General features: G+C 35.5%; 1 pseudogene; it reads right to left on the minus strand.

Annotated features, from left to right (window-relative positions):
* Window positions 1–8,769: 8,769 nt before the first annotated feature.
* Window positions 8,770–32,930, minus strand: LOC110194822 (tubulin alpha-1C chain-like; annotated as a pseudogene).
* Window positions 32,931–72,089: the final 39,159 nt, after the last annotated feature.

A 72,089-nucleotide genomic window follows, 5' to 3' on the forward strand; every position in this document is an offset into this window, starting at 1 on the left:
TTCTGCCTCCCTAGTAAGCAATTTCTCCCAGGGAAATATCTGGAACTTTTCTTTTCTTGTCACTACTAGAATCTACTGTGTTTCAAAAATAATCTGCTTTCTTATATAAAACCAACAATGTGCCTGAGTTTCTTCAGCCAGTAATAATATACTACTTGTAGAAAGTCACTACATTTCATTCAATGACTTTCAAGGAATTCTCCCACCTCATATGACCTTTGATTGATTGATTGATTGATTCAGTAGAGATGTCTAGGCCTTAGTTTATAACTTTGATTCAATTAAGAAGTTCCCCAGACCTTTGTAATTACTGAGGTAGGTGTATAGAACACTCCTGTCTCTTACATTCATATATCCCTAGGGTCTAGCTCAGGGAAATATCACCAGCAAATAGCACTCAGTAAGGGCTGTGTGATTGATTGATGAGAATCAATTGATTGATGTCAACCAGAGAAGAGTCTAGGACTATCATCTTTTGTGCAATTGCTTACAACAAAGTTGGAGGATGCTGAAAAGTAGACATCCCTAAATGTATAGAAAGTCATTGAATGATAGTCATCTCAGTCTTAAAACAATACGTATTTAAATAAGCCCCCCAAATGTATGAGCAATTCTATCTGGAATCCTTTGGAGATGCATCTATTTAGTATCTGTTTGACCTTCCAGGTACCCCAAGTTGAGAACCTGTATCTTACAGGTTGTACTGAGAGTTTTAAGTTTCTTGATCAAATCTCACAGTCCGGATGTGTCAGAATTAACACTGAGCTTCCTAAAACCAGGAACAGCCATTATATCACTCAAACTTCATCAGACACAAGTATACTCACAAACACACACACACACACACATACACCCCACATCTACACCCACATCCGCACAAACATAAAATATCCATACCCACCCCCACACCTACACAACTATACCTCCACACAGAAAAACACCTCCCTACACACATATAACACATATACCACACACACATACTTTGGTATATATGTAAATGAATATTTGTGTGTGTGTTAAATAAGCTAGATCTGCATTGGCAAATTTCCAAAGGAAATATTCATATAACATCCTAGAACTCATTTGTAAATCTTAAATGCTTGTTTCTGAGAGGAAAAAAAAAAGTTTAGTATTTTGCTTCAAATATTACAGCAACAATTTTGAACACTGATGCAATAAATGTTTTCAAGGGTTTCATGTTTTGCAGTTACCAGCTCCTCTTGCTTATGTAGAAGATATGCTTACGTATGGAGATTAATGTCTCCAAATATGATTTTTATAAGATGCCAGGGAGGTTATTTAATTCATCCAATAACACAAAGTTCATTAATGCCAGTGCTAGGACTCAAACCCAACTCCTAATTCCTTATCCAGCCCCCTTTCCACTGTGCTATGTTCCTTCCCATGCATCCTCAGTTTCTCCTTAAATGCTTTCCAGTTTAGTTATGGTTTATTTTAATTTCACCAGAACTGGCGAAATTAATTTTATGTTAAAACTTAAATTTTATTTTGTTTTAAATCAGCAATTATCTACCTTCTCTCCCTCCCTCACGTAATGCCAGACCTTCCTCCCCCATAACACAGACACACATACACACACACACACATACACACACACACACAATGAGAAAGAATGAAAATCAAAACCTATTAGAAAATAGCCCAGAAAATCAAATCTACTTACTGGACCTCAAAACAAACAAATAAACAAACAACAAACAGCAACAAAAAAAAACCCCTTCTCATTCTGAATTGAGTCCTTCACTTCTCTATCAGGAGGGGGTCAATCTGTTTCATCTTTGGAATACTGGATTAGTGATCACCTTTCAAAGTTGTCTGTTTGGCGTTCAAAGCCATTTTCATAATCCGCCCTCCTCCCTAATTTTTCAGTCTTCTTACGTCTTCAACTCCCCTTTCCTCACTCTTCAGTCCTGCGACACTGGCTTCCTTCCTATTTCTCACATAAGATGACTCCATCTCCAGTTTCTTATCATTTACTCTGGCTATTCCCAAAGCTGGAAATATTCTCTCTTAAATACAATTTATTTGTTTGTAGATATTTGTATTTTGTTTCTCCCCATTAGACTGTGAGGTCCTTGGAAATAGGGACTGTCTTTTGCCTTTTTTTTTTAATTCTTCTGCCACGGCTTAGTGCTTAGCACTTTACTAGGGACTTAAATGTTTGTTGACTGACTAGTTGATTGTCTTTATAATACTGTTGTCACTGTAAAAACTGTTTTAACGGATCTGCTTAGTTGACTCTTCATAAGCTCATAGAATTCTTCCCTTTCTCTCTGAAAACATCCACTTCATCATTTCTTGCAGCACAATAGTATTCCATCACATTTATATACCATAATTGGTTCAATCATTCCACCATCAATGGAGTTACAAAATATTTATAGGCAAAACCTCAAAGGAGCACACAGCTCAGGCACTAATTCAACTAGACTTTCTGGAAGAGTTAAGTAAGAGTTAAAATTGTTTCTGTAAATGAAGTGAGACAACTAAGAGGGGAAACATGCAAAAAGAAATGAGAAATATGCAAGAAAGAATTGGTTTCCAATTCTTTGCCACATTAAAAAGAACTGCTATATATTTGTACATCATTAAAGTTAATTTTACTTAGGATTAACCCCTCCCTTAATCTACCTTCTCTTAATTCCCTTCTCTCTCCAATCTCCCTTTTCTTTCTTGGGTCCCTGATTAGTTGCGCTCCCTGATTACAGAGATAATTTCCCAAACCTTCTTCTTCACCCCACACTTCAGTGTATACCTCTTCCCCTTCCTTTTCATTCTTCTTTTAAGATCATCAAGCTACAACAGAACCACTCCCAAGCTTTCCATTTAATTAGACTCCCTCTTTGACTCCTGAAGATAATAGGATTCTTAATGTAATGATTGATCATATTCCCATATTTGAATATAAATGATTTATACTTGCTTAGTCCCTTAGTCTCCTTTATTTTTTCTTTTCAATGTTTCTATTAACTGCTGTGTTTGCACTTAAAGTTTTTATTTAGCTCTGGTCTTTCTATCAAGAATACTTGAAAGTCCTCTAATTTTTTAAAGGTCAATTTCCCCCCTGTAGGTTTATATTCAGTTTGTTGTAGTTGTTATTCTTGCTTGTAAGCCTATATCCTTTGTCTTTTGGAATATTATATTCCAAAGTCTCAGTTTCTTTATAATGGGGACTGCTAAATTTTAAATGATACTATGGCTCTGTAGTACCTGATTTTTTTTTTTTTCTGGCTGCTCTGAAACTGGTTTGATATAGGGCAAAGACTGTTTTTATCTTTGACCTCTAAACTCTGGATTTTTGCTATAATGTAGCTAGAGTTTTCATTTTAGTGTTTCTTTCAGAAGGTAATCGGTAGATTCTTTTTTTTTCTCTTTGCACTTTGCTAAATGATTTAAAGAATTCTTGGCAGTTTCTTTTTTTTTAGGACTTTTTGAAGTAATGCATTTAGACTTTAAAAATTATTTCTCTTTGATCTGTTTTATAGGTCAATTATTTTTGCTATAATGTGAATTACATTTTCTTCCATTTTTTTCAGATATTGTTTTGATACTTATTTTTTTGTTTGTTTGTTTTTCTCATGAAGTCATTAACTTCTATTTGGTCCATTGTAATTTTCAAGCAGTTTATAGGTGGGTGAGAATTAATACCTCTTATGTCAAGCTATTCATTTCTTTTCCAATTCTTTCTTGCATAGCTCTCATTTTGTTTTGCATGTTTCCCTTCTGGTTCTCTCACTTCATTTACAGAAACAATTTTAACTCTTGTTTAACTCTTCCAGAAAGTCTAGTTGAATTAGCGCCTGAGCTGTGTTCTTTGAGGCTTTGCTTGTAAATATTTTGGAACCCTTCTTTTTCTTCTGGATTTCTGTCTAGAATGTGTATGACAAGATAACTTTGCATGAGGAGATTTTTGTTTATTTAGTCATTCTTCCAGCCTATTTTTTGAGTTGAGATATTTTTAAAAACATATTATGAAGCAGCGCTGTGCACTGCTGGAGGGAATGTCTGGGCTGATCATGCTTCTGCCTTCTTGTTACTTCAAAATCTAATGCACAAGGTGTGCTGAGGATGTGCGGGCTTTCATTGCTCCCAAAGTCATCCGATCATGGACAAAATTTGAATGCTGTTCCCCTTTGGTCTGATATTGCTGCCCTGTTTGATCCCCTGATGGCTTCAAACTGGGATGGAAGCTAGAACTGTGACCCTACTCTACTCTTGGAGTCTACACTGCACAGCATCTGAACTTGAGCCTTGCCTGGTACACAGGCTAAGACCCAGTACTGCTCCTAACTCTGGTTCTCTTCCATAAGAGACAGGTCTCCTCTTCAATCTGCCTTGGATTGGTGACTCCAAAATGGGTAGAGAGTAATAAAGCTGCCAGTCAGCACCTGTTTATGAATGCTACACGTTTTGGATTCACAATGCTGCATCTGGGATGGCTTCTTGCTCTGGTTCACAGTTTCTCCCTGTACTGGCATACTTTGTATTGTTCATCCCTGGATAGATCTTATCCCCTGTGTCTTTAGGACGGGCCTGTACAGTATGCTGCATGAGGGCCACTTACTGCTTACCAAAGGATTTTGAGTGGCCATAGAAAAATGTAGGGTTGCCACAGTGAATTTTACTGCTTGTCGCATGATCCGTGGCAATTTACCATCATCAGTCTGTCTCTAGTATAACCTATCTGTAGCCCAAAGAAATTTACAAGTTGTGTAGGTCTGCTATAGACCTCTCTTTATTTTCTTATACTGATCCAGGCTAGAAAAAAATTACTCACTGTGATTATTTTTTTTTAATATGTCAATCAGGATTTTGTCTGGCACATTTTCTAGATCTGTTTGGAGGAGTTCTTTGTACTTCTTGCTATTCTCCATCTTGGCCCTATGTGTCAATGTCATTGATTTTAATTGCAATTGAAGCACAAACTGTCCCTCGGTCCAGCTATACCCTTTGGTACCACTACACTGGAAAGCATACCAGGAGGAATTTTCCTACAATAAACCACCAATGTGACCCCTACCACCAAGGGGAGTAGTAACGAAGTTTGAAGGTCAACTGAGGCATCCAAGGAAGTCTAAATTCTTGAAGAGTTTAAATGGCAATGTCATTGTAGCATCTCCCCCACAAAATGCATGTAGCTAGGATGGTCAGTGACTTTTAAAAAAAGACGCTTTTAATATAATTAGCAAAGATTCACTAAAAGCTGGTAGGTTTCTGAACATTTTGAAATTATTTGAGTAATTGAATATCCCTGCAAAATAGAATCATCACATTAGAGACCAAATAATTGCTTTTAAATGTCCTGTAAACGAAAGCAATTTGGGTATAAAGTCAAAGCCTTTGGATAAATAGATAGCCAGATACATAGATACATAGGTAGACAGATATATACATATATACATATATAATATGCTTAAAATAATATTATTTGTAATTAAAATTAATGGCTGAAACAATCAAACTTATATTGAGAAAAATATATTGGTGAAAAGAATAACTTTTCAAAGATCATAAGAACCCCCCCTCATTTTCATGCATTATGTATTTTTTCCTCCATCATTCGTATAACAAATGCACTAAATTGTTAGGAAACGTAAATATATGCCAACAACATGTTTCGTTTTAAATGTGATTGAATGAGAATGAAAGAACTGATTGTGTCTACTTGAAAAGAATTCTTTTACCCTACTGTGTTTTAGACTTCTTTATACAAAACTTGAGATTTAATATATATATATGATTTGTGGTTAGATCTTTGCTCTGCCCCAGAATTAAACATATATATATATATATATCTATGCATTTCAATTTTATTACCCACATCATTGCCCATTAAGGTCTCTATTTTCTTATTTCATCCTTTAAAAGAACACACTATTTTCCTGAGGAATCTTTCACCTCACTTTCCCAATTCAGAAACTTCTAGGTGTGCAGAGGGGTATACTCACCTGCCTTCCCCTACCTTTCTTTTTGCCAGTCAGGATATTGAATGCATTGTGTCAAGAAGTTATGGACAAGAAATTTCCCTGATTTCCTCCCAATCAGAAAGATGGAAATTACTTAACATGTAAATGATGATGGTAATAAATAATATGTTTCATTTGACAAAATTTTTATATTCTGTGGTGTAATATGTAACTATTTTAATGGCAGGGAATAAGGGAGCAATTTTGTTGGCAGATTTTTTTTTTTGACTGTCCTTGTTGTAGGAATAACACCTATTTTACATAGTTTGGGCTAGTCATATAAAAGATTGTGAAAGTTTTTGGCTTCCATGTCTCCTAAAGAATAAAATCCTCAGCCTATGGGAAGTAGATATCTGAGGTTTTAGTGAAATTCCCATTTTCCTCTGGGAATAACTTTTTGACCAATGATGACTGGTTTCATTAGTGAATATAGGGACAGAAAAGTATGATGAGACAGAGGTACCACCTTCTGCCAGATTTCCAAGAATATCTTTATTTATTTATTTATTTCGCCAGGCTATCCACTACTTTTCTGTGATCTCTCAGCTTAGGTTCTTAGTTGTCTCCACTCCCCTCTCCCATTTGCACATTTATTTCTCTTCTTAGGCCTTTCAATTACTCACAGAATCCTTACAGGATTCTCTTTTCTCAGGCTCTAGCTAGAACTAATACAGATATGTCTTCTTTTGGAGTTTTATCCTAGAATGCTCTTACTTCATTTTGTTTCTTCACTTTATAAGAGTTTTCTTTGCTTGTTTCATTGCTGTTACTCTGTTGGTTTTTGGAGTCCTAACTCTTAAACTCACCCTTGTTGAAAGGTAGAATGTAGTTAAAATGCTGCTAAAGAGATACTTTTCCAGAACATCTTGTGAAATCCCTCAGTAATAATCATCTTCCCCCCCCCAACCCCCCACCGTACTCTCAATTCTAGAGCTGTTAGAACCATAAACAGGGAGCCCTGGGTTCCTGCCTTGCCTTGCTTTGTCTTGCCTCCTTCCTCTCCCTTTATCCACATGTCTTTACCTGCTTGTGTTCTGCCCAAAGGCATGTAAATTTTGATCTCTTTAACCTTGCACAATAGCTTGGGGTTTACCAACTAGATTTCCTTCTTAAACACAAATCATTCTGGTTCTAAGTGATTTGCCAATATTAGGTCCCAGCCCAACCCCTACTTGGTCATTGTCTGGGCCCTGATTGACTCATAGTGAATGTAACTAGCAATTGTTTCTGTTTTGTCGACAAATCCTGAGGGTTTCCACCTCCCAGATAGATTTTTTTTTTGGACTAGACAAAACAGGCTATTCTTTGCTTCATTTTTTACCTAGCCTTAATCACTGAATAGGTGTTTCCTCAGTCAAACTGAGGCCTATAAACTTAGCTCAAAGAGGCCAGTGTCCCCCTCTGCATCTGTGCCATCTCCAGTTGTCCTCATCTATATCTTGCCACTAGGTCCAGATGGCTTTGGAGGAGAAAGTGAGGCTGGTGACTTTGCACAACCCTCCCTCAATTAAATCCAATTCACTTGCAAGTCATGGCATCGCCTTTTTGATATCACGGTACTTTTCCAGAACAAAGGACAAACAACAACAACAACAACACCAACAACAATTAGCTAAATAAAATCTGGGAACCATTTGTAAAGTTCAGCTAACAATATCATGTCTATTTTTTTATTGACAATCATGAATTAAATACTAATGAAAATGCAGAGGTGGCAAAGATAACAATACTAGGATAGAAGGGTTAAGATGAATTCTTAATATTAAAGTAACAAGGATATATTTTCAAGATGAATTATGACGAGGACTTTTTTTCTTTTGGGAAATGACTTCATTATGCATTTTTTTCTACAATTCTCCACATATACTACTACTCATAAGGCCCTTGAAACTTTACTTTTGTTAAGACTTTTAAGTGCTTATTGCTTCGTCTTAAAACCTTTTTTTAATATGCATTTAGTGTCATCAACCACAGAAAACAAGTAAATTTTTATTTCCTGAATCATTCAAGTTTCGTGCCTGTGTTAAAAGCTATAAAAATGTAGAAGAAATACCTAAAATGAATTACCCATCAGGTTCCATGTGTTCCTGATGGGCTATATTTTGTAATAATCGTCAGTGATTTGAATAATATTTATTAATGTCACTGCACTTACACTGCCAATATTTATAATAGAAGGCGTATAAGGGCATGGAATTTATTGCTGTATCACAAATGAAAGACTGGAAATAAATTGGCTGGTTGATGCTATGGCATGAAAGTGCTTATTTGTTATCATTTTAATTGAGTGTCTAAACCAAGCATCAATATTTGCATATGGAAATAATTTAGATTTATTAAAAAAGTACTCTATTTGTTATACTTCATTGTATATTAGGTACAAATAAAGTTATGAATTATAGATATTATTCTGGGAAAGTATTGATTAGGCTTCAGGTAGACCTATTTTCAAAGATCTAGCTGGACATAATGAGATCTGGAAACAGTAAACTATAGAATAGAGATATCAGAATAGAGTCTGATAGGGGACCCTTTGCTAGGTTATAGAATGTGTTAGACTTCAGGCATGGGGATTATATCCATTTAGACTTAGCTTGGTCTGGGGGAGTTTGAGGGACTCCAGAGACAAAGAAAGCCAGATGAAAGTCTAGGGCCATAAAGTAGAGAAGTTAACTTCAGTATAATGGAGTGCTAGTCATAAAAGAAGCCAGAGAAATCACTTTAAAATAAGTTAGATCAGGCCTGCACAATTTGTGGCCTGCCAAAGGAAACATGTTTTCCGCTATGTTTGTCGTGGGCCACCCAAAACCCTTTGGTGTGCTGCAAGTGGCCTGTGGTCCTTAAATGACCCATGGGCCATAGGTTGTGCAGGCCTGAGCTAGATAGAAAAATAGAGGTCAAAAATTAGAGGAAGGATTTTTATGGAAATTGAAGCCTTAAAATAACCAAAGACAAAGGATGAAATGGATATTCCATTTGAAGGTGGAAAGTCCAAAGCTCAAGAATTCTTAAGATCTATCTTTTCCACAGAAAAAGATGTCAAAATGTTATGTCTTCTCTGGCTGAGGCCAAAGAGTAGGGAATTGCTTAGGGTAGCAATATAGGAGGTGGTTAAGAATCATCAAATCAATAAGCATTTACAAAGTACCTACTATTTGCCAGGTACTCTGCCAAATGATAAGCATACAAAGACAGGTAATACATTGCCAGCTTTGAAGAAGCACATAGTCTACTGGATGATATAGATGTAAACAACTACATACAGACAAGAGGTATATTAGCTAAATTGGAAATAATCTCAGGAGGAAAAGCTAACATTAAGAGGAGGACTGCCAGTCAAGAGGGGCTTCAAGATCCAGAGATAGACTATAGGGAGGTGTTATTTAGAACAGCTGAACTTTTCTATAATTTTAACAAACTGAATGTAATGGCTAAAGATTGAAAACTGAGATATTGTGTAATATAAGCTGTGGAGCAACTGACTCTAGAAAAAAAAAAGGAAAATGCCATCAAGAGAAATGGTAGTTGTCTTACAGCATTTCTTGAATGTATTTAGTGACAGGTAATTATTGCCCCATGTGGCATCTAATTCTTCTCCTTTTATTTTTTTAAAAGCCTATGTATTATATAGTTCATCCTTATATCGAGTTGAAATCTGACCTTCCATAATTTTACCTATTGATTTGTAAATAAAGTAATTAGAGAATGACATAAAAAAAATCATCATATTAAGGCTTCTCATGTAGAAACTTTGATCCACTTATCTCATTGGACTAGAGTAAGAGGCCTAGGTGGCAAAAAGTTAGTGTTTCAGATTTTTTATGTTCAATAATGAAAAGATCCTTGGCTACAAACTTGATCTCGAATCTTCAATCTTATAATTCATACTCTTGGTGAGAAGATGACTGGAGTGAGTTGCTCAGTGTAAAATGAATCACTTTTGATGGGGAAAAGAAAAAGTCCTTAGAGCTACATCGTTTGTATAGATGAAGAGTATAACCCTTTTTTAACTTTTTCATGAATAAATTTCTTAATTTTCAAAACAGTAGAGGTGGCAAACTGTATGCCAATTTAATTGAATTAGAATCCTGGGAAGGGGGTGGTGGTGGGGAAGGCATTATATGTTATTAAAGATTATTATTATGTTATTATTATGAAAATTATTATGTTATTAAAGTTAGTATCTAGAAAAGGAAACATTGACCACAAAGAGCCAGCATGGATTCATCAAGAAATGGCTTTGCCAAACAAATTTCATTTCCCTTCTTGACGTGCTTATCAGCCTGGGAGATCAAAGGAATTATGTAGTTACAAATGAGCCAGATTTTAGTGTTGCTTTTTGACAATTCCTCATGATATCCTTGTAGATGAAAGAAATAAGTGGTCATCTTGTCTTTGACTGAAAATTTCAAGTTAAGGAAAGTTACTACCCTCTAAGGAAGCCCATTCCACTTTTGCATTTTGCTCACATGAAGCTTAAATCCACCAATCTGAAATTTTTAACTATTTCTTTTAGTTCTTCCCTGTGGAGCCAAACAAAACAAGTCAAATCCTTTTTCTACACAACAACCCTTCAGACACTTTTACTACTCTGTTTTCTCTTGTCCTCTTCATATTGCTTGCTTTAAAATAATTCCACTAGCAATTTTTAATGGCTGACACTCCATTTTATCAGAGTTAATTTTTGTACCTTAGAGCCCTAGACTTTCATCTGATGTTCTTTGTCTCTGGAGGCCCTGAAACTTCTCAAAACATGTTGAGTTTAAATGGCTATTTTCTCCATTCCTTAACTTGGAAGAGCTTATATAGCTACCCAGCACAGGTTCCCCTCTCAAAATATGCTTCTTTTCATATTTGAAATCTCTATTCCATAATCTCCTTCCTATCAATGTCCTAGTTCTATATCTCACTATGGTCAGTAATTGGTAGATCTATGAAAACAGATCTACCTGAGCACAATCAATACCTTTCCAAAATAAAATCTATACCTCTTAACTTAATTTCTGATTTTGAAAGATGAAACATAACACACTGAATATTTTAAAATTATTCTCAAATTATTTCCAATTTCAAATTTGGCTTCCGGATTGATATTTCTGTCTTGTGGTGTCCCTCCTATTCATTTCTTGTTTCCAGATGTTAAAAACAAAACAAAACAAAAACAAATTGAATACCCATCAGCATCTTTCCAAAGGTCTATGATATCTTTTTGTATAAGATCAAGAGATGTGGCTAGATTGTGTTATTCTATTACTATTGTACAGTTTTGTGAATTTGAATTGTTTGAATGGCTATACACAAAGAGATATTTTAATGGGGTAATGTCAGCTTGGAAGATGGTCTTTACTGAAGTGCCCAGCACTCTGTCATTAATTCTGTGTGATTTCATATTTTAATCAAAGATCCAGACCAAGGCATAGGGGATAAGATTATCTAATTTGTAGATGATAAAAGGAAGAAAAGCTTACAGATTGGGTAACAGAATCAAGATCCAAAAAGATGTTGATTGGTTCAAAAATTGGGCCAAATTCAGTCAATTCCATTGTCAATTTTAACAGCCTTTTTCTCAGTGTTCATCTTTTGTGAACTCTCTGATGCATTTGGCACTGTTGACTTTCCCCTATCCCCCTTCATCTGGAACTCTCTACTCTTTGGGTTTTCAAGACACTGATCTCCCCTGATTCTTCTATTTGTATAAATAAGGTCTTTCTTAATCTCCTGTGCTTACTCATCTTTTTTGTCAGTCACATTAACTACTGATGTACTCCATGGCTTTATCAATGCCACTCCCCCTTTTTTCTCTGCACACTGTTGCTGTTGAGTTCAGTTGCTAACTCTATGCAGATGACTCCCACATCTTTTGGGATGCTCTATGTATACTATCTTACTCTTTCTTCTGACCTCCAGTACAAATCATGGGCTGTTTATTAGACATTTTAAATTAGATGAAGCTGCCTTTTGGACATCTTAAGCTGGATGTCCCATGAGCATCACAAGCTCAAAGTGTACAAAACAGAACTTATTATATTTCATCCCAAACCCTCTCCTCTTCTCAAATTCTCTATCACTGTTACGGACACCACCATCATCCCAGACACCTAGTTTTGCATCCTTGGTCTCATCCTTGATTCCTAATTCACCCCACATATTCAATCTATTGCTAAATCTTGGCATTTCTACCCCCACAACATCTCTCCATTTGTCCCCATCTCTTCACTCACACCACCACCACCTAGCACAGGCCATCATTACCCTGTCTGTTACAATAGCCCTTTAATCATATCTTCCCATTTCCGTCCATCCTCCACTCACCTACCAAAATGTTTTTCTAAAGTTCAAATCTGGCCATGTCACCCTCCCATTAAAAAAAAATAAATAACAAACTGCAGTGGCTCCCTGTTACTTCTTGGATCAAATATAAATTCCTCTGTTCGCCATTTAAATGTCTTTGTAGCCTTGTCCCTTCCTCCCTTTTAAATCTCAAACTTTAATCCTCACATGTAACTTATTATCTAGCTACATTAGCATACTTCATTTTCTTCATATGCTCTGGTCCATCTCCTACCTCACCTTTGTACTGGCTCTCTGTCTTCTTGAGGATTCTCTCTCCTTCTTTTCTTCTACTTCTTATTTTCCTTGGCTTCCTTCAAGACTCAGCTCAAACTCGTATCTTCTAGAGTTCTAGAGGAGGCCTTTTCACACACCTCCCAGATCCTAGATCCTTCTTCTCTGAGATTATCTTCTCTATTCTAGTTTTTATACAGCCCCAGTACGGACAAAAACAAATTCTGGCTCAAATATGACTAAGAAAGCATTTAGCAAAACAGATGTGGCAAGCATAAAGAATTGATTCCTGATAATCTAATCGAACAAAGATTTGTTAAGTGCTCCTATATGCAAGAAACTGTGCTAAGTACTGTTTGGTCATAGATTAGAGTAGGCCTAGCTGTTTAGACTTGTTAGCTACTCATTTTTCCGGACTAGTTATATGGAATAATGAGAGGTAGCTAGAAGAGGCTTCCATCTACCTATATTTCCTGGAGACATTGTTCAAATGTTGGGCCGCACTTTTGTGACAGTTATAATATCTATTTTACCTAATCACACCTGTGTATTAAAATTAAAAAAAAAACTTTTTTAAATGACATTAAAATGCCCTTCAAGATAGCATCAAGTTTTTCAGCTGCTCTATCACATAGTTGACTTATATTAAGCTTGTAGTCCATTAAAGCCTCCAAATCTTTTAAAAAATAAAACACCACCTAAATATGACTCTACCACAAATAAATCTGGTAGTATGACACTTTCAAATATCAACTGAATAAAAACAATACCTATCTGGAGAGAACCATAGGACTATGTAATCTGAATTGCAGGATTTGAATCAGAACCATGGGAAATTAAACACTAATGCAAACCTATATTTAATCCATCCATGACAAACTTTGCAAAACACCATGTATAGTTCAAGAAAATAATCCAAACAATCACTTGAAGAGGACTTGTCCTCAAACTCAATCTTATTATATCCTGCAATAAAACAATCCAAATTCTTGCATGTGCCTGGAAAATGTCAGTATGTGAAGAATCCAAAGAATGTAGTTGTCTGAATGCTGCTAGCAACGAAGAGGGATTTGGGAAGCTATTAGTTTTATGAAAATCTTCCCAGCAAGCACAGTCTGCCATTTGATATACCTTTGAAGGAGGAAGTTCTTCAACCACGCAAAAATGTATATGGGTCATTACCAGTAGTACCATAGCATTTAGAAAGTCACTCCCCAAATGCTATGAGATCTGCTTTAAAACAAAACAAAATGAGACAAAACAAAAGTTCAACTCAGTTTCCAAATAAAGGTCAAGAAAGTTTTTAACTGAATATAGTCTTTCATGCATCAATAGTGATATTCTACTATATGTTTTAAAAAAAAAAGAATGAGTGGACCTAAGCTTTAACTATGCATCTGCATTTTTAACTTGGAGGGTCAGGCCTCTCTGAGTCTGTTGGTGAGGAACAGGATGTAATTTAAATTTAAAGTAATCTTGGCTTCATGAAAGTTGCTTTTTTATATGCCATAAAGTACAATTGTACACTCCCCTCTGGATAACGAAAACAGCAACAACAACTGGCTTTTATATAGCACTTTAAGGTTTGCAAAGCTCTTTAAGGTAGGTGCTATTTTTATCTCCATTTTAAAGATGGGGAAACTGAGGTAGGCAAAGGTAAAGTAATTTGGTCTTGAGTCACATAGCTAGTAAGTTTTTGAGGTGGAATTTAAACTCAGGTTTTCCTGATCTATCTACATATCTATACACACACACACACACACACACACACACACACACACACACACACACATATTCTGTATATACACACAGATCTATGCACAGATATGTGCATGTACATACATATGCATATTTGTGGAAAGAGAGAGGGAAAGGAGAGAAAGAGAGAGACAGATAGGCACAGGGTGGGGAGAGAAAGAGAAAGAGAGAGACACAGAGAGAGAGAGAGAGAGAGAGAGAGAGAGAGAGAGAGAGAGATTGTTATTCTCCACTTGCAGAATATGTAAAATACAATCTCTCTTTTGTTTTCAAAGCTACCAAAAAGTTTTCTCCTCCTCTTCATTATCAATTTTCCCTTAGCCTATAGCATTAGGTATTACTTTTCCTAAATCAAAACAAACAAAAACTATTGTTGGAGAAAGACCAGCAACCTGTCCAGGAATCACAATTTTTATACTTTCTTTTCATATGTGCTTAAGGGAAGTGATATTTATTTAGAGAGCAAAAATCCTTTCCTCACTAATCTCAGCATTTGATTTTGTTTTTAATAGTCAAAAGTATTCCATCCAGATTTGAATCCAAATGAAACCAAAGCTGGTGACAGCAAATCAAGCCAAATTGTATTTTTCAGATCAGAGATTTTCCTAATTTTTATTCTAATTAAATTTTCACTGCCATGAATGACAAAATTCCTCTTTGCTAAACAATAAACTTTACATGCCTTTGGGCATGGAAAATAAGTTCTAATAAGACCATCATAACTCTGGCTCCAAAGTAGGTCCAGGGATAGAAAAGACCATCTGCTACTGTCAGGGTCCCATTTATAGCCATATTCAAAAGGATCAGCTGCCCTTGTCTTCATGATGCCACTGTCAGCTGTAGCTAAGGAGTTAGAATCCAGCCCAGAATACTTGACATTTTGCTAGAAAGAGGGAGTAAATGTGAACAATATCAAAATAGGATAAAACAGAGAAGCAGGTGAAAGATTTTTTTTTCATTTATACCCCCACCACCACAACAATAGCACACACGTTCTAGTCCACCAGCATAAGGTTGAATGTCAAGAAGCAGGTGCAAGCCCTGGAAATAATGACACTCTTTAAGAGACAAGCAAGACTGGTTATTTTTAAAATACCTGCTGTCTTGAATTTCACCTGACCTGCTGTAAAAGAGGACAGCCTGGATTCAAATCCAGAACCTCTCCAAGTCTAGTGCTCTTTCTAATCTGAGGAAAAACTAACCCATCACCTGAAAAGATAAGCACAAAAGTTCTCCTCCAGCCTCTGCTTTTTAGAAATCTAGCATTTATTCATTTAAATGGAGGAATTTTATTTTGAAAAAAATCAAAGGTTACATAAAAGACACTTGCTAAATTCATACCTATTGAAATATTCAGTGTACACTGAGTATAACTATAGAAAGACACCCAAGTTGTCTAATAATAATAATAATAATTATTATTATTATTATTATTATTATTATAGCAATGATAATCCTTCTCTAGGGCAGCCATATCCTCTTCTACCTCAAAGGACTCTCCTTTCTACATAACCTCCCCCAAATACCAATGAACAAAGGGTTATTTGGCATGGGACAACTAGATGGTGAAGTAGATAAAGTAACCAGCCTGGAATCAGAAAGACCTGAGTTCAAATCTGGCCTCAGGCACTTCTCCAGCTGTGTGATCCTGGGAAAATCACTTAACTTTATTTACCTCAGTTTCCTTGTGTATAAAATGAGCAGAAGAAAGAAATGACAAACCACACCAGCATCTTTACCAAGAAAACCTTAAATGGGGTCACAAAGAGTCAGTCGTGACTGAAAGATGACTAATGACAACAACATACTTGGGATACTATCTGATCACACATATAGTCCAAGGCATCAGCAACAGGTATAGAGATACTCATCATTCATATAGCTCACTATACCTTGGCCAGGTAACCACAGTGAAAGGCTAGTAACTGATGGCAACTTTGAAGCCAATTGTGCATCAATCCACAAACTGAAGTGATGGTGATGATGATGGGATTGACATCTTTGGGAACCATGTCACCGCAGTACAATAGAAAGCATGTAAGGGTCACCACCATCTGGTTGGTGGGCTCAAAGAGAGTACTAGTGATACATGGTAGGTCGTCTCAGGAGAGATGACTGGGGGTATGTGATTAGAGGAAAGTGGATGTGGGAATAGGACACCAGGTTGGTCTGGAATTCTGTTAGATGAACATTCAGGACATTATCAAATAGGAGAAAGACAGTGATGGAGGACAAAATTTGGCTAGTAAAGGAATTCAGTTCAGTCTAGGTTGGGCATTCACTATTACGGTTTTTTAGACAGATATTGTAGATGTCCTCATTATCTATCATGAAGGCACAATCAAAGTTTTCCAGAGTGCTTTGGGTGCGCGGAGGACTCAGAATGGAGTTATAGGGCTCATCTTCAGCAATGAAAACCTGAGGGTCCAGGTAAATGGAGAAATTCAGCTTGGCCTTCATGCCATAATCAATTCACAGATATTCTGTCAGCAGAGAGGAGGAATCAGAGCCAGTTAAAACACAACAATATATAAAAACAAAAATCCTTAAAGACTCCTGCACTGATCAGCAGGCTTCTGATTCTTATCCAGAACAAGGTGGATGATTTTCTTTCCAAGAATGCATGTTTCTTGCCAGTGATCAGCTTTCAGGATGGTAGAGCTAGCATAGTAGGTTCCAGCATGAACTTCATCAATAACAGTTGACTCCTAAATATTATAGTATATCTTTTTGTGTTGGCTAAGAATTTGGAAACTGAGGGATACTCGTCAACTGGGGAAATGGCCAAACAAGTTGTGGTACATGAGTGTAATGGAAATCTATTCTGCTATAAGAAATGATGAGGAAGCAGAAAAACCTGTAAAGACTTACTTTAACTGATGCAAAGTCAAGTGAGAAGGACCAGGGGAACATTGTACACAGTAAAAACAATGTTGTGTGATGATCAACTATGAATAGCTTGCCTCTTCTCAGCAATACAAACAATAATTCAAGACAGTTCCAAAGGACTCATAATGGAAAATGCTATCCATTTCCAGAGAAAAAACTGAGGGAGTCTGAATGCAGATCAAAGCACACTATTTTTACTTTTTTCATTTAAAAAATTGATGTTTCTTATTTCACAACATGACAAATATGGAAATATGTTTTCGTGATTGCACATATATAACCTATTTAACATTCTTACTATTATAGGGAGGGGGAAGGGAGGAGAGAAGGAGAAAATTTGGAACTCATTTTTGCTTTTACAAAATAAATATTAAAATTGTCTTCACATGTAATTGGGAAAAAATAAAATACTATTAAAAAATAACAATTGGTCGCAGGTCTACAAACTGCTTGGGCAACATACTGGCTAGCCCCTATTTCACTCTAGAAGGTGTGGAAGGAATCATCATCTCCCCTGTGGGTATTGTCACTTGGCTTCTGACCTTCAAGCTGGATATGATGTTCCAGGCAGTACAGCTCTCAGCAGGCTTTGCCAATCTGGACACTCTCACATGATACAGGTACAGGAAGACCTGCTGGGCTAAGAAGAAATCAAAAGTAGGGTAATACAAGTTTCTCACTGATTAATCATTACGGAGTTTCAGGGTGAAAAATAGTCTAAGGTCTTCAAAGTACAAGTTTGGAAGATAGGTACTATTATGATCTCCATTGTACAGATGAGAAAACTGAGGCAGCCAGGAATCATATAGTTAGTGAGAATCTAAGGCTAGAGTTTAACTCTGTCTTCCTGACTCTAAGGCTAGCAATTTATACATTACATAACTGCCTCAAATGACTTTGCATTATTTGAGAATGACCACAGCTATCTTTTTTACCTAGCCTCTAGTTTGAATTATCAATCTTTAATCTCTCTAACATGTTTGGCTCCCTCTCTGAGCAAATAAGGAAGTTAGTTTACTGCTATATTTAGTTGTTGTGACTTTCTGCCACAGAATTTGACTTTTTTCCCTTTTAACAATTTTTTTTTAATTGATTTGTAGTACTCCTTGGGATTGCGTAATGGAGAAGCCCTTCTCTCTGACTTCAGAGCTGGCACAATTATTTTCTGCTTGATTTTTCCTATCTGAGGATGCTTTTATTTGACTGTTGAGCCAGATTTCTATAGATATACAATAAGGGCAACCCCTATCACTCAGGCCCCATGCTGCCTACTTACATGTGTGTGTGTATATATGTGAATATGTATGTATATGTATGTATTTATATATGTGTGTATGTGTGTGTTATTGATATCCTTGAGTAATACATGTGTGTTGATTTAAGCAATCTTGTATTTGGGCATCATACATGATATGCATACACATTGCACATATTGAATATTTGTAAAACAACATTGCTTCAATATTGTTATTTTGTTATTTCCTCTACTCTTAAGTACAGGCTAGTTTCCCTATTGTTTCAATTGACAGTAGTTTTCATTGTTTCCTTATGGTGGTTCAGTGGAGACAGCAATGGGCTTGGAATCAAGAAGACTCGTCTTCATGAGTTCAAATCTTGACTCAGACACTTACTAGCTATATGACCCTGCTCAAGTTTCTGAAGCTTGTTCTTTTAGTTCCTCATCTGTAAAATGAACTGCAAAAGGAAATGGCAGACGACTCTAGCATCTTTGTCAAGAAAACCCCAAATGGAGTCTTGAAGAATGTAATGGAATACTATTGTTCCATAAGAAATGATGAGCAGACAAACTTCAGAAAAAAAACATGGAAAGACTTATATGAACAGATGCTGAGTGAGGTGAGCAGAACCAGGAGAACATTGTACGCAATTACACTTACATTGTACAATGACTAACTTTGATAGACTTAGCTCTTCTTAGCAATGCAAGGATCTAAGACCACTGCAAAAGACTCATGATGGAAAATGCTATCCACATCCAGAAAAAGAATTATGGAGTCAGAATGCAGATTGAAGCATACTATTTGTTCTCTCTCTTTTTTGTTGTTGTTTTGTTTTCTTTCTTCTTTCTCATGGTTCCTTCCATTCTTTCTAATTCTTCTTTATGACGTGGCTAATGCGAAAATATGCTTAATAAGAATGTATACATAGAACCTATATCAGACTGAATGCCATATTGGGTAGGTGAGGGGAGGAAGGTGGAGAAAATTTAGAACTCAAAAGTTTATGGAAGTGAATGTTGAAAACTGAAAATAAATTACCTTAAAAATTTTTTATAAAGGGCTTTGCAAAGAACAAAGAATTTGCAAACTACATTACCTCATTTGATCCTATAATAAGAAGAAGGAAATACCCTTAGAATTAAAAGCTATTGCTATCCATCTTACAAACAGGAAAAATGAGACTTAGAGAGATTATATAACTTGCCAGGGTCACATAGCTAAGAAACACCTGAGGCAGAGTTTGAATTTGGGTCTTTCTAAACTCCAAGTCCAGCAGTTAACACACAGTGCTCAATATCTACATGTATCATGTTTGTGTCTCTATGTTCAAACAGGAGAGAGGAAAGGTTTTCCTTGAGAAATTAAATTGTTATAAAGAATCTCAATAAAAGATATTTTAAGAGAAAAAAGTTAAATTATAATATCGTTGTAGACACAATAATCTTTTAATACTAGTAAGTGAACTCATATCCCTAAACTTCTCTATTAGCTCAGGAGGAGGGTTAATCAAATTTACAAGCATTGAAGATGATAATTCAAACTGGTTAACTGGGTGAATCTACCATTTTCTTGTCATTGCATAAGGAGATTTGTATTTTGGAGATGAATGCATGTAGGTTTCAGTGTGATAGTACCCAGCATTTCCTTTTCCTTCATTCCTCTGCTTGGAGAGGTTTGCCTAAGCAAGGGACTGACAAAAGATTATTTATTTATTTTTTTACCCTCCCAGCCTAATGCATGTGACTTATATACATGCCCTCCCAGTTTAAGGAAACTTTAAAGAGCAACAGAGCCCCAAAGACATGAGAAGTAGAGCAGTAGCTAACTGATTACTTCCTTCATGTACTCCCTAAAACTTATCTCTCTAGGCCGCCCTACCACTCCCCTCAGACTCAGTTGTAATCAATGTCTAAGGCTCTCATTCTACTTTTTCAGAAAGTGCAAAGATCTTCGACATAAAACTGGTAGAGCTTCTCCAATTAGGCTCCCCTGGAAATTTTAGCTCTGTGGATAGCCATGTCCTAGGCCAAGAGATAGGAGATCAGGTTCATTGTTCACAAGCTATTTTTTTTCTTCTCCTTTCAATAATTATCGTAGAAACACTTGAGACACCTAACCCTAACTTATAGTAACTGACCAGTAAGCTTCCAAAATCTACATCTCTATAGCTCTAACCTGGCAATGCTGACTATTTGCCCAATAATCACCAAACTGCTTTGGGGTTCAGCATCCAAAAGATTTTTTTTTTTAAATCTCCAAGTCTCTGGAGAGAGTATTTGATTTAGAGAGTACTTGGTCATGCTTGGGTGAGAAAATGTTAGAGATAGAATTTATTCCCTGGAATGTTTTTATTGTTTGCTTTCAGCTAAATTACTTCCTGGCCTTTTTACATTCAAATGAACAACTCAAAGTCTCAGGTCCTTTACTAGATAAAAATGTACATACTCAGTTTTACATCCTTTACAAGGTATGAGAGCAATACACTAAAATCTAAAAGGTTCTTCCCCTTTGGGACATACACTTACACAGGAATGGTGAACTAAACTGCCTTTCCTTTTTGCTCCAGCAATTCCACTGCTAAGCACATACTTCAAATAAGCTCAAAAAGAAAAAAAAAAGATACAAAAATTTGTTACATACCAAAATATGTATAGGTGCTTTTTGTGGTAGTAAATAGCTAAACAAAGTAGATATCTGTTATTGTTGTTTGTTCTTCATTCTCGAAGGGGACCATGACATGGGGGGGGAGGGGGAAGTAATGCCATGACATTCAAGGGAATTAGATTTAAGTGAGTGAGGGCTGTGCAAAATCACCAGTCTCACTTTCTCCTATAATTATGGAATAGCTAAAACAAAACAAAACAAACAAACAAACAAAAACACTACAGTACATTAAGTACAAAGGTATAGTAAGAATTATAGGAATGTATAGTAAGACAATATGAATATAGAGAATTCAGAGATATGTGAGATGTGTATGAAATAATGCAGATGGAAATAAACAGAACCAAAAGAACAAAATCCACAATGACCACAACAATGCAAATGAAAAGATCATTAAAAGCAAATCAAACTCTTATTAATTGGAAAAACAAAAGAAAACAGTGAAGACTCTAGAGAATGGACAATGAAAATTACTTTTTCCCTCATGGTAGAGAGGCAGAATATAACCTGAATAGAATATGAGATACACGGTTTGATGTGATCTCTGTATCAGATGTAATTATTTAATTGTTTTTTTTTCTTGCTCACAACTGAGAGTTCAAGGGGGATAGGGATAAGTAGGAAATTTCCCTAGAAATGATTGTGATTTAAAGAAAAGGGCAATATAATATTTGGGAGCTAAAATCAATGTTAACAGTATCACAGTCCCTACTGGACTCGAAAGATCTAGAAAGATTGCTTTCACAAGAAGCCCAGTTAGAGCAGAGAAAGTTTAGTTGGTGGGTTGAGTATCATTGCATGCAAATATGTCACAAAAATTTATTTTCTTCTTTTTTTAAAAAATAGGCCTGTAATTATGGTAATTCATTCTCACAAGTCCATTTGACCTATTTGTTTTTTATGTTTGTTTTATTCTTCCTAAAACATACCTGATCATTTCACCCCTTTCACCATTCAGTCAACTACCATGATTTCCTATTACCTCCAGGATTAAATATAAAAATTCTGTTTGGCTTTTAAAGTCCTTCATTACCTACTTCCATTTTATCCAGTCTTCTTATGCCTCGCTCCCACCTCCCTCCCCCCATATATCAACTACTCTGTGATAAAGTGACAGTGGCTTTCTTGTTCCTTGAAGAAGACATTCTATTTCCTTACTTTGGTCAATTTCGCTGGCCTATAACCCTTTCTTTCCTCATCTCTGCCTCACCTCCTTTCAGGTTGTCTAACTTCTCCAAGATACTTTTCCTACTCCCTAATCTTAGTGCCTTCCAGCTGAGCTTAGCTCTAATTTATCCTGTATATTTCTTGTCTGTACACATTTGTTTGCATGTTACCTCCCCCCATTGACTGCAAACTGCTTAAACACAGGAATATTTGTTTGTTTTTTTGTTGATGTTGTTGTTGTTTTTGTCTTTCTTTGCATCTCCAACATTTCGCATAGTGCTTGCAACATAGTAGGTTCTTAATAAATTGCTTGTTGACTTGACTTCTCATTTGTTTAATATAGCTTTCCTCCAATTCAAATACTACAGTATTCACTTTTTGAATAAGGATATATGTCTATGGATATTGTGACTTCTTGAGACTGTGAATAAAGATATATACTAGAAATATGCAGTGGGGGACAGGACAATGAAAGCTCAGATCTCCATATCTGTACATATACAAGTAAGATTTTCTCTGTTTTTTGTCTACTTACTTAATGGAGAAGAAAATACCTTTTAGTTGGCTACTGAGACAAAATGGAGTGAGCAAACAAAAGGCATTATCCAGCCATAATAGTCTTTCCCTTCCTGTTTGTGATCAATGAATGGGCTGCAGTAACCTTAAAGTCTAATAGGGAGAAATGACATATAAACAAATAACTACAATAGAAAATAGTACATGATAAATACATACACACACACACACACACAACACACACACACATATATGCTGAATATATTTGAGAATCCTAATTTAATGATAAATATATTAGAGACATTCCACCAAATCTTTTCCATGACTATTCCATCACTATTCTTTTTTCAAATGCTATATCTTACATATGTCCAGGCTACATATTCATTTCTAAGTACTGGTCCTTTTTGTTCCTGGTGCAAAAGACTTACTCTTTATTTTTATGTAGCAATGGAAGGCCCTACTCAAGTCACTTCCCACTCCAGAGTCTCTTCCATTCAGTTACCAAAGTGACTTTCCTAAAATGCAGATCCAGCCGCATGACCTCCCTTCTCAATAAACTCTATTGGTTCCTTATCACCTCCAGGATCAAATATAAAATTCTCTGTTTGTCCTTCAAAGCCCTTTATAACCTATGCCTCTCCTCCCTTTCCAATCTTCTAACACCTTACTCCCTGCCACATACTCTCCAATCCAGTGAAAATGGCCTAACCAAAAACTCCATCTCTCTACTCCAGGCATTTTCTCTGGGTGTCCCCCACTCCTAGAATGCTCTCCTTTCACATCTCTGCCTACTGGCTTCCCTGGCTTCCTTTTAGCCCTGGATAAAATCTCATGTTCCACAAGAAGCTTTTGCCAAACCCTAGGGCCTTACCTCCATTATTTATTTCCTATTTTTAGTGTGTATATTTTGTTTTTTTATATTTGCTTACTTAACAGGAGTTAAAATAGATTATATGAAGCTAATTTTTTTAATTCAAAATTTGAAAGAAAATGTTTAAACATAATACACTATAAACTTAAAAAAGAAAAAAGAAAAATACACTGTAAGCTTTTTGAGGGCAGGCGCTGTTTTTTTTGTTTGTTTGTTTTAGCCTCTTTTTGCATCCCCAGTACTTTGCACAGTTCCTTGCTCAAATCAGGTACTTAATAAATGTCTATTGGCTGACTGAATGAATTACATTAAAGCAGATGGACTCATTCATTGCTGGTGGAATTTCAAATATGTAGCATTTTCTGGAGCGTAAGCTCAGTACACAGTAGAAGTTATGAAATGATAATTTCGTTTGACCCAATAATTTCATTGTTCAGAATATTTCTGAAATTTTTAAGAAAAATATAACAAAGAACTATCTACTTAATAACTTTCGCAGGAATATTTACTCTAATACAAAAAAACAACTACAAAAACAAGAAACAGCTCTAATGTTCAATAAAATCATGTTAAAAACTTATATTAATATAACAGAATATGATAAGATAAGTAAAGCTAACCATATGAGGAATAGAAAGCAATTGGGAAATAGTGCGAAGCAAAACAAGAGCAAAATATACATACTAACTACATCTATAGAAGAAGAAAAAAACAATGTAAATGAAAGGACGAAGAATCCCAAAAGAGGACTTAGGAGTGACTGAAAAATTATGTACGTGGAAAATTGGGGCGAGGTGAGTTTTCTGAGGCAGTGTTGCATAGTAGATAGTTGACCCCAGAGACAAGATAATCTGGCTTCAAGTCCTATCTCTAACGAAACATGTTATGTGAATCTAGGCAAGTCCAAACTTCTCAGTGTTCCAATCACTACTGTAAAATTATGATTCAGACAATGTTCCATCATGTATTGGTAGAGAGCATTTCCTCTTTAGGGAGTTTCCTATACACAAATCTAGTCACTATCCCTAGCTGTATAAACCTCTCTCTTCTCTCTCTCTCTCTCTCTCTCTCTCTCTCTCTCTCTCTCTCTCTCTCTTCATATCTATATCTATATCTATATCTATATCTATATCTATATCTATATCTATATCTATATCTATATCTATATCTATATCTATATACACACACATACATACATACATACATAATATGTGTGTGTATGTGTATATATATATGCATGTGTGTGTATGTATGTGATGGTAAGCAAAGCACTATGTAGAGTCCAAAGAGGAAATAGAAAGGTCATCAGCAACATGAGGGTGGGGTAGATAAAGGTAAATTCCTTCCTTCACTGGTGCTATGACATTTAAGTTGAGTTTTAAAGGGTTTATTGTAATTCAATGGCAAACAGGAGGGGTCCCATTACAAACATCAGAAATAACAAAATCAAAAGCACCGTGATAGAAAAGCAGTGAGTACAGATGATGAAGGATAGTCTATTTGAGCTAGAGTAATTATATCCACTTGGTCTGAACATCATTTGACCAACATTGTAGTTAGATCAGCTGAATAGGAGGCTTTGTCTTCTTTCCCTGAAATTCTGACTATCAAAGTGTCAATAAGTTCCTAAGATATTTTCTCTTTAATTTCCCAAGGTAATAGTCTTGTATAAAAAGGGCATGTGTTGGGATCTTTTTTATGACTGTCACTTTGTCTCCACTCCCACAGCCAACAGTCCAGTTCAGGCCATCATCACCTCTCACCTGGACAGCCGTAATAGCCTCTAGTAGTCTCGCTTTCTCTTTATTCCAACCTCAACTATTCATCTTTCACTCAAATGCCAAAATAATTTTCCTTGGGCACAGGTTAAACCATGATACTATAATGCTCAAAAGAACTTTGTGGCTCTATACGGCTAAAAGTGTAAAATTCAAATGCTTTAGCTTGACATTTTAAGGCTCTTCACAGTGGTTTGAAGTTTACCTTTCAAGTTTTAGTTCCTATTTCTGTCCACATTACAGCTTTTGTATAATGTTCTAGCCAAATAACCAAACTAGACTATTAACTGTCTTCCAGATTTGACATGCTGTTCTCTCCCTCCTTATTCAGGTAGGCTGCTCTTTATGCCCAGAATATACTCTAAAAGTCTCTAAAATAGCACACAGAGGAAGTGACACAAGAAATGTCTCTCAATCAGCTATAAGGCAGTCTGTGGCAGAGACCTTCCTGGACCCAAATAAGAAAGATGAATGGGTGTTTAGGGAAAAAAATCACACTAAGTGGAAGGGGTAGCCACCTAGTAGCTGTCCTTATTCTTGGTAACTAGCAGGTAAGCTCATTTTTTTTTTCTTCCAAGGTTGAAGTACTGCAAGAGCTATTGGTATCTTGTCATTTTTGGCACCCTGAGTCAAGGTTCTAGCTACCTCACTCTGGTTACAACCCTGTGTACTTACTCCTCACACTTAGCTTTAAAAATATATTTTTTTTCCCTTTTGTCCTTCAAGGCTCAGATCACAGACTACATATTCCATGAGGTCTTCCCCAAACCACTCAGCTGAAAGTGTTCTTTCCCCAAGTAAATTTTCCTTGGCTAGCTCTCCCTTTTGTTCATATAACTCACTACTGAGTACCATATTTGTCTGTCTTACCGACAAATCTCTATTACTCCCCCTGAAGAAAGCAATCTTCTTGAAAATAAAGTATATGTAATTTTGCTGTCTTTGTGTTCTTAGGGCCAAGGGTTGTTTCTGGAATTTAAGATATTCAATTAAGGTTTATTGCATAATTGAGATCTTTGTAAAGGGTATGATATATATGAAACTCAATGCAGACTAAATTCTGTGGCCTAGGTTCTCAAGAGTATAGAAATGAGAAGGTTGTTAGGAAATGCATGATTTAATGGGAAACAAACAAACAAATATTAAACACTACTATACCAGACACTGGGATTACAAGTATAAAAATGAGGAAGATTTTACATTCTAATAGGATGATACCATGCAAATTAGGGGGCTGGGGCCAGGGGATTACAAGGGGAAACATAGAGCAGTTAATTTTTCTCTCCCTTTCCATTTACAATGGTATTTACGTTCATATTCATGTTATCTATTTTATTACTGTTTTGCATTTATTTTTATATATGTGATGGCAGACAAAATAGCAAATTGCCTGGGTAGTTCCTGATTTCCTGTTGGATATTTGGATGTGATGTGAAGTGTAGCTTGTGATCAGTGAAACATAGGTTTTAGACGAGATTTTTGTTACTCAAATACCCAATCAGGACAGTTCATCCTCAGGGTCCAATCCCAAAATTGAAAGCATTAACTCCTCTGGAGTGAGCATGGTCTCTTAATGGTTGCTAAGGGATATCTTCTTGTCACTGTCTGAATTATAGCTATGTCCCTATCTGACTTTGGAGGCGATCGTCTTGATAGCCTACCTTCTGGTCCAAATGACAATATTAAGAGATTGAGGGCCTGCCTCATGACTAAGAACTCATCTTTAACCAACCTTATTTCTCTATTCCATTCTAGGTTTATTAAGATCTCCCAAAAATTTAAAAAAAAAAAGGTTAATTGGGGAATTTTTTTTCTAATCAGCCTATAGTGCCCTTTATGCATTGCTAGCTTCCATATATATATATATATATATATACACATTATATATATATATATATATATATATACACACATATATATATGTGTGTATATATATATATATACACATATATATATATATATATATATATATATATATATATAATGTATATATGTGTGTCTGTGTGTCTGTGTGTATGTATGTATGTATTATTCTATCCAAAGAAAAATACTGTGGTCAATTTTTTCTTTGGATAGAATATTATATTCATTGTCCTTAGCATGTTATTTATTTATTAATGTCCTTAATTATTTAGTATATAAAATCACAAAAAAGTTAAAGCTGTTTTGCAACATGGTGCTGTGGAAATAATAGTGCTGGATTTGAAATCAGAAGGCCTTGGTTCAAATCCAGACTCTGCCACTTTCTAGCCTTGTGACCTCAGATAAGTTGCTTCCCTTTCCTGCACCTCAGTTTCCTCAATTTAAAATGATGAGACCAACTATAAGACTTCTAAAGTCTCTTCTAGCCCCTGTTTGATTCTGTGATCCTGTTTGATGTGTCTATGTGCAGTTGCCTTTAAATTCCTCTATGTTATATAGTATTTTTAACTTAAGCAGCTAATCCTGACTATTTGAAGTCTTATACAACTTTATCCCTAGAAGGGCATTACCAGCCTGCTCTGAACCCAGCAGTGGTTTCTGTTTTCTTTTTATTGACTCTTTCTTGACTCCTCCTATGCTAACTACATTTGGGTCCAGTATGGCTCTGGGCCATTGCATATTTGGAGTTTCTTCCCTCTAACACTAAGCAGCACAGCTTGGCTTAAGTACACGAGTAACGACTGAACAGCATGGCCTCAGTTGCCTTGTTTATTTAGCTGTGAATTAGCTCTGGTTGCCTGTGGAATTGTTTCTTTTCATCCTCTAGAAATTTTACCCTACCTGCTCCTATTGGCACACAGCGACTTATAGCCCACAGGCAAAATTATCCAATGGAATTAACTCAGCCAGCTTTCATTTATTTTTTCAATGGATTTTTTTTAACTTCCACTGGTTTATTTTTCCAGTGTTTTCCTGCTTGATTTTCCTAAGATAATGTGTAGCAACTATCGCAAACCCCACACACTTGACTTTCTTCCTTTTTCTTTTTCTGTCTTTCCTTCTTTCTCTTTCTCTTCTCTTTTTTCTTTCCTTTCTTTTTCTTCTTTCCTTCCTTCCTCCCTTCCTCCCTTCCTCCCTTCCTCCCTTCCTCCCTTCCTCCTTCCTCCTTCCTCCCTTCCTCCCTTCCTCCCTTCCTCCTTCCTTCCTTCCTTCCTTCCTTCCTTCCTTCCTTCCTTCCTTCCTTCCTTCCTTCCTTCCTTCCTTCCTTCCTTCCTTCCTTCCTTCCTTCTCTCTCTCCCCTTCTTTCTCTACTCCCTCATATCTCAACACATCTTATGACAAAAATGGCAAGAAAAGCGGTTTCATTGAGTTTGTTGCCATTGAAACCAGTGTGAATTTCACCTATAAAAGAATATGTATATGTATATATACATATACATATATACACCTATACATACATACACATACATATATACACCTATACATACACACACACACACACACACACACACACACACACACACACACACATATATATGTATGATCATATGTAGTTGTAGAATGGAATCCAATTACTTGGATGCTATTCTTCGATGTATCCCTAAGTAGTTGTGTCCAAACACTGTGTACATATACGATATTATTCTTCTCACTTTGAGGATTTTAAGTCTCTGTTCCAATTAAAGGATCTTTCTCTAGTAAGGTCAAACTCGATCCTAACTGACCATAATGCCCAGGAAGGAAGCATAGTTGGTGTCATATCCAGTTGGTAGAGGACTCTATTAGTCATCAGAGGACTTGGGTTCAAGTCTTAGGTGTGCTACTTATTATCTTATGATTATGGGTAAATCAGTTCATCTCTCTGTGCCTTTTTTTTTCTTTTCTATACAACTGGAAAGAGGGGAATAATAATCTCTAAGGTCCCTTTCAACTCTAAAATTCTGATACCACAAACAGAGGAGATTCTGCTTTTGTTGCATGTCACACCCTCTCATATGAAACTTTATAACAATACTGTTTGTCTTGTCCAGTCAATTTTTAGGTTTTTTGTCTTCCTTAAATGACAGAAAATTCCTAGATTTTGGAATCCCCCCCCTCCCCAGCAAAGTCTCTGGTACTCTAAACATAGTATAAAACATGTATTTTCCAAATTAAAATTAATTCATTAATCAACTTGCATGTCATTTATTTGTTGTGGACTCCCTGGCATTTAGCACATATTTTAGTGCTGATGAGATTCTCTCATTTGCTTAGAACCCCAAACAGGATAGAAGCCCAGTGCTTGGATTGAGCTTTGAATTTTTATCTTTTTTGTTCCTCTGCAGTAATCATGGCCACTGGCTCTCCTGTATAACAGCCCTTTGTTTGTAAATAAACACATTGAAATTGCTGTTAGGATTGGCTGAATTTTCTTTACATAGCAAAAATTTAAATTACTTAAATTAAAAGCTGATTTTACAGAAGAGAGAGAAACATTAGATGAAATCTACATCATTCTAAGTAGAAAAGAGAGAGAATAGAAAAGGAGTCATGTCACCTTCTCTCAGATCCTTGGAGAGAAATAGTTAATTAATGTTTCTATCCATCCCATCCACACCTCTCATCAGAGTCCTGGCAGGCAGATACAGTGGTCAAGGCCAGGGTAGGGGGGACAAGACTCTCAATGTCCTTTCTCTAGCCTCCTCATTTAGCTCCAACTTTCTCTTCTTGCTCCTGCTCACTCAAATCCAGAACTCACTGCAAGGAGCCTCTTTTAGTTATAGTCGTCTGAAATGATTGTTCACCAGGCTCTACCTACTCATCAAGGAGTCCAGCTTGGTTTCTGTTGATTATTTTGTAGGGCCCTTGTAAGTCTTCTGAGATATTTTATAAATAGCTACATTACCCAGTCTCTCCACAACTAGGTATGGAGTAGTTTTCCATCAATCTAGCAACTTATGTGGCCAAAGAAATTTCTTGGCAAAAATCTTTCACCTCGTTGAAGGTGACAAACTTAAGTATCCTAATATTGTTTGATTATGTTGACATTCTCATGAGCTGAAGTTGTGGCTAAGTGGTAAGTTTCATTTACTGCCTCTCTGAGCCAATAAATGTGGTGATTGTTGGTGTCTTACAATGTCTCCATCCTCAGAAACTACAAAACACAAGCCAATAGTAAGTGTTGCTCTTGCCCCAATATGAGAAGTTATGGTATTAAACCACTGCCATTATTCTGAGTATAGTTGTATAAATGTACTGGGAAAGTCCCACATTAGCTCAAATGAGATTGATTGTTTTGAAAAATAAACTGTGCATGCCTTCGGACACAGGAACAATATTAATAATTATTTCAGTTAATTTGATCAATGTAGCAAGTCAAGCAGGTGAATTTCTTCTTTAAAATAGATTTTAATTTAAATATACACAAAATAATCAAATAATTGTACCCAATAATAAGTGAACATAGCTCTCGGTGTGTAGAAATTCACCAAACACAATGTAAAAACAATAAGCAAATATTAATTTTCTCTGGTTTTAACTTTACAGAATGTTTTCAAGATAAATTAATTTTTATTTCTTTATATGATTCTGCTTAGTTAATTGTATCATACTGTCATTTTGTATTATGACAGGAACAATGTCTACAGGATCACTGTAATATAAACTAGACTACTATTCCTTTACATGTATAAAGCCATCCTTGGGACTTAATTTGCCCAGAAGACTAAGGCTATAACAATTGAAAAAGCATCCTGGTGGCCAAGTAAGAAAGTCATGAGGAGAGAACTCCTTCCTCAGACTTGACAATGGAAGTCCACCATGTTAAATGAGGAAGCTAGAAAAACTTTTGCCAACTGAATCAATACTGTACATTTGCTGAATATGGTTTCCATGCCATGGGTGATTAAATTTCCTTTTGTTAAGCCTGAGATGATTTACGAGGGTGTTGTTTTGTTCTACTCCCGAGCTTGAACCACCAGAGTGACCTGAGTTAGGGCTCTCCTACAACACCTATTCGTGTTTGAATATTTTCATCATGTTTTGTGTGAGTGTGAGGAACAACAAGAAGACGAATTTTGCTCGAATAGAGAGTAGAGGAAGGAGAGTAGTGCATAATGAAGCTGGAAAGTTAAGGTGGTGGGTGTGTGAGTAGAAGGAAGGGACAAGATGTAAGGGATGCTGTGGAAATAGGAATGAATTAATTTGGCAGTTCTTTGGCTATGTAGAACAAGTGAAAGCGAAAACTGAAGAATGGTGCTAAGGTTACAAACTTGAATCCCTGGAGGGGTGGTAGTGTCCTTAACAGAATTAGAGAAGTTTGAAAAAAGATGCATATTAGAAGAAAGAAAATTTAATGAGAGCTGAGATAAAGATTGTAACCTTGTCTTGTGGCCTTCCTTCCTTCCTTAGCGACTCCCTTCCCATGACCACTAATTGAAGAAGGCCTATAGTCATACTTCACTTCACTCTTGCCTTGACTTCACTTTTTCTTCTCTTGCTGCAGCACAAGAAAGGTTACCCTTCCCCGTCTCCTTTCACCCCTCTATGTTGTCTTTCTTCATTAAGACGTAAGCTGCTTGAGTGTAGGAACTTTCTGCTTGCTTGTTTTCATATTCCCAGAATGTAGCATAGTACCTGATACATAGTAAACTCTTAATAAAACTTCCTTACCTCCTTTCTTCCTTCTTTCACTCCTTTCCTTCCTTCCCTCTTACCTTGCCTTCCTTCCATGTATCTTTTTTTTTCTGTCTCCATTTGTCTTCTCACCCTTTATTTAGTTAATAATATAACCTTTGCCATCATGTCACAGCCCAGTGGAGGGTATGTCGTGGCCCACTTGGGAAGTCATTTATCTGTATAATATCTCAAACACTCCTCATGATACAAGTACTGCTTTATCAAGAGGGGTGGAGTGCCTACTCTCACTGTCACGGCTTGAATGCTATAGTCACACACACACACACACACACACACACACACACACACACACACACACACACACACACACCACCCCCAGGTTGAGGCCTGGGAGTTTCTGACTTCTAAAATGTGGAGCAAGGTTCTTTTCTCATTGTCTCTGGCTCTTTATGCCTCAACCCAGAACCCCATGAAGAATTGCTTAAAGTTTTTATTTAGGCTTAATTTTTGAGTCTCCCCAAAAGGAAGTAGAAAATTAACAATGTGTAATGTACATCTGGTATAGCACTGCTATTTGTTTCTTCTAATCAAAGAAAATACATAAAACACAAAGACTATATGCATTAAAAACTTAAAACATGATGTAGTAACCCATAATTCCTAATATACTTTCTTAGGGAGTTGATAATTAAAATATTAAAACATGAAATACTTAGTGGAACTATTGAATGGGCATTTCACCAATCTTGGATCTGTACTGTCTGCACAGCTCCCTTAAGGTACGTTGTATGGATTCATCCTTTGGATGGATGTCTACCCTGAGAATGGCACAGTAGATGAAAGGGGCACCTTCTCTAGTCCAGCAACATTACCTGAGGGATCCATTGTCTTCTAACCTCTCACAATCACTAGGTTGCCTTCTTGGTCTAAAATACTCAACGTGTCGAAGCATACTATTTGCTACTTTTCCTTTCTTCTGTCGAGTTTTGTTTCCTCTTTCTGGTGATTCCTCCCATTGGTTCTAATTCTTACTTACAACATCACTAACATGAAAATATGTTTAATAGGAATGTATATGCAGAGCCTATTCAGATTGCATGCCATCTTGGGGAGGGTGGTGGGGAATAAGGGGGAGAAAAATTTTAAACTCAAAAGCATGTGGAAGTGATTGTTGATAAATCAAAATAAATTAACAAAAAAATAAAATAAAATAAAATACTCAACTTGGAATTGCTGTTTGGTTACCTGTTCTCAGGAAAAGAAACAGAAATCAGACTGAGTCTAAATAACCTTTAGATTATGACTCAGGCCTGCCTAGATGTTCATGTGTTCTCATTGCTTTGCATTTAATCAACATAGGTCATGCAGGAGGCACTGCATCCTTTCTCTTTTACCTCTCTTTCCCTGCCAATGAAAGTTACAGACAGATAGACAGAGACCAAGAAAGAGACAGGGAGAGTTCCTTGCCACATACTATGCTGGAAAGAGAAAGGAGAGAAAAAGAAGATAAATTGTCTGTCTTTTTAAAATCTCCTGAGTGAGCAGCTGAGCAGAGAGCACATATGTATCTAAAAGTAACCAGGGATGATCAGCACATACCTTGTAAGATAGCCCTAGCAGACTCCTCTTCCTATTTGCTATTTCATGTTCTTCTCTCCAGCCCTACTTTTGACTTTTTGGATTTCACTGGAAGCCTGCTCACTCGGGAAAATCCCTCTGCCCTTGCAGCCCCTCTCCCCCTACTCCATGAGCTCCTTCTGGAACCTTCATTTTGAGAAAAGGCCCAGTCCAGTCTTTGTTGACTCCTCTGAGCTCCTTACTCTCTGGGCTTCATGTCCTCTCCTAGGTACCTCTGCAACAGCATTCTGTCCCCCACTCTTTTTCAACTTTCTTTTCTGTGCTATCTTCCCCAGTTAGAATGTGAACTCCTTGAAAGCAGGGACTGTCTTTTTTTTTTTGCTTGTATATGTATTCTTGGTGCTTAGTGTTGTGCGTGGCACAGAGTATATACTTAATAAATATTTGTTGATTTATCTTGGCTCCATGTATGCAGACTCCAAATTCAACATTTGTCACACATCAAATGGTACTTTTTACATTGTCCAACAATTCTGTGATACCTGATAAGCTTTCTTGTTAACTGTGTCTATGAGCATTTCATCAGCATATGCACAACTGATTTCATCTTCATAGCTTTAAATATAGTAATAGGTGCTCGATCAATCTTAGTTGATGCTGATATAGGCACGGCACTCTTTATGTCCAGAAGTAAGGTCTTTGCATGTTCATTTTCCCTTTTATTTTTAATCTATTTTAAAAATTATATTCCATCAGCAAATAGTGTTTAGTACATCTACATGAAACAATATATGTATACACACACACACAAACATATGTAATGCTAAGCCTCAGATGTCTAATGAACTCATTTTATATATAGCCCTTCTTCACCTTAACAGGACACTATGTTGTTTTCATTGATCTAGATGCCTTTCCTTTTAGTATCTGGCATGATTTCTAATCTGCATTGTCAGAAATAAATGATGTTCTTGAGAAACAGTAAATATCAGCAAGTAAATTGAAATTCTAGTAACTAGTGAAGTATGAATTTTATTTCTGTCCATTATGGTGATGTAAGGCAAAAGATTCTTGCTGGTTCTTTCCATCTCCCTGATTTCACCTCTTTACTTCAACAAATATTTACAATTCTAAAAAATAAGGTGGTATGAAAGGTTCCAATCCAGCCACGTTCCCCTGAGAAACACTTCAATAAATATAAAGCAGACCACTAGATCTATCAAAGACAAATACCATTAAACTCCTTGATTCTGCTCAGAACTACAAAAGAATATGCTTTGAACCCTTTTGGTGTTCCCAAAAGTGACTCCCCAGAGAGACCTGAGGCCGGAATAATCTCTAGTAAGGGGGACTAAGGCTATTCATCTCTAGTAAATCACTCCTAAAACCAAGAAGATTTTGGTTCCCATCCTGTTGCAACCAAGGCTAGGAATAGGGCTTATTCTCACTAGGTAATTGTTGAAGGGATAGAGGGCTGGGGTGCATGGGCATCATATGCCACAAAGTCCTCTTAGAGTCTTGAAGCTCAAGTGATTTCCAGCCATCAGTACCTGCTAGAGCCATACCAAGGGAGGACACAGCAATGAAACAGCCAATATACACATCGGGCCACTGTAAAATATAAGCAAAATCTGTGGATTTAAGCAGAAGTTTGTGCCTGATCAAAGCCCTTGATTCAGCTTTCTGTCATAGGTTAGGGGTGTGGAAGAAGACAAGTTGAAAGAACAGAACACATCCTATCCAAAATTGTCGGGAGAGAAAAAAAGTAGTATCCAGACTAGTGGAGAAAGGACTTGCTGTTAGTCATTGCCTCCAAGAATTCAGGGCAGGATAGAGCCTGGTCCTGACAGAAAATTCCAATCTAAGAACTGAAATTGAGATAATAAAAATTTACAGTTCTTAATGCCACAAAGAAATAGAGGTACCCAGAGGTAAATCCAGAAGAAGACTGGCTTTGTATTTAAAAAAAAAATAATAGAACCTCAGGAAAAACAATATATTAGCCAAAAGGACTAAGACTGGTTTGGAATAAAACAACAACAAAACAAACCCTGAAATTATAGCTCCTGAGAAAATGGAGGAGCTTAAATAACAAGTGGAATAGTTTCCCTAAGTAAAGGGTCAAACTAAAAAGTAGACTAGATTCAGCAGAACTCAGTGATTCAATGAGACAAAAAAAAATATTAGAACAAAATCAAAAGACTGAAACATTAAGAGAATGTTTATGTGTGTGATTTCAAAAACAATTTACCTAAAAAACAGGACAAGAAATAATTTAAGAATCATCAGATTCCAGGAAGCCCATAACCAAACAATCTGGTTAGTGAATTTTAAGACATCATGAAAGATTTCAGGTAAAATTAGAGTGAAGGGGAAAAAAAAAATCTACTGGTCAAGAAATTTCAAATAGCAAACACCCAGAAATGTTTGAGCCCATATCTAGAGTTTTTAGGTCAAAGAAAACATTCTGTAAAAGACCAGCAAGAAAGAATTAAAATATCCAGGAACCACCATCAGTAACCCATAGGAATATGTTGAAATTACACTGAAATCTTTGAATATGGTATTACGAATTATGAAAGAAAATGATTTGTAAACAAAAAAAAGGTATCTTACAAAATCATAATGCAAATGCAGGAAAACAGTTACTTAATAGAATTGGAAATTTCAAATTTTCTTATTAAAAGGATATTATCTGGTAGATTTTCTCAAAAACAAACACTGAAGTCCAAAGCAACCTAGACATGTAAATACACTTGAGTGATTTGAAGGGACTTTTTTTTTTATCATAACCTTTCATTCTAAGAGGAAGAAAAGAATTGTCGCTTTAGATTCTCATTTTCATGTTACAGAGGATAGAATGAGGGCTGGCTGTAAATTGAGAGAGAGAGAGAGAGAGAGAGAGAGAGAGAGAGAGAGAGAGAGAGAGAGAGAGAGAAATATTAAAAAGGGGAAAAAAGAAAGAGTAAGCACCAGAAATTTGATTCTGAACAGAATGAAGACAAGAGAAGAAGAATATTATCATAAACTCCAATGATAGTTTACTATTGATTTCACCATCTTTTTTCCCCCACCAGCTTTTATTTGCAAAAAAGAATATCTTGGGGCAAAAAGAGGAAGAATACATGATGGAAGGAAAAGGCTCACCGCAGCCATAACCATTAAGGTAAATGAGTTGTACTCATACACAAAAAATGGAGGAGCAAAGTAGAACGGATTAGAAAATAAAAAAAGAAAAGAAAAAAAGATGGACTTAAAAAAACTCACATTGAGTTAAAATGAGGGGATAGAACATAATCTATTATGCCTCAGACTAATCTGAAAACTGGGATGACAATCATGACCTCATATAAGGTAATAGAAGATATATGGGCAGCTAGGTGACACAGTGAATAGAGCATTGGGCCTGGAGTCATGAAGACTCCTCTTTGTGAGTTCAAATTCAGCCTCAGATACTTAGTAGCTGTGTGATCCAGGCAAGTAGCTTAACCCTGCTTGCTTTTGTTCCTCATCTGTAACACAGGCTGGAGAAGGAAATGACAAACCACTCCAGAATCTTTGCCAAGAAAAACCCCAAATGTGGTCACAGAGAGTCAGACAGGACTCAAACAACTGAACAACAACAACAACAACACAGCAACAACCACAAACATATGTATGATTTAAGAAGATAATCAGCAAAGTAAGCTATGGAAATATGCACCAAAGATAATGAAATGATACCAATACTAAGCATACATGCCCTTAACAATGTAGCATCCATGTTCTGAAGGGAAAAATTAGTATAATTGCAGGTAGAAATAAATAGCAAAATGTAACAGTTGATTTCTTCTTTATAAACCTTAAAGATCCAGTCTAATCCAATTTAAAAAAACAAAACAAAACAAACAAAAAAACCCCCAACAACAAAAAATAAATTAGAGGTGATTTTTTTAAATGACTGTTGGATATAATGGATCTCTCGTAACTAGTGAAGAGGAACTGAAAGATGTTTATATATTTCTCAACCCTGCCAAAAACCTTTACAAAAACAATGTGTTTAGGCGTTAAAAAAAAACCCTCACTCAAAAATGCAGAAAAGAATTACTAAATACATTCTTCACTGGCAGCAGAAAAATAGCAAATACAATCATTAAAGGATATTTGAAGAAATAATCCAAACTTAGAAGAATACCGAATGATATAATCCTAAAAATGTTTGGGTCAAATTGCAAATCATAGGGACATTAAGTGATTTTGTTGCATAATATGACAACAATGAAACAGTACTATTAGGATGTGGCCAAAGCAATTTTTTAGAGCAAAATTTATAGATTTAAATATTTTCGGTAATAGAAGGACAAATTAGGTATACAAATAAAAAACAAATACAAACTAGAAAATCATCACATAAAAAAACCCCAAATTAAGACAGAAATGACAATACTCAGAATTAAAGAAAAGAAATCAACTATTTTTTTTTCAATGAGTTGATTAATTGAATAGGAAGAGGATTGGCTGAAAACATAGCTAATTTGATAAAACACAGGAAGGCTAAATTAACAAAATAAAACAAAAAATTAAATAGAATTAAAAACAGACTGAGAAAATAGAGGAATACTACAGTTGATGACAGCAATCTTCTCTCTCCCTTAAATCTTCTCTTTTCTAGATTAAACATTCCCAAATTCTTCAACTACTTTTAATATGATATGGTTTGGATTATCATTTTTCCACCCCACCCACTCCACATACATTTCATCTTCCTCCACTGATAATGATCCAGCTTGTCAATGTCCTCTAAAATTCGGCACTCAGAAGCCATCCCAACACTACGGATGTGATTGGAATAGACCAGAATACAATGGGACTATGATTTCTCTAATATTGGTCATTATCCTTCTGTTAATACAAGTTTAGATCTCATTATGTTTTTCACTACCCCATCACATTGTTGACAAATATTGGGCTTGATGGACAACAATATTCCTAGGTAATTTTCACACAAATTACTGTCAAGCCATACAGTCTTGCATTTGTAAAGTTGATTAGATTTTCATCTATGTACAAGATTTTATATTTTTCTTTATTATACTGTATCTTTGAAATTTGGGCCATTGTTATTGCTCATCTGTGTGTGTGTACACACACATATATACACACACATATATTTACATACATATACGTACATGTGTGCATACACACATATTAGGATCCAAGTTCTGTAAGACAACATTTTATAGGTTACTATGCCTCCTAGTTTCATGTCATCTTGCAAATTTGATAAGTGGTATATCCTTTATCCAAATGATAAACACTGAATAGCAGCAGTCCTTGGCAGTTGCCTGAAGTACTTCACTGGACAATTTCCCCTAGGTTGATACTGAAAACAGTAATCAGTACACTTTCAGATTTGGTTATGTAACACTTTCCAAATCTACATAACTGTGCTAGCATCTAGTCCACACCTCTTTTTGTTCATAAGGGCACTGTTATAGTCTTTTCTTTCTGATCAACTCATTTGGGTATATATATATATATACATATATATATATGTACATACATACACACACACATGCACACACACGTATCTATCTGTCTATGTATATATGCATGTATGTATACATGCATATACACATGTGCATATGTATATATGTATATATAAAATCTGTTATAACTTTATGGTTGTACTCTATACTGTCTCCCTTAGATCCTCCCAAAACTCTGATATGTTGTTTTCCCTCAAAGGTCTTCATACTTTATATTTCTTTGTTCACTTCTTTTTTCAAGTTAAAGGGCTGGTTGTTTGTTTGGGGTTTTTGTTTTGTTTTGTTTTTATCCAAAGTGAGGCAGATATCATAAGGAATAACAGATATCAGGGGCATGGTAAAGAAGTTGACTTTATTTTACCAGAAGAAGCAGAAGGTAGCAGAGATTTACCTGATGGTGAGTCCATTCACTTGATGCATATCTTCCTCTGTGGCTAAGGCAAAGTGGAACCCAAGATATTAGCAGGGATGAGAAAGCAGATGGAGGTTCTCAATATTCAGAACCAAATAGGAAGATCCATAGAAAGTAATTAATAAATATCAATCAATAAGCATTTATCAGTTGCCTACAATGTGCCAGGCACTGTTCTGAGTGCTGGAAATACAAAAAGAGGGAAAAAACAGTAGCTGATTAAAGGAGCTTACAATCTAATATAACCTGCAAATAAATATATACAGGATAAATATATGCAGAATAAATTGTTAATGATCAAAAGAGAGTAAGCACTAGAATCAAGAGGGGATAGTGAAGGTTTCTAGTAAAAGTGAAAGAATATGGATGACAGAGGGAATACTATGTTGGGGGATAATAGGATCACTTGAACAAGTAGAGGGCTTGGCTTCAGTGAGGAATAAGGCTGTGAAACAAAGGTGGAGGAAATAGTGGCAGAAGTCATCTTTTTTTTTCTCTGTAAAACTTAAGGCAAGGTTCTCAGCTAAGAGAGTAGGTGGATGAAGGTCCATGGTAAATTTGAAGAGGAAGGAAAACATTTGGAAGAGACCTTGGGGAAAGTGGGATTGTGAGCAAATAAGGGAGTTATAGTAGGATTGCCTAGCAATAGCAAGGGCCCTCTTGAAATTGCATAACATAAATTTGTAGTTGCATGATTTTCTCTATGTTCATTCAGTAGCATGTGTGTCGTAATGAAGGCAGCGAATGGAGGAAACAACCCAAAGTTAAGGCTTGGTTGGGTATAATTAGTACTATAATAAGGGGAGATGGATTCAAGAGAGGAAGATAGTGTTGAGTTGAATTAGTTCACCAAGTGGTCAAAAGGGGAGAAGAAGAGAGAGCAGTCTGGAGAATAACTTATGTACTAGCACACAACAAGGAGAATGGAAAACTTGATTTCCTATTTAAAGGCAGTTGGGAACTTGGTGTAGACATGGTCACTTTCTGAATGTCTTGACTGACATTTATATCCCTTTTCTTTATGATCATCAAAAGGACACTTTCCATCTGACATTGGGGAAGACTCGATACTGAAATTAGGGAAACAATTTCTCTCAATATTAGACTACAGAAATAATGACTTTAATTCTGTTTGCTAAATTTTTTTTAATAGTTTTAGGGTCTGGCAGCTCCCAACTTATAAGGATAGGTTCCTAGCAGAGAGGTACTTCAAGTTCAAGGTACTGTGTGGACCTACATTTCAAAAACAAATAAACAAAAAAGCTATAGGTCACAAGCCTCCACCGATATTTTCCCCTCAAATAGTCCAGACAGATGACATAATTACTTTGAAGTAAAGCCATTTATTGGTATGGCATAGTAAAAAAGCAAGAACAAAGCATTTTCTTCATAAACCAGAGACCCATTTTTGCACAAATATCCCAACTTATTAATGATAAGGGTAGACAGACATCTTTAATACTTACCAGGAGACACAGACATAAGGAATGTATGACCACAGCTCACATATAGGGCACACACGTGAGGAATATATGGACAAGGCATATTGTGGAAGAGCAACTCATAGCTCCAATTGTACATGGTAACTGATGTAATCTAGTAATATTGTGCTGCTCCTTCCAGGGTTACTGGATGAACTAAATGAACCTGTTTCCCTATTCTTTTAGTCTCTGGTGGACACTAGTCTCATAGACATATTGTCTCTAGCAGATGCTTCATGACTAAAGCCTCCATCCTCTGACTCAGCCAGAATCCTCAGCCGCAATGCTTGAGAAAGAGGGAGGACTACCATTCTCTATTCAGCCTGAATAATAGTTCAGGTTTGATGTTTGGACAAAATAAAGAACCTGTAGGTCACTAATAGTTAACAAACAAGGTTTACTTCATCCTATTATAGGAAAGATACAGTAGTGATTAATTTAGAAATATCTTCATATATGGAAAAAAGTCTGGCCAGCAGGTCAGGGTGTGATGATTCCAGATATATCGGGATATCTGCCAATTCTGGAGGTCCCTGACTCCATGTGATTACACATTTTTGTATCCTTTGGTAAACAGGAAGGTACACCAATATAGCCGGGGTCTACCAGAAAGCTCTAACCAAGGTGGCACAGTCTTGTCCTACCCCTAAGCTTAATAAGTCCTGGCTTTTTTACCTTTTGGGAAAACAAGTAAACAAACAAACAAAACACAAAACAAAATAAAACAAAACAGAACACAAAAACTAATTTATCAAAAATTGGGAAGGTAGGGAGGAACCTTAATAAGATATTGGTCATATCACAATAATTTATAGGCATTTGGCTTCTTGAGCATCAACCCAAATCTAATTGATTTCAGGGGTTTACATTGAGATTTCATAAGAACTTGCTCCTTTGACAGATTTAATTGAAATTTTGATTTGTAGATTAAGATGAACCATATTTGTACCCAAACTGTGCTACTTACTATCCTGTACCTTTTTTGTGCTGTTTCCTTTACATCCCTTCCCCATTCCTTCTGGTTACTCCTATCAAATTTCATAGCGCATATCTAACAGTACATCTCCCCTTAAGGATTTCCTAAATACTGGTCATATAATATCACCCCCTTCTCCAAAATGATGTAGCATTTTATATCTCTTATTTCATTTTCTTACTACATATTGTTTTTATTTATATACATGTCTTAGTTCTTTTATTAGATTGGGATCTCTTTGAGAAAAGGGGATATTTGTTACATTTCTATTTTTTTTGGGGGGGGAGGATTTCCTGAAGTGCTATGCACATAACTGGTGACCATTAATAGTTATTTAATAAATAACTTACATGCTTTTTGTTTTAAGCCTAGCTTTACAATCCCTATACAAAATTGTAAACCTCTGTATGGTTTTTTCTACCAACTAGTCCTATAAACAACTTATTGCTCTTCATTCTTAAAGAACAAGAAGACTCTGTATCTCAGCTGTTGGTACAAAGGTCCACAGAGACACAGAAATACTATTAAATATGGAATTGACTGAAACTTCTCTGTTCCATTTCAATTGCCATAAAATATATCTTTGGGCAGCTGGATTGCACAATGGTTAGAATGCTGTGCCTGGAGCAAGGAAAATTCATTTTTGTGGGTTCAAATGTGGCCTCAGACACTATGTGTGTGACCTTGGGCAAGTCACTTAACCCTGTTTGCCTCAGTTTCCTCATTTGTAAAACCACAAATGTGGTCATGAAGAATCAGACACAACTGAACAACTGCAGTAAAAATATATCTTCTCCTTTTGTCTTCAGTTGATAATGCAGTGGTTCTATAGAAAATTATGTAAACCAAGAAATTTGTAAACCAAGAACTACATCATTATGAGGATTATGTAATAGAAGCTTTTTTATACTTTAATGAGGTGGGGAACCTGTGGTCTCGAGACCACATGTGGCCCTCTATGTCCTCAAGTGTGGCCCTTGGACCAAATCCAAACTTCCCAGAACAAATCCACCGCTGCATCTAGTACAATCCTAAAATATGAATAGTAGTGGCTTACCATTAAAGTTGTATGATTGATCTAATGAATCCTTTTCTGCATAGTAACTAATGCAAAACACACACAAAAAGCCCTAAAACTGAAAAGCAATGGCATTAAAATAAAATGAAAAATTACATGAAATAAGATGCCATTTGGCATCAAGTATTAAGGTTTCATTAAGGAAGGAAACCAAATAATTATCTCTATTATATGAACATGTTTGTTGGAAGCTGGGAATCCGATAAAAAGTTATTAAAAACAATCAGAAAAGAAATCCCAACCTCCATTGAATTAACCGGCTGTTGTTGAGTAAATGTTAGAAAAGGAATTCTGAATAAGGAGAGTATTCTGGTGTGTCCAGGTGATATATCCCTCTGGCATTGCCGACCCATCAGCAACAATGGCATAACATTTTTTTCCCCACCAGAAGTAGTTGTCAATTAATTTTTAAGTCAAGTTCTTATAAAGCTGAAATAGAATAATAGAACATTTACAATGCTTGGCTAAACTCACGTCAATAAATATCAATCTAGACACTTCTGCTTAAAATAAACACAAATAACTGGGGCTCAGAAAGGACACAAGATGTGTGAGTGGCATAGCTAGAAAGAGAACTTGGATCTAGGTCATAGTGAGTTTTCTTTTTACTGACATTTGACTTTTTATCTCTGAATCTCATTGGCCTGGATTATTTTCAAATGTTCTTTGTCTTTTGTTGGGGTGTATGATTCAAACACTCTGCGAGAAAATCCGTCTACAAAGGACACCTGGTTGTTATTTAACCATGATCCCTGAAACAAGGGCAGTTAGGTGGTTAGACAGCATCAAGTCTGAAGTCATGGGTGAGTCACTTCACCTCAGTTAATGTCTTCCACAAAATGGAGATGAGAGAGACAGCAGATGCTTTGTCTAAATTACCTAGGTGGAATTTTTGTCCCTCCCAAGGTCCCTAACTAAGGGCTTATGAGCTAAATGAATATTTTATAAAGTATACTTAAGTGATAGAAGGGAGGCTGCTTGAGTGGAGATGCTTCCCTGAGAGGCAGATGCCTCAACCAAGTTTTTTTTTTTGTTTAATTGGTTTTCTCCTGGCCTCATTGAAACCTGAGTGAGGGTTATAGAGGTTCCCAAAGTGGGTGATACCACCCCTGGAGTGCACTGGAATGATCCAGGGGGGTGATAGTAGCCTTAGGTGCAATTGGGGGCATTGAACAAAAATAAGGGGTGGTAGAAGCATAAAGAAGGAGAGAAGAGAAGAAAATTTTGAAAATCTGAACATTTTATCTGTTGTGTAACAGAGTTAAAGTCATAATGATTACATTATTTTCCAAATAAGCACACAAAATGCAAATTATAACCCATTAGTGGTTAAGTCCACCAACAGGTCTCAATAAGCAAGTTTTGGCCAGCGAGTTTGTGGCACATTGTCCAGGAGTCCATCATGCATTGGCAGGAATATGTGAGTGTGATGACTTGCTTACCACATGATACTATATAGTTACATGACATAATATTGCATTATCCAAATTTCAGTGCAGGAAAAAAAATGATGAATTCACAACAAATTATTAAATTTAAGATGCATCATTTTTACAAATAGTTATTTTTTTGAAATGATGCAAATTTCCAAAATTATGTTAGGATTAAGGAAAGTAGATTTCTGGGGAGGTGCTGAGTAATCCATTTATTTATTTATTTTTATTTATTTATTTATTTATTTATTTATTTATTTATCTATTTATTTATTTATTTATTCATTCATTCATTCATTCACTTATTTATTTTTTATTTATTTATTTATTTATCTTTTTGTCTAGCTATCTATCTATCTATTTATTTATTTATTTATTTGTTTATTTATTTCATTTATTTATTTATTTATGGAAAAGGGAGCAGTAGGCCACATAAGTTTGGGAACCTCTGGACTTTAGAGAAAGATACCACCTTGCCTGTTGGTTGAAGGCAGTTAGAGAAGACATGCTCAAGAGGGTAGCGTCAGATAAGAAGAATCAGTCTGCTTTCTTGTTAAATCAAAAACATCTAGTTCTCTCCTACCTAAATTACTTTCATATGTAGCATAGGTCAGCTTCCATTCATTTTTTAGACTACCTTAAAAATTATATTTCAAGTATAAAAATTGTTTCTAAAATCAGAGATTAAACATACACATCAATTTCTTTTTTCACTTGCTTCCCTTTTTTCCTTCATTTCTTTTCAGTTTTGAAGTGAGTTTAAGTAAAAATTATGTTCCCCTTTATCCATTCATTCTTTTTAAACTTGTAATGAAATCAAAATTACAGATGGACAAACTCATTTTGGCAAATTCCAAACCAACTTAAAATACTTGGGTTTATAGATCATTGTTGACCATGTTATTTGTATTTTATTTTTTTTCAAAACATGATTTCCTGCCTTTTTTTTTTGAGGTACATAGCTTAAAAAGCTTCCTGGGAAATTAACACATCTTCAAAATATATTGATATGTTCAGGTAAAAGTGGTGATATTAATCTGGAAAAAAGAGAGATTCATAATCATATTTCTCAGGATCATCATGCATATGTTTGTACATTCTTATTATAAAAATTAAGAATGAAGCTATTAAACACAAATATAGTTGGCTTTATTTGAGGCCAAAAGATTTAAATAACTGTTCGAGGCTTTCAAAAACAATCCCAAACACAGTGTTTTGTTTTTCCTGGTGGACAATCTCAGACTGAATTTTGAAACTGGATTTTCTTTCCCTGTCAAATTATACGCAGAGCATTAAGGTTCTTACTGCAAGACAAGGCAGAAAGAAAAGCTTGATTCTGAGGGTAAAAGTCTTCTACTTAAACACACATTTCTTCAATAAGAGAAGAAACAAAGAAACAAAGAAATTGCTTGGCAAGGTAAATTGGTTGGGGTACACGTATATTTTTTTTTCTTTTTAAAAATTTTCTTCAGTATATAAGTCTACTTGTAAAGGAGGGTTTTAAATGATTTGAGCATACAGTACTGTGATTGTTCATTCATGAAAGTAGTGATAGAGTAAAGGAAGAAAGGCATGAATGGAATTCCATAAAGCACAATTTTAATCTCAAATCCACACATGCTTAGCTCTAAATAATGGGAAATTATGGTTCACATTTTTAAAAAGTACAACCCTAGTGCTTGTGCTGGCAAAAATGAAGCGAGATCTATAAGTGTGTGTGTACATACACACACACATATGCATATATATATATATATATATACATACATATATATACACACACACACTATATATGCAAGTATATATGTGAGTGTACACACATGTATACATAGACATATATAGATATATGTGTGCATGTGTGTATATACACATACATACATTTACATACACATGCATATGTACATATATACACACATACATATATATATAAATATATACACACACAGATATATATATGTATGTATATATATATATACACACACACACACACAGATATATATATATATATGTGCACACTTGAAATTTTAAGCTGGAATTTTTTCTGCAAGACCAGACTTTCAGTAGTCCAAATGGTTAGAGTACCCTACTGTTTTCAATATTTTTTTAGCCTGTGGAAGTATGTGAAAACACATTTTTAATGTTTTAATATTTACTTTAATACATATTTAAAAATAAAGATTTCTTCACTTGTCAAGAGTGTTTTTCCCTGTCTTTAGGCTTATGCTTCAATATCCTTTCTAACCTCAACACTGTCTTGATTTCAAATTATAGAAAGCATATATGCAGTCATATATGAAAAAGCTTACCAATAGCTGTTTTGAAACATGGAGGTGTACTACAAATGTAATTTCCATGAAAATATTATTGAACATATTCTGTGAGATTCTATTGAATGCCAACTACATGTCAGGTAAAAATTTGAAGCTGTTTACAGTTATATGGGAATTAACTAGGACACATTAAAATAACTACATTTGTCGTTATATTCAATAATTCTTAACTTTTTCATCTTTAAAAATATTGGCCTGAAATATTCCTATTTTTGCTACACTCACTTGTTTTATATAATTTGGCAAAGGGTTCACAAGATTTTAGCAGACATTTTTAAATTATTCATCATGAAACTCCACTTCTATCATATTTGATGTTTGCCTTTGATTAATTTCCATTTTCTAAGCCTAACCCTGATTATAGCCCATAGCTTTTTTCTTTTTTCTTTTTTTTTTAATAACTTTTGTTTATTTTATGTACATATTAGCACAGTTTTGCAACAGGTTTTATAATTGATACATCAAATAGTGGTACACAGTGCTATAAAATGATTTATAGAATAGTCACTTCAGCTATGTCTGTAAGAAAAGAAAAAACAACTTGATGAAGTCTATGTCTTGCTTAATGCTAGAAACCTGGCAATGCGTATTGAGGACATATTTGTGGATAAGACCCTGTTGGATGATATTGATGCAGCATGAGCAAGACTCTTGGCTGAATTTCTGTGAGTAGAACTTTAATGGATAAGCTTTTAGTTACCCTTATTATCTGTAACAAAAATGCAAAATAAAAGACTACATTATAAATGTAGCTTAAATCAGGTAAGTTCCCAGACCACTGAAGCATGTTATCTCTAGATCTTGGAAAAGAAGAAAAAAGTCTTAATCTTTCCTGAGTATATCATGGTATTAGTTTGTATTATATGTTCTATCTTTATTTGAGAATTCCTGCATTTCTATGACAGTTATGCTTCTGAAAATGTACATTTATTCATGAATTCATCTTTCTCTCAATGGGGACCAGACTTCAAAGCCTGAAGAAGTAAAAAAACAATGAGGTGACTGATCAGAGGTAGATGCCTAGATTTTACAAGTTCAATTGTACTTTTTCTAAAAAAAAAAAAAGAATGAAAATTTTTCTAATAGTCTTGAATAAAATAGTCAATTTCATCAGTAAAATTTTTTTTCCAATCTTAACTATTCCATTTTTTGTATTGTGTTGTCCATGACAACCATGGACTTGCTTACCATGTTAGCTGCTGTTAAAAAAAAATGTTCATTGCTCTTCTAAGTTTAATAAATTTGTGCTGCAATACAGGTAAAGCAATAACTACTGCTAGATGCCTCTGAAGGTCTTTGATTATTTTCTGATAATTAATTAAAATATTCTGAAATGACAGTTTTGGGGTATAACTGATCCTGTTTCATTGTAGGGCTTGAACGATATTTGAAATACTTTATTCCCTCACAACAACAGCTGCTGCAATACCTTCAATAGTCAATGAAGTGTACTCTTTACAAGTGTGCTACAACTTTTGCATGTTTCCATTCCAAATCACAAAATTAAAATCATAACAAAAGACAGCAGTGAAATACATGCATTATACCACAAAATACAGCACTAACTAATCTAGATAACTAACTAAAGCTGGGGAAATTAGTTCAATCTAGTTCCACTTGGTCAAAATCAGATAATCTGAATCAGCTTAGTTCCATAAGAAAGCATTTCCCATGTGGTGTCACATTCCTGCCACAAAATGAAATAATAATCACATTTATTGCTTGTCCTTATAATTTGCAAATGGTAAAGTGATTATAGTCATGCCTCGGGATGAGAATGTGTTGTTATCCTTATACCACAAAAATAATGACATTTCAGGAAGAGTGAAAGAGGGACTTTGAACAAAACAAACTGGTATTAGGTAACACTGTGTATGAGTTGTTCTGATAATACTGTTCCCTAATCTATTCCATAATGAATTTTCCATACTGAAGCATAAACATCTATTTCATCAATCTTGTCTAGTCATCTGGGTTTATTTAACACAGTAAACATTTTGGCTTGATCAGATTACAGACTGAATCATACTTTTTTTTAACCAAATATTCTTTTTACCTACAAAACTGTAACCAGCTCTTACTCAGTAGCATTTTTTTTCACTTTTTCCCCCAGATTTTTCACCTTTGCAAGTTCTCTGAAAATGTGTTTATGTTCTTGTTAAAACTCATTTGATACAAGTTGACATTTAGCTATAATAACCTCTGGAAATCACATAAATAATGAGGTCATTTTAAAGGAGATCCTATTTTCCCAAAGGAGACACCATGGTATACAGTACAGCACAGTGTACTTAAAAAAAACACAACACACACACACTAGATTTGGAGCCAGAAGATTTGAAAGTACCCTTCTTTCACTGCTAGATACTAGACACATGAGAAAGTAAGCTCTATGATAAGTGATCCAAAAGTTTCTCAAACTAAAATGAAGGTCTTAAGGAACAGAACGAATTAGATGATGATATTTTAGGAAGGAAGAAAAGGAGGGAGTGAAAGAAAGAAAGAAGGAAGGGAGGGAGGGAGGAGAGAAGGAAGGAGGAAGGAAGGAAGGAACTATACTTGGAAAAGATGAACCAAATCCAACAAATCAGATATTTACTTCATTTTCCATCTGAAATAATTACATTTATCTGTGGTTCAATGTTAAAATTTATAACTATGATTATTAGTTATATTTATATTCCACTTTTTCAGGGGCCACTTATCCAGTATCTGAATACCCCAACTTATTTCATTCTTTTTGTTGATTCTGCAGCTTGTCTGGACCTCTCCCACAGAGGTCAGACATAGGACAAAGAGATTTAAAATTTACATTATAATATCTTATTCTTTCAATAAAATCTCAGCATATTTTTAAAGGAAATGACAGATTTTAGGAAATAACTATCTGTAACCAGAGTCTGGAATATTCTCTAATTTCATCAACTGTGTTGTCTGGTATAACTCTTCATGTGCAGAGGCTGAGAGACTGCTTCTGGAGAGTCATAATGATGTGTAAGGAAAGTGTGTTGGATAGACTGTGGAATATTCATGGATCCTCTACAACTGGTTCTGGTCAGCTAATCATGTTTGGTAGAGAAGGATCCCTCACAGGTAATGAGTATGCTTTTGACTACTATTCCCAAGGTAGGCAGCCTAAATGTGCATGTCAGGATTCTAGGAACCCATAAAAAGTTTGTAGGATTTCTTTTCTCTATTGCCATTACCTTGTACCCTCGTTGGCTCCCCCACCCACCCAATTTTTAAGTGCCTCTTGTTAATTCCTCAGTTCATTTTAACTTCTTAATTGTTCTGTCATTTTTTTAGTTGTATCCACCTTTTCATAACCCCATTTTGGGTTTTCTTGGCAGAGATACTGTAGTGGCTTGCCATTTCTTTCTCTAGTTCATTTTACAGATGAAGAAACCAAGGCAAACAGGGTTAAAAGACTTTCCCTGAGCCACACAGCTGTAAATGTATGAGGTCAGATTTGAATACAAGAAGATGAGTCTTCTTGATTCTAGGCCCAGCACTTTATCCATTATACCATCTAGCTGCTTAGCTTTAATATTTTACAAGAGGATATTTACTTCACAAATATAATGAATTAATCACAAACCTTTTTTTCCCAAAATGAGATGTATTCTTTCTATACCATCTTAGTCTTTGGTGAGAAGGAAATTTAGCTCATTTCTCATATCCAGAACCCACATGACTGATGAATAAATCTGCATCTCATCCAAATCTGGCCTGCCTCTCAAATGTTTCTCCGGAAGTCATTTCTTGCTTCGTGAGACATTGTTCCTGATCTGGCTTTAAACCTATGAACACTGGAAGCCCAGATACCCTCTACAGCTTTTGAAACCAAGATGGTCCTTGAAGAATAAAAAAGAAATGCAGAGGCCAAGGACTGAACCGCTTCTCAGCATTATATGACTTGAAAAGGGAAAAGACCTTAAGACCTCTCCCCTTACATTTTAGTCTCTTAGAATAAAATTGTCTTTTATCAGATAATGTGGGTGAAGGACATGCCAAGATTTTGCAAAAGAAATGAGGCAAAGAGAATGTTGCTGAAGGTGCCAGGGTTTTTTGAATGCCTCTGGAGCTAATGAGCCTCCTCATGTGTAATCAATGCAAAAAGTTACAAAATGTCTCTGTAAGCTCCAGTCTCTCCAGGGCCCTTCCCTTACATGTCATCATAATTCTGCTGGAAGTAGACTCCCAGCTTCTCCACCTGGAGTGAAGTATTAGCAGAGAAGCTGATGAGGTATGTACTTGCACCAGACCTCAGTTTCATATCTATTTCAGTTATCTCACATTTTCCTGGTTCCAGGTATTAAAAAATAATTAGAATGCAGTGTTCTCAAATTGGTGCTTTTGATCATTTGAAAGATAGGGGAGGGGAGGAAAGAAGGAAAGAAGCAAGGAAGGAAGGAAGGAGGGAGTGAAGAAAAAGAAGAAAGAAAGGAAGGAAGGAAGGAAGGAAGGAAGGAGGGAGTGAAGAAATAAAACATTTTTAAGCACTTCCTTACATCCTGTTACATGTTGAATATACAAATACAAGCAAGTAAGCAACATAGTCTCTGTCCTCAAGGAAACTGAGGGGGCTTAATAGCAAAAGAAAACATATATCAATGAAAGGCAGCCAAGCAAGAATATTTAACAATTATAGTGACTAGAGTTATCAACTGATTGACATCTCATTTCTAAGAATGGTAATATGGATTTGAACTAGATATGGACAAAAATGGAAATAGTGTGCTAAGAGCAGGAGGAGAGAAGAACTCCTAGACAGAACTAAAGATGAAGAATTAGAATTGTTAAAGCAGGGTTGGTAGCACAGTACAGCAGATCAAGAGCTAGCTTAACTTCCAGTTCTACCTCTGATATATACTGGCTGTGTAATCCTGAGCAACTCTCTAAGCCTTTAAGTTGCAAAAGCATGACAATCTACATAAGTAGAGTTCCTCACTGGGAGCTCCCTACACCAGTGAAGAAATAGATGTAATTTTTACACAACAACAACAAAGACAATTCTGAGAGGATAGTATAGGGAATTGACCTAGCAGTGGGCCAGTCTTGACAAAAGTCTATGTATGACCCCAGTGAACCCAAAGTCAAGCAAGGCATGTAGTCAGGATTCAAGGGGAAATTCAGATACCACAGGTCAGAGTAGGACAGTGGGTTAAAATCAGAAAGATATTTAGGAACCAGAATATCATAGATGTAAAAAATAAAGCAATATGCATGGTTCAAAGCCTCTGCATTAAGATGAGTAATTATATGACCCATAGGAATAGGGAAAAGAAGGCAAGAAAACAAATATAAGACATTAACAGCTTGGAGAACTTGAATAAGATGTGATATTTTTTTCCCAGGGAGGATATTTTTATAAACTTCCTATTAGGATGGGAAATATTCTAGAGAGTGGCCATCATGCTCTACAGTATCTTAATGCCATATGTCATTGTAATAACTCCACTCACCACCCTCATCAGGGTGTCAGTGTTCCTCAAACTAAAATAACTTCCAAATGACCATCTCCAGCCCTCTGCTCTGTTACAAGTTCAAGCCACACATCTCTTACAATCTGTTCCATCTCTCTGATCCAACTGTTTACTGGACCAAGAGTTCTATGGTCATTTCAAACTAGATTGTCTGAAACTTATTTCATGATCTTCCAAAACTAATTATTCTGTATTTCTTCTTTTTTTCCCTCATTGTCTAGCAATATTGCACAGCAATGTTTTCCTAATGCAACTTCAATTAAATTCAACAAATAAGTGCCTACTATATACAAAACCCTCAACATAAATTTCCTAAATTGAAAACATTATTTGTTTCACTCATTTGCTGCTTTATATTTTTAGGGTTTTTTTGGGGGTGGGGATATACTCTGTTCTCAACTCTTATTCAAGATCTTCAAACAAGAACAGCATCTCAATACTTCTGCTCAATATAGTAATCTGTCAGAGTGATTTGAAAAAAAGAAAGGTGATCAATAAACACTTATTGATGATTTTTTAAAAATTACACCTCTGACTCTACTATTTTTCCCCTTATAATAATTACATACTTAAATTTGACATTTATATTTCATTCTCTCCATTTCCACATTCTGAGAGTTGCCCAAAAATCCACAGTAATTTGTTCTCTGCCATATATTTTGGGATATTCAGCTTTCTCATTCATTTTCATGCAATCTATACAGCTGAGAGCAAGATATCAACTGCATCTTTAAATACTGTCCTTGAAAGTGACTCAAATAATTGGATATTATGTCTGTATGTGCGTGTGTGTATCTATAGGTAGATAGATAGATGATAGATAGATAGAAAGATACATGGATGGATGGATGGATACACACACATGTATATGTGTGTGTGTATTCTGTTTCAAGAATCATGTATAATTCTGAATGACTGTGGTTTCCAGAGCCTAGTTTGATATTTCAGTCATTGCTGTTATTAAGCAGGCTATTAAAATCCTACAGAAAGCGTAGACATTAGGTTCAATAGCAAATATTATCTTCATTCTCATTTGTTCATTAGACAAACTTATTCTACAAATATTGAATTATATCAACTATTTTCAGGAAAATTAAAAAAATGTAATTTTAATTAGTATGCATAGTAGTAATTATATAAAGCCTACAATGGAGAGATTAATTAAAAGTTAGCTCATATTTTTTTACACAGACAAATTTGTCACTGACTAATTTAAACTCAGATTATCAATAGTTATTTTCACTTGGCTGCAGTGAATTCAAATGTATCTAGCACTTCAGAAATTTGCACAACCAAAATTCTTTGAGTTCTACTGAGTTAAACTGAGTTTGAATAATAAAATCCTAGATAATTCATACCTTAGCAATAATCTTACCTGAGTGATGGAATTTATCTTAAATTATACATATATGTATAATATGAGATTATATTTCTAAAGGAAAATTGTAGAAGCATATTGGACCCTTTTCTGATTTTGGATGATATGACTAACTCATCATCAGTAGGACATATATTTTAGGTCAGGAATCTGTTATTTTTTTCATTTTTTCCCTGGTACCTAGCACAGTGCATTGGACATAATTAAATAGTCAAGAATTAGGGATTTCATTGGTGTGTTCATGCTCTCCACTAATGCAGTTAGTAGATGAATAAATAGATATGCCTTCTAGAGTTACAGTGACCCTTTCCCCTCCCCCCAAAAAATCATAACCCTGAATCCACACTGTTAATGTGATGATAACATGCCTCTCTGAAATTACCTAGAGTCTTGCTCAGGCTAGAGACACAGAATCAGCATGTTATAGTATGTAGGGAACTATACCCAGAGTCGGAAGGATCTGGGTTCAAATCTAGACAAGCAAAATTACTTTTTTGTGCTTTGATTTCTTGATTTGTAAAATGAAGGAGCTAACCAAGATGGCTTTGGAGGTCCCTTTTAATTCTATTCTATGATCGTAAATAAAGGCTTTTATTTGAAATATTTCCAGCTCAGTAAAGCTTGTATTCTGAGCACCAATGGAAGTTGTATTCCACTGCTGTAGTCTTTAAGGACCCAAGATCATGTACATCCCAAGGTAAGGCACTAGAGGAAGACTTCTAATGTTGTCTCACGTAGGACCATACGTATCAAGTCAAATCAAGTCAAAAAGCATTTGTTAAGTAGCTACCATTAGACTGTAAACTCCTTGAAAGTAAGCCTTTTTTTTTTGCCTTTCTTAATATCTCCAGAGGGTAGCTAGTTGGTTCAGTGGACAGAGTGCTGGGCCTGGAATCAGGAAGTCTTGTGAGTTCAAATTTGTCCTCAGACATTTACTGCCTGTGTGACCCTGGACAAGTCACTTAATTCAGATTGCTTCATTTCCTCATCTGTAAAAATGAGTTGGAGAATGAAATGTCTCTAGTTGTCAAGACAACCCCAAATGGGTTCACAAAGAGTTGGACAGGACAGAAAAGTGACTCAATAAAAGTATCCTAAGCATAATACCTGACACGTAGTAGGCACTTAATAAATGATAGTTGTCTGATTACTTAGTGTCAGGCTCTGGGACCTTAAAAGGCTATCTAGGGTAGACAAACTCCTCATTTTACATATGAAGCAAGTGGAACCTAGGGAGGTTAAGTAACTTGTCAAAGGTCTCACAGGTAGTAAGTGACAGGTATAAATTGAATCCAGTTCTTTTGATTCCCAAGTTAATCCTGTTTAAACTTCACCACGATTTCTCTTCCTTCTTATAACTAAGTCTAAAGGACTCAAGAAGCCAGTCAAAATTATTAAGCACTTGGTCTGTGTTGACTGGATCCCATTGAAGTTGTTTTTCCGCATAGTGGAGATGATTTTGCATTGATCCAACTTTGCTATCTTACCTAATCTCTCTTTTGATTAAAAAAAATCAATTTTTTTTTTGAAAATTAGCTAACTCATGGGTTAATGATTCATCATCAACTGTCCAGCTTGCTGGTAAAGAGTCTTTCACTACTAGGCTAGTCCTTAGAAGTCATTGTCTCTTTCAGGGAATGTCTTTGAAGATTTTCCAGATTTTAGAATCTGACTGAGGTAAAGCTGGGCTACAGTGGTCTTCAGACACTTAGAGGTCACCTTTGCAACATCATGCATTGGAATAGGACATTAGGAGATTTGGAGGAATCCCACCTACACTTAGGGTGGATTCTGTATAGCCAATTTATGATTAGGCTTGAAGGATAGTAGTACAAGAAAGGCATGCATGAAGAGGCTGACATGCATTATTGGAGGAATTATCCATACTGATAGTATTATAAATCCATTGGAATATTTGAGTAGGAATTAGTTCACGTAAATAATTTAGCTTAGTTTTCAATAGTTGGCAATATCAGGGGACCAAATTTTCAACTTTCTAGTGCAGTTTCTCAAAAACAATATATAAGAAAAGGTAGAAAAAGACTAATTATGATTTTCTGCTCTTCCCAAGCTCCAGTGCTTTTAACTTAAATGCTTCTACCATGTTTTATTCATCTTCTTTAAGATGCTCTTTCCAGGGAACAGACTTAAGTGAGTTCTTGCAAATAATCACATGGGGCTCATTCTAGTCTTAATTTTTTATTTGACCCATGTGGAACAGCTCTAATCAAAACAAAGATGAAAAGTATCTTTTTTCCAACTATGACTGACTAAAGTTAAGAGATTTTTCATAGTTATTTGCCTTCATTAGAAAAGAAGCAGTGAAAGTGTGTTATCTTGATCTTAGAGACACATTTATCTCTAGATTGAAAATGAACATTTAAAAAAAATCTAGAGATAAAGTTCCTTTACATTTCATGGTAAATATTGTTTAGACTTTATTTCACTTCTCCATTCTTAATTAGGTGGTGGTAGGAGTAATAACCAGTTGATAATATTCACAATTAAATCCTCACACTTTCTTTTTCTAAATGCACATTTTAAAGGTAAAATTATATTAAAATTCAAGGTGAATCTCATTTTTTTAAGTAGTGTTTGTTGGTTGCAGCCACCATTTCCTTCCAGATCATTCAGCAGCAATGACCTAAGGGATGTTGTTTAGATCTCTGTATTTTGATTAGTTCAGAATCTACCCACATCTGCTTTTACAGAAGTTACATATCTGTATGCCTAAGAATATAAGCATCTTTCAATGAATTTGCCTGGAATGAGACAGAGACTGAAAAAGATATTAAATTACTGTAATCTTACTTTTATCTCATATTACTCTGTGGCACTGATGGTCATTACCGATAACTTTATAAGCATGGAGCATTCATGGGGAGGATAGGCTACATAAATAAGCAATCAGATTCATCTTCCCTTGCTAAGCCCCTTGGATTCTCATGATGACAGTAAGAACTGGGGCATTTTGTTGGTAATGAAACGAAAAAGGAGGAAACAAGTATTTATTAAGCATCTACTATATGCTAGGCACTGTGTTAAGTGCTTCACAAATATCTCATTTGATCCTCACAACAACCCTGGCAGGTAGGTGCTATCATTATTACCACCAGTTGAGAATATGGAGGCAATCACAAGTTAACTGACTTGCCCAGAGTCACAAAGCCAATAAATGGCTAAGGCCAGATTTCAGCTTAGTTCCAGACTCCAGGCCAAACTGTGCTACCTACCTCCATTTCATCAACTAACATGTAAACTTTGTGGGGAAAGTATAAAATGATTTAACTTCTGACCTTTGTAATATTGAAAAAGACTGGAGGGCAAAACTTTAGTAAAAGTCTAGAGTAAGGGAGGAAGGATTTTGTCCATCCTACCCCCACCTTCACCCACCTTATTCCCCATGCAAGACCTTTACCAGATAAGGCAAGGTACCAAAATCTCCTGAATAGTCTTACATGATATTTTCTCCTTCTGTGAGGCTTACCTCTTGAGGCCTCACAGGTCACGATATCACCACATTCCCTGACATTGGACCTCAGTGAAAGACCTGGAAAATCAAATCCCATTCCCTTCAATAGAACTCTTTTCAAACACTGACACTGTTCTTGGACTCACTCCTCAATGGTTATCATACTCCCATCTCCTTATACTCTCTACATCCTTGTGATTCTGAACCCCTGACTGACAATATACAAATTCCATTCCCCATTCCCAACTGCCTACTTTCTTACTCCTATCTCGACTGTATTCCCTTATGTTTCATTCCATACTTGCGTGCATCTTGTGCCCTCTGAAATGTCTGCCCTATAATAGAAAAATAAATTATTTTCACCTTACACCTCTTTCTTTTCCATTCTTTTCACCATCTGGAACTCACTAAGACAACGGTGGGGAACCTGCAGCCTCAAGCAACCACATGTGGCCTTGAGCCTGCAGGTGCCCCCCCCCGCCCCACATTAAGAACTTGTCCCTCCTCGTGACACTGCTTTTCTCCCCATCCTTTCCATTAATACATATACCTAAGCTTATAAACCTATCATTGAGGGGGAGTCAGATACTTATTGTGTCAGAATACTTCCTGCACCTCATTACCATCTTCAGGCTTTCTCTCTACCGCCATCACTCAACAACTCCTCTTCTTTTAAGGCTCATGTTAGCCAAATTTATCACCCACTCCTGATCCTTATGGTTGTTATCAATCCATTCCAGGGTATTTTTTTTCCTTTCCCATTGAGTTCAGCATTCTTTTCTTCCCATGTTCTACCTTCATGCTAGGGAACTTCAACACAGATATCGATGTTCCCTTGAATACCCTAAATTCCCATTTCCTCAGTTTTCTCAATGACCTAATTTTTATTGCACCTTAGCATATGCAAAGATGATGCCTTGATCTTGCCATCACCCATAAATGTTCTAGTTTCATGTTCTCACAAAGTCTGAAATTCCTTTATGTAATCATTTATAATCCTTGCTTTCCTTACATCTTGAAACTTCTAAATCTATTCTTCATCTTCACTCTGACATCCATTCACTCTCCCACTCCATTCTTCAAAAAAATCATTATTTCTGCAATAACCGTGGTTATCTTGACTCCTTGGTGGACTAGATAAATTTCACAATTATCTGTTAGTAATCCCTTCCCTGCTTGATATTATTCATCACTCCTTTTTCAAGACTGAATTTTCCAATCAAGTCCAAGCTGGAAGTGCAGCAGTCATTAAAGGACCAGAGTGCTGAGAATAAGTGAAGTTAGTCCTGGAAAGGGGCATGAGGAATGTAATGTCTTCAGGAGGGAGCCAGGTTTTAGTGAATCTCAAAAGATGAAAAGTATGAGAAAGGAAGAAAAAAATGAAAAAAATGTTAATTATGGAATGGTCATTCCAGAGGGCACCATGGAAGAAGGCATTTTTTTTTTCTTTCCTTTAGATTGAAACACTCTTATTTATCATTTTGAAGAAATATCTTCTGCAATTATGAAGAAGAAACAAAAAGAAACTATTGGATTTTTTTTTGCGTTGTTTACCTTTAATTCAGTTACTTTAATGGGAATGATCAGTTTCCTTTATAGTGCATTATCCATGTAACTCTTATTAACTGTACTTTGCCCTATGCTATCTATTTACTTGCTGATCTCTTCAGCTTTCATGGGCTTAATTATCATCTTAATTTCAATGATTTCCATGTATTGAGTTTATATAAAATATATACAAATATACACATATACATGCATGCATGTATATACATACATATGTGTTTATACATATATATGCAAATATGCATTGTGTACATAACAATATTGTATATGTATATATGTGTATTTGTTGTATTTGTGTGATGTTTGTATGTATATGTTTATGTATATATGTATTGCCATAGTCTCTCTCCTGAGGTATAGTCCTGCATCACATAACTCAATAAAATCACCAACTTAAACTGGGTGTCTGTACTCAACATGTCCAAAATAGAACTAATTTTACTTCCCTCTTTATAACTTCCTTCTTCCCATTTTTCCTATTACTATCAAGGTAGTCACCATTTTCCCAGTTACTCAGGTTCACAATCTCAAGTGTCATCTTTGACTTGAATCTGAAATCTTATACAGTATCTCACTCTATATTGTGAAAAGGTTGAGAAATTGATTTGACTCTGAACTTCCTTCAAAATTATTTTAGTGAATGCCTCCGAAAGTGTCTATTTATTTGTTTGTCATTTTCTTTATTTTTTAAACAAATATAGAGTATAGGTTCTTATTATTTGATTTTTCTAATTCTTTAGATCCAAGATTATTCACAAATGCCTTCCTCCCCTCATTAAATACTCTATTTTCAGTGCCAATTTTAGAATATTTAGCTAACTGGAGCCAATTTTCAAAGGTGACATCAACTTAGCCTCTCATACAAACCCATAATTTTTTCACCTTCAATCTCTCTGCATGCTACAGTGTGCACTTGCAATGTGCAAATCCTATTTTCCCCTGCAAATTTGCTGGCATAAATTTATAAGTGGCTTTCAAAAATTTGCTTCATTATGTCTAATCCTTTCTGGAATCATACTCAACTATTTGCTTCAATAATTTCCTTTGGGAACAAGTTCCACGGGCTAATTAGACTTCATGCAAAGAAGAATTCTTTTTATCCATTTTTAATTTGTTGCCTTTTAATTTTATTGTTTCTCATTAACATGAGCTACTTAGTTGATATTCTTATACACTGTTTCTATAGTCTGCATGTGTACATTTATACATATATGTGTGTTTTGTGTATGTATGAATTTGCATGTGCAATATGTGTGTATACACATATGTTTATATAAGGAAAATTAAAAATATAACAAATAAGTTATATAATGATATTATGTCATAACACACAAAATTTGAATGAAAGTATCATAGCACTGCCCAATTTATACATGGAGCTACTTTTCAGTGCAATAATGTTAGGAAGAGAGAATTTTATCTTTGGAGTTAGGAAACCTGAGTCTGAATAATGGTTCAAATACTTTCTATCTGTGTGAAAAGGCTCTCAACCAGGGATATACTGACAAATGTTTAACAACAGGCTTTCCAAAAATGTGAAACAAACATTTAACATTAAATGTTAACATTGTTAACATTTTTTCTTCAGTTTCTTAAGTCAAGATCAGCGAAGCAAGAAATCAAGCCCTAATTTGTAGTATCTATCAATTTTCAAGGCATTATTGTTCACATTGAAAATTTAACAGCCCTCTTTCACAAACCAGTTTGAATTCACTACAGCATAGACCCGATCCTGCCTGTTGACAGAGTGGAGATGGACTGAAGGTACAGAATAAGGCATATATTCTTATCTGTGAAAATCAAAATATCCAAAATGAGATTGATTATCTTTTCCTCAGAGACATCCCTGTTCTTCATTGATTAAAATTCCTTGTTGCTCTCTAGCACACCAGCATACGTGAGTCACCTAAGCCTACAATCTCAGTGTCATATTGGACTCCTCTTTCATTCACCCGAAATGTCCAAGCAGTTGTCAAATCTCATCATTTCTACCTTCACAACATCTCTTATATACACCCCCTTTTCTGTATGCAGACAGCCACAACCTTCTTCAGGATTTCATCATTTTCTTTGTAGACTATTTCAACATCCTATTTGGTCTTCCTACTTCAAGTCTTTCTCCAACCAGTAAGCTTTACTGCTAAAGTGATTTTCCTAAATGGAAGGTATGACCATGTCAATAAACTCCAATGGCTCCCTTTTACCTCTTAAATCAAACACAAACTTTTTAAAATAATTTTTTTTCACTTAAAACACTTCTCAAGTAAACCTCTTCCTATTTTTTCCAGTCTTACAATTTACTCTTCTCTAAGCATTGTATAGACTAGTTACACTTGCCTGCTTACCATTCCTCATATACCAATCCCCATGCCTTTCTACAGGTTCTTGACCATTCTTGAATGATCTCTCTCCTTTTCTTAACTTCTTAGAAATTCTAGATTCCTTCAACACTGAACTCAAATGCTACCTTGCGTAGGGAGGCCTTTTTTAGTACCCTCAAATTCTATTGACTTACTCTCTAAGATTACCTATATGCAACTCTGTATGCACCTGTTTATGCATGTCTCCTTATTAGAAGGTCTGATCCAGAGAACAGAGACTATTTTTATATTTTGTTTATATACCCAGGTCTCAGTGCAGAGCCTGGCATATATAGTAAGCATTTAATAAATATTTTTCAATTGAATGTAATGCTACAATGGGTCTGGGAGTCAGGGTTTCCAGTGGATATGAGGGGTGAGCTACTGCTGTCTATTAGTACCATATCTGTCTATAATGACATAAGAAAACATGTTTTTCTAAGGTAGTCACTGATTTAGAATTCTGTATCAGGGAGTAAATTATTAACCAAGTATTTGTTGAAGATTTTTATATGAGACAAGGCCATTTTTAAAATTGTGCTAGAGAGGTGGGACTGTAATCAAGGAAAAAGGGGATGGTTTGAACTTTAAATTCAATATAAACAAGTCAAGGCTTCCTTAAAAACATCCATGGACACTAAAAAGAAATCTGTCTAAGAGGTAGAGCAAGAAGGTAGAGTAAAGGCAGGGACTTGCCTGACCCCTCCCCCAAATCCTTCTAAATACCTTTAAATAATTACTCTAAACAAATTCTAGAGTGGCAGAACCCACAAAAATATGAAGTGAAACAATTTACCAGCCCAAGACAATATAGAAAGTTGGCAGGAAAGGTCTGTTGCAGCAGGGTGAGAGAGGAGTGCAGTCCAGCACAGACCCAGCTCCAGCCCCAGCCCCAGCAAAACAGTAGTAGGCCTTGGGAGCCACTTAATCAGCAACAGCAGTGGCTGCTTCTGGAGTTCTCATTTCACAGACAGTAAGGGGATTGAACAACTGGTCAGGAGGAAATTATAATTATCCCTTTGCTGGCACTGGGGGCAGGACTCTGTTGCTTTGCCCATAGTCAAATCTTGGTCATAGGCTAGGTAGCAGCTCCAGGGCAAGAAGAAACACTAGCACGCTGGGGTATAGCAGGGATACTCATCACAGTTCTGTGGCAGAAAGGAGTGTTTGTGGCCACTCACAGATAGGCGCAGACACTGGCACAGGCCAGGAGAGAAGTAAACACCTCTCCTAGATCATATCACCTCAGAAGAACTGAAAGCTTAGGGGTCCCTAGAAGTATCTCTGAAAAGAGCTGCACAAAATTTCTAAAGCTTAGGAGAATGCATCCTCCACACTAGAAGCAGAGACCTACTTTAAAAAAGAGTTAAAAGCCAAGTAATAGCCTAGGAAAATGAGCAAACTCTCTTCTCTATTGAGAAAACTCTGACCATAGGAAGTTACTATGGTGACAAGGAAGATCAAAATATATACTTAGAAGAAGATAACAAAGTGAAAGTTCCTACATCCAAATCCTCCAAGAAAAATATGAAATGCTCTTACACCATGGAAAAACTCAAAAAGGATTTTGAAAATCAATAAGAGAAGCAGAGGCAAAACGGGGAAGAGAAATGAAAGTGATTCAAGTAAATCATGAAAAAAGAATCAACAGCCTGGTAAAGGAGATGAAAAAAATACTAAAGAAAATGACACTTTAAAAAACAGACTAGACCAAATGATAAGAGGTTCAAAAAGCCAATGAGGAAAAGAATGCCTTAAAAAGCAGAATTGGCCATATAGAAAAGGAATCACAAAAATTTACTGGAGGAAAAAAAACCTCCTAAAAAAGTAAATTGGCCAAATGGAAAAGCAGGTATAAATTCTCACTGAAGGAAATAATTCCTTGAAAAAGTTAGAATTGAGCAAGTGAAAGTCAATGACTTTACAAGAAATAAAGAAACATTGAAACAAAATGAAAAGAAAGAAAAAAATAGAAGACAATGTGAAATATCTCATTGGAACAACAAACTGACTTAGAAAATAGATGCAGGAAAAATAATTTTAAAATTATTGGACTATCTGAAAAAAATAGCTTAGACATCATCTTTCAAAAAAAAATTATCAAGGAAAACTGCCCTGAGAACCAGAGAGTAAAATAGAAATGGAAAGAATCCACTGATAACCTCTTGAAAGAGATCCCAAAATGAAAACTCCAAGAATATTGCCAAATTCAAGAGCTCTCAGATGAAGAAGAGAAACAGTTCAAGTGTTGTGGACAAACAATTCAGGATAATACAAGATTTAGCAGCTTCTGTATTAAAGGATCTGAGGGTTTGGGATGATATTCTGGAGATTAATGGGGCTAAGATTACCACCAAGATTCACCTACCCACCAAAACTAAGTATAATACTTCAGGGGAAAAAATTGATATTCAATGAAATAAAGGACTTTCAAGCATTCTTGATGAAAATACCAGAGCTGAATAGAAAATTTGACTTTCAAATGCAAGACTCAAGAGAAGTATGAGAAAAGTAAACAGAAAAGGGAAATCATAAGGGACTTAATAAGGTTAAACTGTTTATATTCCTAGATGGGAAGCTGATACTTGTAAGTCCTAAGAAGTTTCTTATTATTAGGGCCATTAGAAGGAGTATATATAGACAGAGAGCACAGATGTGAGTTTAATATGAAGGGATAATATCTTAAAAAATAAAATTAAGGAGTGAGAGAGAAAGGGAGAAAGTACTGGGAGAAAGAGGTAGAATGAGGTAAATTATCTCACATAAAGGAGGAAAGAAAAGGCTTTTATAGTTGAGTGGAAGAGAAGGAGTTGAGGGAGGAATGAGTGAACCTTACCCTCTTCAGAATTGGCTCAAAGACAGAATAACATGCACACTCAATTGGGTATAGAAATCTAGAAATCTATCTTACCTTACAGGAAAGGGATAAGAGAAGGGGTGATGGTGATAGAAAGGGGGCAGATTGGGGGAGAGGATAGTCAGAAGTAAAATATTTTTAAAGAGGGACAGGGTGAAGGGAGAGAGAGAATAAAATAAATGGGGGAAGGATAGGTTGGAGGGAAATACAGTTAGCAATAGTAACTGTGAAAACAATTTTGAAGCAAATTTCTCTGGTAAAGGCTTCATTCATCAATCATATAGAAAATAGTCAAATTTATAAAAAACAAAACAAACAAACAGCAAAAAAAACCTAAGAGCCATTCCCCAGCTGATAAATGATTAAAAGGTATGACCAGTTTTCGGAACAAGTAATGAAAGCTATGCATAGCCATAAAAAATATTCTAACTCACTATTGATTAAGGAAATATAAATTAAAACAATTCTGAGGTAATACCTCATGCCTATTAGATTGGCAAACAGGACAAAAAAGGAAAATGACAAATGGTGGCAGGGATGTGGGAAAAATGAAACATTAATGCATTGTTAGTGGAGTTGTGCTCTGATTCAACCATTCTGTAGGGCAACTTGGAACTAAGCCCAAAGGGCTATAAATCCATACATAGCCTTTGACCTAACAATATTACTACTAGGTCTGCATCCCAAAAGAGATTAAGAAAAAGGGAAAAGGACCAATATGGACAAAAATATTTATAGCAGCTTTTCTTGGTGGCAAAGAAATAGAAATTAAGTCAATGCCCATCAATCGAGGAATGGCTGAACAAATTGCGGTATGTGATTACGATGGAATACTATTGTCTATAAGAAATGATGAGCAGGATGCTCTCAGAAAAACCTGAAAAGACTTACATGAGCTGATGCAAAGTGAAATATATTATGTACAAAGTAACAGCAATATTGTAAGATGACCAGCTGTGAATGACTTAGTTATTCTCAGCAATACAATGATCTGAGACAACTCTGAAGAGCTTATGATGAAAAATGCTATCCATCCATAGAGAAAGAACTGATGGTGTATGAATACAGATTGAAGAATATTTTTTCTTGAGTTTTTTTTGTTTTCTTTTTTTGTTTTATATTTTCTTTTGCAATATGACTGTTGTGGAGATATTTTGCATGGCTACACATCTATAGCATGTGTAAAATTGCTTGCCTTCTGGGTGGGGGGAGGGGCAGGGTGGGGAGGGAGGAAGAGAGAGAATTTGGAACTCAAAATTTTAGAAACAAATGCTGAAAATTGTTTTTGCATGTGACTTGGGAAATAAAAATACCGAATTAAAAAAAAATCTTGAGATAAAATAATCTATCTAAAAAAATTTAACCAAATAAAAATGCCCTATCTTCACATGATACTCAGTTGAATAGCTTGTCAATTGAATAATGGTGTATATATTTTTGATAAATACTATAAATAGCTCATGACTCATGTTCAGAAGTTAATAGGAGAAAGACAGCAGGCTAGATTACTTGGGGAAACTTGTTCAGTGCTTTTATTAATCCTAAATTCTTCCTAACATAAAAGCCCACCTTTTTTTTTTTTTTTTTGGCTAGGCAATGTAGTTAAGTGATTTGCCCAGGGTCACACAACTATTAAGTGTCATGTGTCTGAGACCAAATTTGAATTCAGATCCTTCTAACTCCAGGACTAGTACTCTATCCATTGTGCCACCTAACTGCCCCTAAAAGCCCATCTTTTTAACATAAATATTATTCCAAAGATGTTTATGGTTGGGAATCTTCAGACATATCACTCTGAACTTTTCAAGTTCGAGATAAACCAAAAAAAAAAAGAGATGAATGAGTGGTGAGGGGGAGGAGAGAGGAGAACTAATGGGCTACATGTTTTCAGTGATGGCCTATGAGCAAGAAATTGTGTAAGTGATATCATCAATAAATACTTGATTGGAAAAGAAAGTGGTGATCAGTGCAATGGATAACAAAGGATAACAATTTGACAACCTGATTGCTGTGCTTCTACCAACACAATTAAAGAAAAACAACTAAAAGAAAGTCTCTATTGAATTGAATAGGTTTTTATGGATTATTCTTATTTAGCAGTACTTGGTGACACAGTAGATAGAATTCTGGGCCTGGAACCATGCAGACCTGAATTCAAATCCAATCTCAGATGCTTAAAAGCTGTGTGACCTTCAGCAAGTTATTTAATCTTTGGTTGGCTCACTTTCTACAACTGTAAAATGAAAATAATTATAGCATCTACATCCCAGGATTGTTGTGACAGTCAAATGTGATAACATTTGTAAAAGCACTTAGCACAGTATCTAGCACATTTGTTATTATTCAATTGTTTCATTTGTGTCTAAGTCTTTGTGACCTCATTTTGAGGTTTGCTTGGCAAGGATACTGGAATGGTTTGCCATTTCCTTCCCCAGATCATTTTACAGGTGAGGAAACTGAAGCAAACAGGTATTAAGTGACTTGCCTAGGGTCATACAGCTAGAAGTGTCTGAGGCCAAATTTGAATTCAGGCAGATGAGTCTTTCTGGCGTCAGGCCCAGTACTCTATTCGTTGCACCATCTAGCTGTCCCACCTAGAACATAGTAGGTGGTGTTTAATCATTACCTTCCCCTTTATCGAAGATCTATGGATGAGAAAACAGACAAATAATACATGGTAGGAAGGAGACTTGAATCAGTTGTGATCTGTACTACTGAAGAGAGTGATGAGGTTATAGCTTCAATAAAGTATAGAAGTTGAGAATTGCCTTAATTATGTACCAAAAGAGCATTAATATCTAAGAGGATTATAAAAGCAGAAACAACAAGATTAAGGAAAGGCAACTAGAGAATAAGTTAGAGAAGATATTATACTTGATCATTATAGAACACAAGGAGAAGAAAAAGTCTGGTTAGAGAAAGTGCACAAGAATATGAAATTTACATATATTAGTGTATGCGGACAAATACACATATACATATATAATACACACACATATAATATATGTATGTATGTGTATATATATGTATATATATGTGCATGTGTGTGTATATATATATATACATATATATATATATATATATATATATAGAGAGAGAGAGAGAGAGAGAGAGAGAGAGAGAGAGAGAGAGAGAGGGAGAGACTGATTTAGACTCTGCATGGGAAAGAAGGAAGAAGCAGGTCTAGAATTTGTCATCAAGTCATTTTATAATATAGTGATAATGACATCAAATTGAATGGAAGCTTTATAGAAGCAGGAATATTTAAAACACTAGCAAAAAAAATAACTATACTCAGAAAAGAAAGACAATAAGTGAAGAAATGGCCACATATAAATAGCCAGAATGAAATCTGAAGGTTTTCTTGGGAGGAGTCTGAGATGACTAGTATGAAGCATCATTATTTATCTCTAGATTACATGAGTCTCTAAGGTGCCATAAATAGTAATTGTAAATATGCAAACATAATAGCTGGAGTTATGATTAAAATCTGAAAGTGTATTGGATGTTTGTTAAAAAAAAAGGCATCATAAAATTCTTTGATCATCTAATTTCATAAGGACAGTAATTCTTATCACATTATCTCCTGGGAACTAGACTATATAATCACAATGAGAATCTTCTTATTGGTGATTAAGAAACCTCACTGTCCTCTTTCCATCAGCATCTCCTACTGGAAAAAAAATAAGTTGAATTTATGTGAAAATTTCTAATGTAAATGGTAAATTTTTAGGTCTCTGAAATTGCTTTGTTTATACTATATATATTTTGTATTTATTTGTTTTTATATATGACACTTAAACCCTGGAAGAATGTAAACTACTTGAAGGCAGGGGCCACTTCATTTTTCTGTTTTTGTTTCATCAATACTTATCACAGTGCTTGGAACATAGTAAGCATTAAATAAATTCTTGTTGAATTGAATTAAATTAAATTCAAAGTAAACTCACAGTACTCACTTTTGATAAAATCCAAAGTCTGGGTTAGGGTTTTGTTAATTAATCTCTTCTTTTCTCATAATAGTCACCTTTCATATGACATGAATACTATTGTAAATATAAAATTTAGGGAAAAAACTAGCAATTGTAATTGTGATTTGAGAAATACCTAATATCATTATTTCAGTACTTCAGAGGGATAAAAATTCCCTCCTAACTTCACAGAAGATTTGGATTCTTGGGATTTTTGAATAGGGAGGTGGATTTGAATGACATACTAAGTATTTTGTTTCATTTTAAGAGGGCCAATGCTGGAGAGATGGAAATGAGATAGATGGAGCAACAATGATACAGCACACACATATCCAAGCTCCTTATGGTAGAGAGAAGTTCAAAGAACATAAGGGTTTGGAGTAGACTGATATGGTATATGTAAGGTTGGGAGGAGGTGATAGAGATTAGCCTTTGGATTCCTTTAGGGTTCTTGGAGCAAAAAGCCAAAAAAACATGAAGAGGTTGAAATTGTAATCTCTACTGAGGAAAGAGCGAAAAAGATTTATTGCCTCCCTCCTACACCCTACCAAAATCTCTTCCTTATGCCTATTTAACAAGTCATTATGAAATATTTTCTTGTTTTTACTTTATCTATGCTGTTTATTTGGGAGGATGTAGGGGTTGCTTCATATAAAAATCCATGGTTAATCATGAAGACTTACACTGCATGTCTGTATATCTAAGCTATGCTGAACAAATGGGGCTTAATATAAACACATGGAGTTTTGAAAAGTCAAAATTCTTCAATCCTCCAAAATTTAGGAGGGGAAATGAGGTATATATTTGTGTTAGTTATTACTGCTGCTACATAATATGGCAAAAGTGCTTGAAAAAAACATGAAAAGTTAGTCAAATTAAAGCTCATTTCTTACATTTATGCTCTCATTGTTAAGTTCTATTATACAGGTTACACTTTTTGAAGGTAGATATAATTTTCATCAGAAGCATATGTTTGAGGGCATGTGTATGGGTCCCTTTTATAATAAATCTTAGGAGAGTATTATTATTTCTTTGACATTTTACTGTTTATCTAACTGTTCTTTACTATTATTATCCTTTTCTTTTTGTAAACTTCATTGTCTGCAAAAATCTCTTTTAGGGGGAATTTACAATGAATTGGCTTTTCCAGTATAACACATACTTGCACTGCAAATGTCAGGACATGCTCTTGCAATTTTCACTTTTATTCCTTGAACATAGATTGAAATCACTTTGCTTTTATCATTGACCATTGTACCTTGATCTCTAGAGACTTACATTAAAGTTGCAGTGGCTGGTATTGGCAACATAACCTCATTTCTATGGCTCTGTCTTAATGTCACTGGGAGGAAGCTATTATGACATTTCAAGTTCCATTACAATGAAATAAAAATGGACAGAAAATTAAAAAGTTTACTATAAGTTCTATGTCATAATACCTGAAAAACCTTATTCACTTAGACTCAAAGATCTAACAATTTATTCTGTTGAAAACTGAAGTTTTCCAGGTTAAAGACGACATCCTAATTTTTAAAAATAAATTTTATGTACAAAATATATAGCTCCTATTTCTTTTTGACTATCACTTCTCTCCTCCTTCCATCTCCCAAGCTATGACTTGCTCAAGCACAAATAATTTTCTCTGTTGTTAAATAATAAAAACAATATAACCTTTTCTAGCCTCCTTTTGTATTCTCTTCCTATGCCTTAGCCTTTTGGGATTGACATTGTATGATATTTCATGATATCTGTAGCTAAATGTGAAACAAGGCAGTTCACACAGTCAACTCTTGAAAGGATCAGAGTCTGGAGAAAAAAAATAGAGATTCATCTTTGATCTGGTCTTTTACTGTCTTTGATAACAAAGTGTAGAAATTTCTACGCTAGTTTCTTTACTTCTTATTCACTCTCGCATATTTGTAGACTGGGAATGATAATAATAATAATAATAATAACAACAATAGTAATAAATTTGTATAGCACTTTAAGTTTTATAAAACACTTTACAAATGTTATTTCATTTTATCCTTATAACAACTCTGGGAATTAGGTGTTATTGTTATTCTCATTGTACAGATAAGGAAACTGAAGCAGGCAGAGTACAAAGCACTTTCCCAAGGTCATCCAGTTAAAAGTATCTGAGGCTAAATTCAAACTTTGGTCTTCCTGACTCCAAATCCAGCACCACAACCACCTTGCCACCTAGCTGCATTCTTATGTTGGCTCAATAATAGCTATCTTATATCTGTAAAGAATTTTACTATTTTAATAACTATATTATTATGAGGCTGAGCCACATGTCACTGGTTTAGTCATAGGAGGGGACAACAGCAGGAACAATGAAGATCCCTGGAAAGTTTTAGAGAAAGGCTATAACATAATGAGACCTTTGCTTTTTTGTTTGTTTAATAATCTAGTATCAGTGTGAAGAATGGTTTGGAGCAGACTTCTAGCAAACATGGAAATTTGCATTGTTCCTCACTAACCTACCTCTTCTCTTTATAGAGGAATGAATGGGGAAAGTGCAAAACAAAATAAAGATCCAGCAAACTAAAAAGAAACAGCAGTGGGCTCTTGCATCCCATCCAATGCAGGAGTAAAAGACAAGGTGCAAAGCCCAGTATGAATTTGGATTACCAGTCTGGGTTATTGGAAGGGTGGTGGTACACTTCACATTGACAGAAAAGTTAAGAAGAAGAGAAGGCTTGGGGGGAAAAGATAATGAGTTTAATTCTGGACATGTTCAGAAGAGAGGTTAGGACAGGACGAATACCTCTATATAGAGATGATAACTGAATACACAGGAACTAAGGAGATCACCAAGTGACATAGTGTAGATGAAGAAGAGGTCCCAGGACCGAGCCTTGGGAGTAGGTGGGGGGGCACCTATGATTAGCAAAGGAGACAGAGAAGGAACAGTCAGAGGGATAAGAAGACAGGAAAAAACAGTTCCACAAAAATTTAGAAAGAAGAAAGTATCAAGGAAAAGAGGGTGATTGACAGTATCAAAGGTTATAAAGAGATAAAAAAGAATGAAAGATCAGTACCCCAAAAGTCATTAAAATATATATAACCTTTGACCAAACCACTATTTGGCTTTCACTCAGGGGGAAAAAATAAAATAATTTTAGGTTATATATATATATATATATATATATATAGTATAATTATATATACATATCGTGTAATATGTATATGTAAGTATATATATATACACATACACACATGTATATATGTATATATGTGTGTGTGTATATATATACGTTCATAGTAGCAAAGAGCTTTAAAAAAATGAGTATTCAAATCGGGATGAGTAAACACATTTTGGTATACAAATGTAATTCAATATTTCTCAATCAGTTAATCATTATGCATTTATTTAGTGCCTACTATGTGTTAGGAACTATATTCATCAGTAGGGATACAAACACAAAAGTGAATTAGTCTTTGCTCTCAAGATGTCTGTGTTCTTCTAAGAAGGACATTATATGTTTACATATATAAATTAGAAAGCATAATCCTTGTCCCAAAGCCCGTGAGTATGGTACTCTATCTCTGTGGTTGGAGTTGAATGGCCTGGGAGTTGGTGAGAGGCAAGAGAGCTTCGGTTTTCACAGTCTTCATCTAGTTCCCCTTGGGGAACTCTCTAAATGAGAGTCTTCTTTAAGAATCAAGTCAGCTCCCAGTTTTGAGAGAGAAGAAGGAAAAAGTCAACTCTACTTCTGGTTGTTGAACAAAAAGACTCTGAAAAAACGTGAGAGGACTGGGTGGTCTCCATCATGTTCTATTCCTAGCTTGCTACTCTGGAGAATTTGGGGAGCTTATCCCTGGGTGAAGTCAAGGACACTGTCTCTTGGTTGAGCTGAGTTATCTCTCTCTCTCGAAAGGCGAACTCTTTCTTTCTGTATTGTCTGATCCATATTCTTCTTTGAATACTTTCTCTAGTTTGTGTTTTGTTATGATTTGGATAAACAGGTTTCTTTTACATTCTTGGTTTTGTGTTCATTGTGGAACTGGTATTAGGTGGGAAAGGGGTCAAGCCTTGGATATAGAGCTTGGAATTCTCTTTTCCCCAAAAGTGATAAATCAATCATAATGTAGATGGAACCCAATCACAACCATAAACAAACAATATTTAAGAGAACAGATAGAAATACTTCTAATCTAGTACTCCCTCCTTCTGAAGAGCAAGCTTCTGGCTTTAA

This window comes from Phascolarctos cinereus, unplaced genomic scaffold (assembly GCF_003287225.1).
Source record: "Phascolarctos cinereus isolate Bilbo 61053 unplaced genomic scaffold, phaCin_HiC Scaffold_4;HRSCAF=312, whole genome shotgun sequence".
Lineage (NCBI taxonomy): Eukaryota > Metazoa > Chordata > Mammalia > Diprotodontia > Phascolarctidae > Phascolarctos > Phascolarctos cinereus.